Raw genomic sequence first — 72,089 nt, forward strand, 5'->3', positions numbered from 1 at the left:
CATCTATCTGCATTAATAAATGACAACACAGGCTTTGAATCCACTGGCAGACTGAAGATTTTCTTTACCCAGGTTTTCCCAACTTACCTTGTGTTCTAATGTTTGTGGATTTCAATACATTGGACAAGAATGATATCTGAATTGAAGAGGACAAGGAGATTTAAGGATAAACTATTCTTGATCACCATAAATGAAGTCAGTAAGACATTCAATTAGACTCACTTTTCTCTTTGCTTATAATGAAGATGCATAAGATCAAGTCTTTTCATTATGAAAATTGTTACAGACCTAGGAAACAAAGAAAACATCTGTAGAATAATCTATTGTCAAAAATAAAATCAGATCAAAATTTTAAATTGTCTAAGTTTATTGTGCATACAAAAGAACAGCTGGCAAACCTGGAGATGTCAAACCAAAATGGTTAGAAGTCTGTGCAAAGCACCATTTATAAAGCATAAGGGAGAAAGAATTTTTGCCCTCTTTTGTGACTGGCTACTACACATTAACATTCTTTAAAAGGAAAGCAGACCAGTTGTTGATTTGTCTACACAGTAGGCCCTCCCTTATCCTTGGGGGATCCTTTCCAAGACCTTTCCTATACATTCATACCTATGATAAAGTTTATAAATTAAGCACAATGAGAGATTAACACCAATGACTAGTAATAACAGAACAATTATAACAGTACACCAGCATTACTCTTGCACTTCGGTTTGTTGTTTTTTTTTTCTGAGACAGAGTTTTGCTTTTGTTGCTCAGGCTGGATGGAGCACAGTGGCATGATCTTGGCTCACTCCAACTTCTGCCTCCCAGGTTCAAGCAATTCTCCTGCCTCAGCCTCCGAATAGCTGGGATTACAGGCGCCCGCCACCACACCCAGCTAATTTTTTGTATTTTTACTAGAGATGGGGTTTCATCATGTTGGCCAAGCTGATCAAAAACTACTGACCTCAGGTGATCCACCCACCTTGGCCTCCCAAAGTGCTGGGATTACAGGTGTAAGCCACTGCGCCCGGTCACCTTTTGGGGTCATTTTTAGGTAAAACAAAGGTGACTTGAATACAAGCATTGCAATAACAGGACTCATCTATCAGCCTCCTAAGTGACTAACAGGTATGTGACATCTATAGCATGGATCCACTGAACAAAGGGATGATTCGCCTGCTGGACAGGATGGCACAGGACTTGAGATTTCATGATGCTACTCAGAATGGTGCACAATTTAAAGCATGTGAATTGTTTCTAGAATTTTCCATTTAATATTCTTAGACTGAGATTGACCATGGATGGGTTACTGAAACTACAGAAAGCAAAATCGCAGACAAGGGGTGACTACTACAGCTAACAAGTTTGATTTCACTAAACCATGCTGACAAGGTCTTACATTTTGTGTTTTGTTTGATTAGAACTAGCACTTCAGGGACATCAGGATGACTTAAGTTTCGGTTATGTGGCTATGGGTGGTTGGCCTTGGGATATATCTAAATGGTGGCCTCTGTTTTTACTTTTCTTTAACATATACTATCTATCAAACAGAATTCCCTAAAACCAGAACAATAATTTCAGACTATCCATATAGAATCAACTTTCTCCTACAGAAAGCTTTTGTTGCAAAGCGAGTTTACATGTGATACATGACTTGCAAGCAGCACAAAAAGTTAGTAGTTTTTATCAGCTGCAGGAGCGACTTTGAAATGGTTACCTGAATAGTGATCAAAACCTGAGAAAACTTTCTCTTCATTTTTTCTGACCAGACAATCCCACCGTTCAAAAATCCCAACCAAAAATAAAGTGACAAACTAACAACAGAGTAAAATGTTAGTTTCTGGAATTTTATTATTTTTAATACATACATTTCACAAACAGAAACCCTCTAAAACCACATACAATTCCACAACCAAATGTTTCAACTTTATCAACATTCTTTAACTATTTACACTGTCTTTCCTCAACAAAAGTGCAATCCAAGACATCCTGACAAGAAATCTTTACTGACAGGAATTTATTTTTGAGCTGGTTTTAATGAAGCCCATCCATTATATTTACTTTCAATTACCTGGAATATTCAGTCAACAGGACATGGAGATGAACTGGGTTGGGCAGCATCCTATTATAGGAAATAAACACTAAACAAGAACACTTTCTCCTCACTTCCTCCCCAACCTCCAGTGAAAGTTACTCAACAGCTGCTACCAGGACACTAAACAGAAAAGCAAACTGGAGTTCTCGACCTAGACACAGGAGAACAGGCTGCGTGTTAGGCATCAGTCTTGCAGGACTAAACAGAAGACTTTAGCAAATTAGTTTTGGTGCTCTAATAAGGTACATATCAGTCTTATCTGTTAGTTTTAGAGTTCAAATACCTAATAAGATTATTTTTTGATGAGTTAATTTTCCACCAACGTATATGAAAATAACTTTTACTCAGAAAATGAACTTCTTGCACAAAAACTAGAAGTTACAGGGCATCTGAGGAAAGCTCCTCTGCAATTAGAATGGGATAATTTACTCAACTCCTCAACTTCATGGCAACATCTTTTAAAGTATAAACTCATTATACTGACTGCTTCAAATGTAACAAGAGAGTGAAGAGATGAGATAGCCTGAAGAGAAAACAATCAGAAATTGTCCTCTCACTAAACTAAAGCAAATCATTGTACTTGCTCAAGGTATAAAACTCTTAAAAATAAATAATTAAAAAATACTAAGAGTAGATGAAAAATCACTTTGAAATTATTAGTCACTCTTAAGACTGCTTCATGTTACTGAACAGTATTCATCAGAAAAACAGTAATTGGATTTCTTGGACTAATATCCTTTTAGTATCCTAACCACAACAAAAATAATATTCCTTTTTTATATATTCCAATTCCAATTATTCAGGAAAAGTCTGGGGTATTAAGGTCAGTAGATGTGCAAAATAAGATTTATCTTCATGGTGTTGAATACTCAATTATATTTTATTCCCACATCAGCCAAATTTTCCCTCTAGACAAGAATGAATCATCTTAAAGGCAAAAGATATTCTCAGATACGCTTCATGCTCTTCATGCTTTTCTCTTTATGTAACTGAATATATCCACAGAATCCTAACTTTATCAATGAAATAATGTCCAAGAGTGAATTTTACCCAATGACCATAAAACCTCATTATATTTATTTTTTAGCGGGTAGAAAGCCATCTAAAAAGGCAACATGGAACACAGCATATACTACACCGACAGCAGTTCTAAATTCAGGAGCTTGTATAGGTCAACTGTAAGCTTCAGAACAACAATATAAAGCAGGTTTCACTATAAAATTTTAGGTGGGTTAAAGATCAGCACTGTAAATATTTTACTATTTATTTTAAATTCAGAAGTAAAATCCAAATGGTGTTACAAGGACAAGAGAAACTTAACACTTTTTGTATCTGGGTACATGAGAGAATCAATAAGGAAATAGTTAATTCACAACTACAGCTTTGTGCATTAAAGACAAGTTTGCAGGAAGCTATGTCCTACAGTCCTCTTTTAGTTGCATCAAACACTGTCAGTTCAATGACCTACTACTTCTTACAGGCATTTTATGCATTTCTTCCTACTGAAATATTTTTCAGATGATCAAATACCAACCTAGATGTAGCAAAGCCAATCATCCAAACTGAAAGATGAAAATTATTAGTCAATACATTGGTTAATGCTGTGTTGTTTCAAACAAAACATCAAATACTTCATATAGAACTGAAGCTCACTTGCAATATTGCCTAAATGCTTCTGAAAAGAAAAACTATACAATAAAAAAAAAAGGTAAATGAGTAATATAAAATGTTCACATCAACCCCAAATTTGGCTATTCATAAAATTATTTTCAGCATTATTTTAGCATTCTCTATGCATATCATACATGAAATTATCAAATTCACTTTTGAGAAATCATACTCCAATTCTCTAAGAGTATGGGATGTCAGTCTATTCAGTGCATCAAAATCTACTGAACCAAAGGCTGTATTTTGGAATGCCCAATGCTTTGACTAATCAAGTTCTCTCTCTATATATGATCATCTTTTTTCATCAAGAGTAAGGTATCATGGGCTTTTTGAATGGTCTATTTTTCAAACATACTGCTGTACATTACAATCATTGATTTTCCCAAATAAAACATACTTTTAAAAGAAATAGTACAATGATTATTTTCTTCATCATCCTTTCGCTTTTTTTTCCTTCCCTCTTAAGGTCAAATCTTTGCTTTTGGAAACTCAGAATTAAATGGGTTAAAAATGGCCATAAGCAATTTTGAGGACAGTAAGTGTGCAACTATTGGTTCTGAAGCTCACCAGTTAGATTCTGTGGCTGAGAGATTTACCTCTGAGAAGAATCTGACACCAAATGACACTTCAACAGGGCAACCTGTAATAAATCATCATTGCCCAAATCATGTTATTCATGGATTCTCCTTAAGAGCTATTTTACCAACTTCAAGGACACAATTCAAATGATTGAGTTCTGCCTTCTTGCATTATTTCCAGATCCATTTCACATATTCTGTTATAGGTCAGTTTACCAATAACTGCAACACTAGTATCTTTCATATGTCTTACAATTTGGATATTATTTTCAGCATGAAAAATGGATTGGCAAATTACAATAGCAATAGAAACAGCACTGGTGCCACTTTCAGGTCATCTGTCAGTGTGAGTAAACTGCCTGCCCACGTGTGCTGCAGAACACTAGGCTGAGATAGACTAATGGCTCTCCAGGCACAGACTTACATTCACTTGTCACATATTCTTCCAAAGACCCAAGGAAGATCTCAAAGTAGGTTTTTAGGAAGTTAACATTGTAGTAAGCATTTCCTTCCAACTCCTATCAAACTTTTAGTTTATAGCCACATAATTCCTTTCCTAAGTTCACCCCATCCTCCCCATCATCTTAAAGCTGCATCGAATATTCTTAGTAAGAGTGAACCCCGACCGAAATGCACAGGATTACCCATCTGGGCTCTTGTCAAAACCACAGACTAACACTCGGGAATCAACACAGGGCAAGGGCAGCCCCTATTTTAGTGGCACACATACAACAAAGTAACTCTCCTTTAAATTAGAAAAGAAATTAATGTCACAGAATGCTTCCCTATAAAAGATATGTAATAAAGTAATAATATCAATAAAATAGCTATTACTAAAGCAAAGCTTTCATCAATAAGCTTCGAGAACTTTGAAGGAGGAAAATGGCTTCACGAAATGGTAGTCCAGGTTCCCACAGTGTGGACACTGCTGGACGTTGCTATACTCGGAGAAGTACTGCATCCCGATCCTCACGTCGATCACTGGCTTCCCACAGTGCTTACAGTTCAGGCGGGCCTGGGGGAAACAGACACCATCAACCACAACACCCCTTCGCTTCCCAACACTTGTCAAAGTCATCCAAACCAAAATGCTGGGAAGCTAAGCAAGAGCTTCATAAAGCATCCCTTTTATTACCAAAAACAGAGAAATGGGGTATGCCTGAAAGACCCTCAACTTCTCTCCTGAGATGCAGCACTGCTAGCTGTTTCACCTACTTATGAGAAGAAAATTCTAAACTGGTACTGCCTAAACACTCTCCACTGAAGTTCCCTAACAATAAGAAACCCCTCCCCGCAGGAAGCTGACTTCCGTCACCCAAACCTCCATGAAACTTCTTTGAAGATTCTGGGTTTATTTTAAAAAAATTCATACACACTTTTTCATTCTACTCTATACAACAACTGGGTTTTGACGTAAAAAGAAATTTTCCCAAAATATGTAAGTAAAGTTAGTAATCCAAGAAGTGCGGTGCTGGTCTGAGGCTTCTGGAGTTCCCAGCCCTGCATCTTCACTCTTGCCTGGCCTCTCCTGTTAACAGCACAGTCCTGGAACCTTTCAGCAATGGCTCCAGGACTTAAGTGAATAACCAGAAGTTATAAATAAAACAGACTCGATTTAGACTCATTTCTAAATGTACTTAGAAAGTATAATCTCAATTTGTTCTCAAAATATTCCTAGGAGGTAGATAGTATTAGCTGACTTTAAGATAATGCAACTGAGGCACATGTGATAAAGCACCATGCCCAAGACCACGGTTAAAAAGCAGCAAAGCAGGGAGTGAACCAAAGCAGCCTGCTCACCCTCAGCCACAGCACGAACTACTTTTCTGTAACCTGAGATAAACACTCTTTTAACAAAATCAAGAGAGATCTGAACAACATTAAAAGTGTGATTCTGAGCAAACCCATCTTCACCCTGTTATGCTTTTCTAAGAATCAATTATTGCTTATTTTTGGCTCCATCTTATTGAAGACTTCTCTTGATTCATTAGTAGTGTCTAAAACTTGTATCCTCACAGTGAATACTGTCAATAGATTTTTAATTTAAAAATGTAATCAAACCTTTAAATTTAAACATGTAATCAAACATGTTTTCCATTTCAGTAGGGGGCCAGATAAGAAAGGTCTGGGCTCCAATTATTTTAAGGAAAAAATATAGTGCATGGTGAATGCCAAGAGGCTGGGTGTGGCAGGATGCTATTCTGTTTTTCTTCCTAAAGACATGGAAATAATCTCGTTGCCTTTCAGTGGTGTATTAGAGAGAACACCACAACAGGAATTACAGGGTGCAGGCATGGCTGTAACACTATGTATGTAGACCTGGATAAAATATCCCAAGGTTTTAGGCCTCCATTGTATGAGGAAATGAGGAGGCTGGTCTAGATCCCAGGCCCTTTGCAGTGCTAATCTTCTGAGTTAACAGGCTCAAACATTCTTTCACTTCCTTATTTAATTTAAAAGATAATCCTCCCTGGTGTGTATGCAGAGGGAAGCCACTTCCTCTGGTTTCTCTCAAGAGCTGGCATTAAGGCACAATAACTATCATAAAATACTACAGTGAATATCTACTAACAGTAAAAATATTCTCTTTACAAAAATCAAGCCATAATGCTAAAGACATAAAACTATACAGTAACTAATGAAGTATGTATCAGCGATTTGTATTAAAAAAACAGGCTGGAACACTTTAGAGCAAAGAAAAATTTCTCTCCTGCCCATGAAAGTATCAAGGAATTATATAACAAGATGCTCTATTCCCCAACACTTGGAAGTAAAGAAAGATATTTCCAAGGATTTTGTCTCCTGTGATTCTACAGGTTATTTGTGTTTTCATATGTGAATACTTCCTCTTTTTGATGACAGCTAAATTTCAGATGTTCTCATAGCATGAGACAATGCCTCCTTTTAGTAGTGCTTTAAGGATTACAACAACCGCTAACACTTTACAAGGCAGGCAATTCCTGAGTAATTGTACTATCCCACAGCAAGAAAACAACAAGAAAATCCTGTCTATTTAAGAAAGTGACTTTCTTTCTTTGAGTAACTTTTTTCTTATTAGAAATTTAGTATAAGTTAATCATACAGAATCTTAGAAAATATATTCAAGTAGCTGGACACAGTGGCTCATGCCTGTAATCCCAGCACTTTGGGAAAGGCTGAAGTGGGTGGATCATGAGGTAGAGGATCGAGATCATCCTGGCCAACATGGTGAAACCTTGTCTCTACTAAAAATACAAAAGTTAGCTGGGTGTGGTGGTACACACCTGTAGTCCCAGCTACTCAGGAGGCTGAGGTAGGAGAATCGCTTGAACCGGGGAGGCAGAGGTTGCAGTGAGCCAGGATCACACCACTGCACTCCAGCCTGGCGACAGAGCGAGACTCCGTCTCAAAGAAAAAAAAGAAAAAAAGAAAAAAAAAGAAAATATACTCAAGCAAAAAGAAAACTAAAGGAACCATTCAGCCTCCCACCACTGAGACCATCTGGTAACAGGTTAGTAGTTCACTTTTCATGCTCACTTACTTACAAATGCAAGCATATTATTGTGCCATTTTATAACCTGTTCTTTTGACCTAATATACTAGAAATGCTTCCCATATAATTATGTATTATTCTACACTATCCCTTTTAATGACTGCATAATATTCCACTGAATGACTACATTACAAGTGGTAACTCAGCCATCATTGCTGGACAGAATTTCTTGTTTATTATTGGAAGCATCTTCTCTACATTCACTTGGGGATGGAGGCCTAATATCACCCACTGCTCTCTCAGTGTGTTATACCTACCTGACAACATGGAGAGGCAGCCAGGATGTCGTAGGTGTACATAGTGCCCAGCTGGTGCCAGCTGCCATCCCACCGCGACTTACACTTGATGCAGATGATCTTGTGAACCCCCTCCAGGCAGTCCACGCACACCGCATACAGGTGCATGAGTCTCCCTGTGCACAGAAGACACAAGGCTCAGAGTGGCCATCATGGAAATCATGTTTCATCTCCAAGGGGATAAAAAGTGTTTCATCTACCAATTATAAGCAAACATTTTATCATTTGGATAAATATTAAAAGAAAAATCAGTATTTATTACACAAGCTGTCCTTTCAAGATAATGATGAATTACTATTGTCAATAAAACATGTATTTTAAGTTCAAGAATATTAAAAACTTGGCTTCAATTCACTTTTCCAAAAAGTGCTGCTGGGTTTACATTATAGGTCCATCCAAATTCAAATAACAAAGTCACATATACTCAAAACCAGTCTTTACTGCATTCATGCCTTCCTCATCAAAAGTTTATGTTTAGCATATGCAACCTTGGTCTTGTCACAAGCTCTCTCACCCCCTGACAAGTCTCAACATAAAAAGTCAAAAATCTGCCTTGGGGATGGATAGCCCAGAATTACACCACAACCAAAATTACCATGTTAACTGTCCTTGTTCTCAAAATGTTCAGCCATCACCACATCTAATTTGGGAAACAGAATTGTATTTCACTTGTAAGTAACGTTTTAAAAGAAGTTCAATGTCTTCTTATTCATTGGGCCCTTAAAAGTTACAACACCATTCCCCTCCATTATTTGATAACATCTTAATGTTTATAAAGGAAAGATGTCTAGTGTATATGGAAGCATCACAGTTCAAATAATTAAAGAGTCAAAATGTCCAGAATCTGCCCAGGCAACATATACAACAGCAACAATTCTGCTGTGTGTGGGACCCAGGGTGCCCCCCCATATTAAAAACTACCATCAGGAGAACACAAAATCCTAAGTAGCCTTCTATTCAGAATGTGCTGCTCACTGCCATCAGTCAGACTATGGCTCTTCAGCACTCAGTGATAAGGGCCAACCTGCTCCCTACCTGATGGAAGGGCTTATGTTCTATCTATAGTACTTAGGGGAGCCCTTCATTTGCATTTGCTTGTATGACCCTCTTCCTCCTTGAGGGCAAGAACCATGTCTTATTCATCCTTGTAGATTAGCTGACTAGCACATTGTCTGGGATGTGGAAAGCATTTTATAAGTGTAAATGGATGGGGCATGTTAACAGCCAAAGACAGCATAACCTTGGGGGCCTTTATAGGAAAACGGGGAAAGATGACAAGAGCTTCTTGAAATACTGCCTGCCCACCTCTGCTCTAGGGCACTGAAAATAAAAGGGTCTCACATGCCACATCTACTGGGGCCTCGGGGCATGTCAGGAAGTCCGTTCAAAGATCCAGGAGCCACTGGAAAAAACCTGAGTTGCACTCTCCATCCTGCTTACTCAGTGCAATTCCCAAACATTCACAGGTACAGAGGCCACAGCTGAGAAGGGTACCAGCAGCCATAGACACAAAAGTCATGCGTTGCTAACAATGACCAGAATGATGAAGACAGAGTAACTTTTACAAAGGGTTAACCAAGGGTATGGCACTATGCTACCAGCTCCATGTGAATCACTTCATTTAACCCTAACAGCAACATTATAAAATAGGCATTACTGTTGCTCCCACTTCTGATAGTAGGAAGTGAAGTTCAGAGAGTGGAGCAGCTTGCCCAAGTTCATAAGATAATTAAGTAGCAAGTCCAGACTGATTCATGTCTCTCTGATCCATAACCTTCAGGCAAACTCACTGGAACACCTGGTCTGGACTGAGTCTAGGTTTGTTTCAGTTCTACTACACATTGTCCTGGGCACAGAGAATTTTGAATTTCTAAACCCTCTGTGAATTTAAACAAAAAATCGATTCCTGGGAGAACAATCACATGTGATTCAAAGTGGTAAAGAAGCCCAATAAGAACTTCCTAATTAGATCAATCTTAATAAATTATTAAAGCTAAACGAAACTATCTTCAGAGGAAAAGAGAGCAAACAGAGTCCAGAGACAGAGTCTGGAGACGGCAGAGAGGGGTAAGGGCAGGGCGAGGGAGTAATACTCCAGAGAGGGCCACTGAATATAGCAAGTACTGCAGCAGCAGGTCAGCCTGCATGCTGTGCAGTCCTATGGCCTGCAGTGTGGCCCTTCTATTAGAGTTGAAAATACTTTAAAAAACACATGGCCAGGCTAAGCACAGTGGCTCATGCATGTAATCCCAGTACTTTGAGAGGCTGAAATGGGATGATTGTTTGAGGCCAGGAGTTCAAGACCAGCCTGGGCAATACAGTGAGACCCCATCTCTTTAAAACATTTGAAAAAACTAAGCCGACTGGTGGCTTAAGCCTGTATTCCTAGCTACTGGAAAAGCTAGGGCAGGACTGCTTGATCTCAGTAGTCCAAGGCTGCGGTAAGCTATGATCACTCTGCTACTTTCCAGCCAGCGTAACAGAGCGAGATACTAAAAAATAAACATAAAGGGAAAGAAAAAAGAAAAGAAAAATAGAAGAATGCATGATCAGTAATTGGTGATTAAAGACATAATTTACACTTTCTTACTACAAATAAAATGGCATGGATTACTCAAAGATGTGGCAATAAAAATGTTGATATGTGGTCAAGGCCTCACTTGTGGCAACGATGACTTCTCTGTAATGATTAAACACCTTGATCCTCAGGTTTTATATCAAACATTCAACTTCTCAATATCTTTGTGGTGCACATCTAATGTGTGCATTATCTATTTATATGTCTATGTTTTGATGTATACACACGCACTCAAGTACTCGGGCCTAATTTTCACCTCTTTCTCCATCTGCTCCCTGAAAGGTACCCTCAAGATTTACTTAACGGTTTATCATATCCTCCTTCATTTTCTTTTTCTTTTCTTCATATCCAAGAGCTCTTCTACCCTTAGGATTTTAACCACCACTGTTATAAACTCCTCAGTGTTCAATCCAAATGCTTATTTTTAACTGTATTTGCTAGACATCTCCACACAAGTCTCAACATCCCTTCAAACCCAACACACACAAACCTCATCTTCTGTCCCCTAAAGTCAGGCCCTTCCTTTCCCCACCTTATCTACCCGTCTCCTTTCTCTACTCTTGCACCATTTATCTGGTCTAGAAATAAAGTGAATTTTGTTTCTAAATTCACAAGCTGCAAATTTTCTTTGAAATAACCTCTTGACGATATCCCCTCCCTTCCATTGTCTCCACCTTAGCATTCTTTTCTCCTTGTATCTAGACTACAGACTGTAAAGTCTCAACTCTGTCTCCAGATCCCACCCCTTTCAAACCCCTTTCCTCCATGTGATTGCCTGCTTTAAAATAAAGGTTGAAAATCTTTCCATTCACATTCATGAAGAACATGTAGCAAAGCTCTTTATTATGGCTTGAAAGTACTTCTGCTATCCGTTCTCTCCCTATCCTACTCCTTTCCCCCTCTAGAACACCCTTGTCTCCAACCAAACAGTCCTCTCCCTATCTCCTGATCACAACCTGCCATTCTTTTTCTTCTTAACCATCCTTCCTTTGCTTGCAGGCACTACCTCCTCCTCGACAAACACCTGACCTGGGTAGACCCTCTGCTTACCAAGATCCAGCCCCTTTTGACATCATCTTCATGCTGCCTCTTTTTATGAACCAAGCCAAAGTGGTCCCTTTCTCTGGAAATTACATGATACTTAACATACATCATATCCAGGTGTGATACTAGAATCTTAAGCCTGGTAAGTTAGTTGCATTTTATAAAAGCATCTTATCCTAAGATTATAAATTGATGACAAGCAAGAACTGATAGTACTCAGCATGTGTAAAATCTGTAAGTTTGATCAATTGATTACACAAATAGAATTTGTCCAACATGGATAGAAAAAGAACACTACTATTCTCAAATATGATGTACCCATATTATCTTCATAAAAAATGTTTCAAGTTTTACAATGGAGAAATAAAGGTGTTTCCATCCACTTCCCTCTAAAATTACCCAACAGAAAAAAAAAAAAAACCCTCCATCTTCCGTGAAACAATGAGGTTATTTCAACCCTGAATCAAATTATATGAGGTCAGAAAGCAGACTGAGGAATAGTAAATGGTTAAGCTCTGAAACTGGACAAGCACTGGGGAGGGTGGAAAGGGAGATCATAGGGAGCAATAAATTTCAAACCACCATAAATTGTATACAACACTTTCCATCAAAAAGCAGAGTATTTCAGCATCATCTGAAACTGGGCTAGTCTTCGGACTTACGCTAATGAACAAAATGTGATAGGAGTGATGTTACTCAGTTCTAAGCTTAAGCCTCTAGACAGAGACTCTGCAGCTTCCACTCACATCTCTTAAATGCCATCCTGAGAGCACCACGTGAAAAAGCCCAAGCTAGCCTATTAGAAGGTGAAAGAACACAGACAAGCCATTCTGGCTGAGGTCCCCTAAGCCAACCTAACTGTCCTAATCAATCTACCCATAGAATTGTGAAAAGTCATTAAATTATCCTTTTAAATCACTAAGTTTTGGGATGCTCTCCTTTATAACAAATGCTCATAGAGAGTTAGGTACAATTCTCAAAATGAATGAGACTACTCTCTGAAATTTCAGCTCCCTTTCCTTGCTCAGAAAGGTAGCACAAGAAATTACATACATGAAACAAGAAAATGCTATTAAGAAGAGCTCTTGTAAATTAAAAATGTAAGAACAGAAAATTTTAAACTCTGTAAAAATACCAGAATAAAAAGTCAAGGAAATTTTCCATAAAGCAGAATAAAAATATAAAGATGAAAAGGTCCATGTATATATTTATTAGATATCCTTTATTATATATAAAATAAAGAAGTACTCTACTCTGACAAAAAAATAATCTAAGAGGTCTAATATCTGATTAATAAGAGTTTGACAGACTTTTTTTAAAAGTGAAAATAGGGTGGAGGAAATTATCAAAGAAATAACACAAAAGCAAATTTCTGACCAGGCGTGGTGGCTCACGCCTGTAATCCCAGCACTTTGGGAGGCCTAGGTAGGCAGATCACGAGGCCAAAAAATCGAGATCATCCTGGCCAACATGGTGAAACCCCATCTCTACTAAAAATACAAAAATTAGCTGGGCGTGGTGGTGCATGCCTGTAATCCCAGCTACTCAGGAGGCTGAGGCAGGAGAATTGCTTGAACTTGGGGGGCAGAGGTCACAGTGAGCCGAGATCGCGCCACTGCACTCCAGCCTGGTGACAGACCAAGACTCTGTCTCCAAATGGAAGATGGTAAGTTTATAGAGCCAAAGAGCCAAAACAGTACAGAAAGCATAACAAATAGAGAAAACTTTGTAAAAGACCACATCATGGTGAAATTTCAGAACATTAGGGATATATGAAGAAAATCTTAAAACCTTTATGGAGGGGTGGAGGTGGAGGCAAAGACAGGAATAAGACTAGTATCAGACTTCTCAAAATAGAGGCATTGTAAGATAGGAGACAGTAAAGAAATGCCTTCAAAATGCCAAGGGGAAATATGTATAACTTAGAAGACTAGACCCAGCTAAATAGCAATGGAGAGTGAAGATAAAATCAAGACAGCCTCAGACGTTCAAAGTCTCAAATCATCTATTCCCACGCCCCCTTTCTCAAAAAGCTCCTGGGGGATGTTTCCTAAAAGCTGAGAGAATAAACTAAGAAAAAATAAAATATGAGATCTAGGAAAAAAGATTTTTAGAAATACGACAGAAATGAAGGCATTCCTAGGACAGCTATGTGGTATATCAGGTCCTGAGTGCACCAGGACAGGTAGAAACAGGTTAAGAGTCTCTACAAGAGACATTTTCAGGGGAAAAATATTTTTTCCAAAAGAATCTGACAGGTATGTGGAAGAGAGTGTGTGTGTGTGTGTGTGTGTGTGTGTGTGTGTGTTTGTGTTTGAGATGAAGTCTCACTCTGCTGCCCAGGCTGGAGTGCAATGGCATGATCTCAGCTCACTATAACCTCTGCCTCCCGGGTTTACAGTGATTCTCCTGCCTCAGCCTCCCAAGTAGCTGGGATTGCAGGTGCCCGCCACCAGCCTGGCAAATTTTTTTTGTGTTTTTAGTACAGACAAGGTTTCAACATGTTGTCCAGTCTGGTCTCAAACTCCTGATCTCAGGTGATCTGCCTGCCTCAGCCTCCCAAAGTGTTGGGATTACAGGCGTGAGCCACTGCAATCTTTTTAAAAGCTGGTTTGTAAAGCCGCTGGAGAGTCAGAACAACCAGCCAAAGTTTAAAAAAAAAAAAAAAAAAAACAACTATGCAAATGAAAACAATAATCAATTAACCCTAATAAAAACAAAAGGTGTTCTAGGATATACTGTTCTATTTAACAAGAAAAAACCCTATACTTCTTGGTTCAATATTAGTATGTATTCACGATAAGGAATACATTAAGGATTTAACCAAGAATTGTGATATCTCATCCTGAGGAAGAAGGGGGATGCACAGTCATCCATCTTCAAAGCCAGTCAAAAAACAGACAATATGTAAAACTGGAGAATGAAGACAGCAGTATTTACAATAATGATGTTAAAAACATGAAACATCGGCTAAGATTTGAAATGTTTGGGTACTGACACAGTAGGGTTGGTGAGAAGGAGACAGGTGGGGATATATCATTTTTACAACAAGTTTTTTAGCACACATTTAAAGTATAAACATGTTATATGTGATGTGTCTCATCTTTATGGAAATTCAGTAGTTGTACATGAGCTGACAGATTTCTTACCTATACTAACCAACCTCCTGTCATTCAATTTATGGCTGAAACGTACCAAGTCCTTACATCCCACCGTCCTGCCTTCCACCACCACCACCTGGCTAACGCCTGAGCTTTCAATAATCCTGTTTTCCTTTTGCTGCTATCAAGACAGTCTCATCTTTCATAAACTTCAAAATTAACTCAACTAATCTAAAAACACCTTGGCCCTTTCTGATCCCTGCTTTTCCTCATTGTTGTTTATAAGGATCAAAGAGAATACATGGCTAGCTGGGCCCATTAAACAGGTTTACAGTTAAGTGACATATATGGAACAACTCCTCTAATTTCCTTCCCCATTATGCAAAATGATACATCAGCAATCCTCTCTTCAAATTACAGCAGAACAAGCACACAAAATTATTCACTAGGACAATGGTCCTTGGTACAGCAACATCAGAGTAAAAATCACCACATCACTGGGCAAAGGTGAAATATTCAAATGTTACCTAGCATCTGACTAGAACAAAAAAACAACATTGGTGAAAACGAAGCCAAATAAAGCAATCCATCTTGTTTGCTATTTGGTTTTAACAAATGGAAAGCAGGCAAGGTGAAGTAACACCTATACCTTGAAGGTGACAAGGAACATCATATTCGATCTCATCATGTCTCGACGGGCTTAGGAACAGAGTTCCGTCCACCAGTGGGAACTGTTCAAACACTGGGAGTGCCCGGTGGCACAGGGCACAGTTTACCACATTTCTGTGGCTGGCACTGAGCGCGGCCAGAATGAACTTCCGCAGGTCCTCCCCCTGGCCCACTTGGGCATCGTCTTCCATGCGCACGTGGAAAGTGTTCAGCTTATGCCTGGGGATGTGAGTGAGGAGCTCAGAGAGGTCCAGCCGCCGCAGGAACTGCACAGGGGTGTCAAAGTGTCCCCCCCTGTGAACTGACAACCCCGAGGGGCTGTAATCAAAGTGGGCATTTCTGAACACATGGCCCCCAGCCATGGCCTTCTTGTGAGGCTCCAGATGGATGGCATTCTTTAAGAACTCCCCGAGGTATCTGGAGGAGCGGGGGCCGCTGAAGTGGGCAGGAGAGAGGATGGAGTAGCCTGTGGGTGGTGACTGGCCTGGGGAGCCACCGGGAGAGCGGGCACCATAGGCCGAGGCACCTATTGCCTTCTCCTGGGAGTTCTGCCGGTCCATGGAATGCCGGCGGGGGAGGTCGTGGCTCGGCCCTTTCTGGGGCTTATTTGGGGGCCTGCACTTTTTTGCCTCCTCCGCTGCCTCACCAGGAGGCCGCCCTGTGTTCTTCTCAGAGCCAGACTTCTTCTTTTTCTCGTCCTGCATCCGCTTCACCTGGTACCAGTCTGTGTCCTTCTTCAAGTGGCCCTGGCCACAGCGACAGGAGCAGAAGCGGAAGGCCAAGTCGTAGCCCTTCTTTGTCCACATGTTCTGGCGGCACTGCTTCTCATTCCAGCTGCGTGCACGGCCGATGCAGTTGAACTGAACAAGGATGCTGCTCTCCCACTCATAGAAGCACTGCAGGTGCATCCAGGTGCTGCAGGGGCAGTGCTCATTGTTGCACACCACCTTCTGGTAGTCATCCTTCTCCAGGTCCACTGGCCTCCCGAAGCTGCAGATCAGGGGAGTGGCACATGGGGCTTCTGGGGGAGGAAGAGAGAGAGAGATGGCAGATTTCAGATGTCTGGATTAGAGATAATCTCAACTGTACTTGCAACAGCATGGTATGAGGTTTTTCTAAGACATGGATATAATGAAAGGCAGTTCCTGGGTTCCTTTAAAGATGAATCACTCCAGTGAACCAGGGAACAATATGATGAAGCTACTTAACCAATCAGTCCTGGTGGAATCTCTAAAAACGGCCTTCAAAGTCCTTCATCGCAAGCTTTAGGTTGTCCTGAATACCAGAAAGAAGCTGGAACACAGACAGCCTCATGCCCCATTCTCTTCAAAGGTGGTCTGACAGCTAATGGCAGGGATACTGGATCAAACTAATTGTTGGTCTACACAGAATTACAAAGCCAGGCTGTGAAGGAAAAAACCAGAATTCTTCCAAAGCTAGCAGGACAGGAAGTGGGAACAACAACATATTTGTACTCTATCTTAAGTATATGTCCCCTACACACAGTGCAAATAGCCAAGTGGGTTCCCAGAAAGGACAGAAAACATGGTGACAGAAACTAGAATCCATTAACCCAATTCTTAAGAATTAAACATGATTCATGGATATGGGAACTCCACTGATTCCTCATAGCTATTCAATGATAACTGAACATCTGAGCTTAGAATCTATTTCTAAAATGTCAAAAAGACATGATAGAGCCAGTTAAAAAAAAACAAGTGATTGCCATGGGGTGTGGGGGATGAACAGGTGAAGCACAGATGATTTTTAGGGCACTGAACCCATTCTTATGATACTATAATGGTAGATACATGTCATTATACATTTGTCAAAATCCATAGGATCTATAACACCCAGAGGGAACCCTAATGTCAACTACGGAATTGACAATGATGTGTCAATGCAGGTTCATCGATTGTAACATATGTACCATTTTGTGTTCATAGTGGGGGAGGCTGGAGGAGGGCAGGAGGTATATGAGAACACTCTATACTTCCAGTTTTTCTGTGAACTTAAATCTGTTCTAAAAAATAAAATCTGTTTTTTTAAATTAGAAAAAAAGGACATGTATGTGTAAGTCCCGGTTCCATGCGATACTAGCTATGTGAAAGTGAACTGGTTATTTCATCTGTTTAACCCTCAATTTCCTCAACCATAAATGGGCATAATTATAGTAGCTACCCTGTAGAGATTTTTTGAAGATTAAATAAAAGATGCTTATAAAGAGTTTAGCACAGTACCTGGCACATAAAGGATCATCAATGTTGTTGCTGCTGTTCTTGTCGTTAGTTGACTGTGATGAGAGAGAGTGCGCGTGCACTAGTGTGTGTTTGTGTGTGTGTGTGTGTGTGTGTGTGTGTCCATGCTGATAGACAGCAATGTGGGAGCGGGGCAGGGAGGATGGAAGAAGACTTTCGGCTGCTCTAGTTAGGAACCACTGAGTTGGAAGTGCCTGTGCACCACTGAGGTGGAGAAGACATGAATTTTACTGGAGCTCAAGCAAGCTAGAGCTGTGAATACAGATGTGGGGTCATTCACCCAGAGATGAAAGTTAAATCCCTAGGACTAATGAGATGCCCAAGAGGAATGTGAGGAGTGGGCAGACACCAGAGGCCAGGGAAAGAATCCTGGGATGCACAGATTGGAACCAAGGCTGGAGGAGAAGATCCCCCTAAAGATTGGTAAGAAATGAACTGAGAATTTACTGAAAAACAAGTCAGGAGAGAATTACGTGCAGGCAGTCAGAGGACAGTTTTAGGAATGGAGAACTGTGACCGGGCATGGTGGCTCATGCCTGTAATCCCAGCATTTTGAGAGGCCAAGGCAGGCGAGAGCACGAGGTCAGGAGTTCGATACCAGTCTGGCCAACATGGTGAAAGCCCTTCTCTACTAAAAATACAAAACTTAGCTGGGTATAGTCATGCACACCTGTAATCCCAGCTACTCGGAGGCTGAGGTGGGAGAATTGCTTGAATCAGGAGATGGAGGTTGTACTGAGTCAAGATTGCACTACAGCACTCCAACCTGGGTGGCACAGCGAGACTTCCTTTAAAAAATAAAACAAACAAAAAAAGAATGGAGAACTGCAAAATGGCCATCCTGTAAGATGTCTAGCAGCAACTTCATTGTCTATCCCGTAGAGGCCAGCCCCTCTCAATGTCTCCAGGCACAGCCAGGTAGCCCCTAGAGGGCAAAAATCACCCCGGTTGAGAATAAACTGGATGCGATAAGCCTGAAAAGTCCCAGTCAAAATAAGCAGTGAGCCAGGCACTGTCTCCTCAGGGAGAACAGCTCCAGTGGGATGATGGAGGGCAGGTTAGAGGTGGACAGTGAGGTGAAAAGGCAGAAACAGGGAGACTCCAGGAAACTATTTCCAGAGAATAACTGCAGGGCAGGGAAAGAGCATGGGTAGGTGACAGAAGCAGCAGAGGCTAAGCTTTAACCATGTTCAGGGAATGCAGGCCAAAACCTCAGGACAGCTTAAAGACACAGGAGAGGGAACAAACCATGGGACTCCTCTACTCAACAACCTTCCCAACCTTATCCCTGCACACTGAACCACAGACTCAACGTTCCACCAAATCAATCAGCAGAGGTGGTGGCAATGTGGACCCATAAAGCCTGTACAAATATTAGTTCTGTCATATATTACAATTATCCCCTTCAGGTATGGGATTCCAGAGCCTCAGCAAAATGGCCCTAAACCAATTTGTCTACCTCCATGTTAATATTTGATCACCGTGGCTTCCCCTTTATCTTCATTTGTCCAAATCCCATTCAGCCATTCATAGTTCAGACTCCACAACCAGACTGCCTGAGTTGGAATCCAGGCAGGATCATTTATGAGCTGAGTGCTCTTGGACAAGTTACTTAACTTCTCTTTGTGTCATCTGTATAAAACACAGAAAACAACAGAATGTACCTTAAATGGTTCAGAAGAATGAAACGAAAAAAACTATATGCATGAAGTGCTGAGAACAGCACTGGGCAGCTAGTCAACTTCCTCCCCACTCTGATCCTTCAAGGCCAACCTCTCTACACACCAATTTTACCAGATTGCCCCCATCCTGACTCCAACCCTCCCCTCCCCTCCCCCCATGGTCTGGCCCTAGTCTTACTTGAGTCCCTCATCATGGATCCCCACCAGCTGACAACTCCGGAGAGGAAGCCTCTTACTCATCTTAGTGTTCCTGGCACCACTGGGCCCCCCAGTATTGAATAAAGTCGCATTAAAGACACTGGCTCACCAAACCTACACAGGACAACAGGAGCAGAAGGGAAAAAGAGAGCTGTAATCCTGGACAGAAAGACTTGAATGTACTGAAGCACACCAAGAAGAAGTAGAAGAGTGGTTTGAAACTGAGTAAATTAACCAGTCACCTAGGCTGTGACCTTTAGAGTCCTTTAAAATGTTAATTGGTCAATTATTAAGTTTAGTTGTTTTTATCTTATTCCTTCATATGAAGAGCCTTGAAGTGAACATGACTGAAATGTAACCACAGTAACCAAATTTTACTAACCCAAGAATAATAAAATCAAATTAGATCAAAGGAAGATCTAACTAATCTTTGCATTCACAATATTCCAAGTGTAAATGCTGAGAGTGACTTGGTATTTATTTAAAAAGTATTTTCACAGCTGGGCACAGTGGCTCATGCCTGTAATCCCAGCACTTTGGGAGGCCGAGGCAGGCAGATCACGAGGTCAGGAGTTCAAGACCAGACTGGACAACATGGTGAAACCCTGTCTCTACTAAAAAATACAAAAATTAGCTGGGCATGGTGGCTCGTGCCTGTAATCCCAGCTACTTGGGAGGCTGAGGTAGGAGAACTGCTTGAACAGGGACCCGGGAGGCGGAGGTTGCAGTGAATCAAGATCGCGCCACTGTACTCCAGCCTGGGCTATAGAGTGAGACTCCATCTCAAAAAAAAGAAAAGCATTTTCACATTAAAGAAAGGTAGATTAAGAGAGGAAAAATTCTGTATCTTTTCAAAAAGCAGCAAATACAGCATTGAACCAATACTGAGCACTTCCTACATATCAGGTCTTAAGCTAAGAGCCCTAATGATCTAACAGAAGTGCATGCATGGAACACAGACGAGGAACCACAGCTGTGCTCTGTTCCTGCCACTTTAACAGTGTCATGTTCACAGCTACGCTCCACTGTTTCCTAACCAGCAAGCCTCTTCCTTGTAAAAAGAACCCCCACTCCAACTTGCCCGCCCTGCTTGTTTACAGTCAGCCACTTTGATGTGGCCTTGCGGGTAGGCTTCAAAAACAAATACAAGGCCAAGAGTATGTGAAATACCCAGTAATATGCACAACAGACAACTCACCCTATTACACACGAGCAGGGCGAGGCTCCCAGGGAGGCAGGCAAAATGGGTAACAGGGTGGGCCTCGGGAACAGTCAGAGGATGTCTGACAATGCTTTTGCCGAGGTGTCTTGGCCTCTAAACTCGGACATGATTTCCTTCAAGGCTCGGTTCAAACATACTTTCCTCCCTCATTCACACCCCCGCCACCACACACACACACTGTCCAAACTGGAAAAGCAGCAGAGAACAACAGAAGAGAGATGTTTGGTGCCAGTTCTGCTCCTGATTAGTTGTTTGACTCTGAGCAGGTTTCCTCATCTGTAAAGTGGGGATAAAATGCTTGCCCTATTCAGCTCATGTACATGGAAACACTTTATAAACAGTAAAGCTCCGTAAAAATATTTACTCTTATATGCTACTTCTACCATAATTTTAAACCTGTGCTTTTCACTTCCCAGATAAATGCAAACTACTCTAATGTTTTCTACTTTTTCTAATGTTCTGAACATGCCATACAGCAGCTGTTTAGAAAATAAGTAAGTATGGCCGGGCACAGTGGCTCACGTCTGTAATTCTAGCACTTGGGAGGCTGAGGCGGGAGAATCGCTTGAGGCCAGGAGTTAGAGAACAGCCTGGACAACACAGTGAGACCCTGTCTCCACAAAAATTTTTAAAAATTAGTTGGGCTCAGTGGCATGTGCCTATAGTCCCAGCTACTCAAGAGGCTGAGGTGGAAGCATCAAGTGAGTCCAGGACACTGAGGCTGCAGTGAACCTAGGCAATAGAGCAAAACCTTATCTCCAAAGAAAAAAAAGAGAATAGCAGTCCCACAAAGGTATAAATGGAACACAGATTGATCTGATACAACTAAATCTTCAACAGGAGAGATGGGAGAAGCGTATCCCACACTTGTGCCACCAACTTCCCTTGGGGCAATAATCTAAACTGTGATAACTTAATAAGCAAAACAGAAAAATGCTCCTTTACACAGAGTTAGCATTGTTTTTAAAAAGTATATAAACCCTCCAAGGCCTATATTTTAGGTTCATCATCAAGTATTCAGTACCCAGCTTCTATTTTTTCCTGCTCAAGTTAAAATAAACAGGGTTTATGTGATTCTGGGCACAAATCTCAGAGTTTCAAGTCTGGACAACAGGGTAGCCAGGCTGAGGTCACCTGGGCCAAGCCTATCTTCTCTCTCCAGCTTTCTTACCTTGCATCCTACCCTCACTTCAGAACTCTGTGCTCACCATCTATTGAAAGAGGATCTGACAGCAGTCATTTACACAGACTGCCCAATGAGCCCAAGCCCCCTGACAAACTCATTCACACTGAGGAGCCCCATAAACCAGACATTGCTATTTTCAGCTTCTTAACTGTGAGTTAAATAATTTTATCCCTCTTAAAATAGTTGCATCATAAGCACGTGGGGAGTTGGGTGGAATGAAGGTAAGGAGAGTCTTTTTAAGTCCTAAGAGGCTTTCCAGGCAAAATCTAAATTAGAGACTTAGTCACATTCATCCTTATAAACCCACTACTATGTAAATAAGTGTTTAATAAATCTTCTGTTGAAGAAAAGAATGATCCAACCAGACTTAGTCTTCTGATGGTGACCATAGTGCTAGAGAGGGTGAACCCTGGGGAGAACCAGCCCAGTTGCTGGGAAGGCAGCCACAGAGCTCCAGCCAGGTCTCCTAGATTCATCCAGGTCTCCTCTGTCAGGGCAGAGCCTGACCCTCACCCTCACTTCCTCAAACTAATATCATCCCTGCCTCCTTTTGGCATCTAGGTCACAAACAGAAATGTAGGGTTTCAAAACTTTTATTATATTGCTGATTATTCCTCTTATGTGGGAACAAATACCCTTGTTTGCAGAGAGCATGGCCCCCTTAGGGTATGAATTTCTGGCCAGTGTCCTCCATCTCCAGCTTCCCGACCCAGATTGTGGTATATGACATAGAGCCAGCCTGCCTGGATGTGACTCAGCTCTGCAACTTATTAAAGACCTTTGACAAATCACCTAACTTCCCTGTGCCTCCGTTTCTGTACCTGTAAAATGGCAAAAATAATAGTATTAATGCTTACCCCAAAGGGTTGCCATGAGGAATAAATAAGTTATTAAAGTGGCCAGATGTGGTGGCTCATGCCTGTAATCCCAGCACTTTGGGAGGCTGAGGCGTGCAGATCACGAGGTCATGAGATCGAGACCATCCTGGCCAACATGGTGAAATCACATCTCTACTAAAAATACAAAAATTATCTGGGCATGGTGGCGTGCACCTGTAGTCCTAGCTGCTCAGGAGGCTGAGGCAGGAGAATCGCTTGAACCTGGCAGGCAGAGGCTGCAGTGAGTCGAGACCACTCCACTGCACTCTAGCTGGGGAACAGAGCAAGACTCCATCTCAAAACAAAAGAGAGAGAGAAAGAGAAGTTATTAAGGTAGTTAGAACAGTGCTTGACACCTAAGAACCAATTTTTTTTTTCTGAGCCAGGATCTCACTCCATTGCTCACACTGGAGTGCAGTGGTGTGGTCATGGCTTACTGCAGCTTCAATCTGCCAGGTTCAAGCCATCCTCCCACATCAGCATGGGACTACAGGTGCATGCCACCACAGCCAGCTGACTTAAAAAAAAAAATTTGTAGAGGTGGGGTCTCACTCTGTTACCTAGGCTGGTCTTAATTCCTGGGCTTAGGTCATCCTGCTTTGGCCTCCCAAAGTCCTGGGATCACAGGTGTGAGCCACAGTACCTAGGCGAGCTCTATTTAACTATAAGCAATTGTTAATAAGTGCCATATCACTTTAGATTACTTGTCATAAAAATCAAGGGATTTCTGAACAAGTTCAGAGGAAAGCCACAACCAGGAAGTGACCACTCATCCTCCTTTCTCCATGTTAAGTGCAATGCTGGCCAAGCCCACCAGGAGATGAGCACTTCAGTGTTATATTCACCCCTTCTCATTTGCTCCTTTCACTACATACAGGCATACACCCTCCTTCACCTGTGCCTCTCCTCAATCCTGTCCCAAGCCCAAATTTCCACAGCATCCCAAGCGCAGAGAGGTGCCAGCCTCTCTTAACTGGGAAAGTACCATTCCTCTCTCTATAGCCCTCTATATCAACTCTTGGGCCAAATGTTGCCACTTGCATGCTCTCCCAACTTACATTTTTGTCAGTCATTACTTTTTATGTGTACTTTAAGCTTATGAAGGGCAAGAAGAAGATTTCTTCTTCACCACAAAGCAGTACTATGGCAAGCATAAAACAATTCACTCAATACTTACTGACTAGTTTCAAAGAAGTAGAAGGAAAAGGAGACCTTCAAAAGTATCTTCTTTTAACCCTGTAAAGATGTTCTTCCCAGTGTCAAGACAAATTTGTCAGACAAATACTGTCAGAGGCACGTGAACCAGAGCAACTCTATCTTAAATAGGAGCTGGGTAAAATGAGGCTGAAACCTACTGGGCTGCATTCCCAGACGGTTAAGGCATTCTAAGTCACAATATTAGATAGGTGGTCAGCACAAAATACATATCATAAAGACCTTGCTGATAAAAACAGGTTGCAGTAAAGGAGCGGGCCAAACCCATTAAACCCAAAATGGCGACAAGAGTGACCTCTGGTCATTCTCACTGCCACACTCTCACCAGTCCCATGATAGTTTACAAATGCCATGGCAATGTCAGAAAGTTGCCTTATATCGTCTAAAAAGAAGAGGCATGAATAATCCACCGCTTGTTTAGCATATCATCAAGAAATAACCATGAAGTGGGCAACCAGCAGCCCTTGGGGCTGCTCTATGAAGGAGCCAATCTTTTATTCCTTTACTTTCTTAATAAACTCGCTTTCACTTTGCACTGCAGACTTGCCCTGAATTCTTTTCTGCGCGAGATCCAAGAACCCTCTCTTGGGGTCTGGATCGGGACCCTGTTCCATAACAATATGTATTTTTAATCCTAAGCCATCTTTCCCTAACATGGGTAACAGAGATTCATAAAGCATGGCTGCATTTTATTCATGGAACATGGTCCTGAAGAACTTACATAATTCAGAACAGATTATTCCAGTCTAAGGGTAGAGTTTGGGGGAATGTACGCTCAGAACATATACACATTCAGTTATTGAGCTGTATTTTTGCTTTACTCATACTTTTTAATTGTATCAGCATTAACTCGAATACTTCTGAGTTTTATTTCATAAATAGTATGTCATGTCATAGTATCTTTTATCACATCTAATTTCTGTTCCGAAGTTACTGATTTTTCAGGATGTTTTTCAGTATCAGTATTAGCACACTTAGATGATATTTTGAAAGCTATAGGCTGAGTGCAATGGCTCACATCTGTAAGTCCAGCATTTTAAGAGGCTGAGGCAGGAAGGCCACTTGAGCCCAGGAATTCAAAACCAGCCTGGGCAACATGGTGAGATCCCATCTCAATCAAACAAAAAGAAAATACAAAAATTAGCCTGGTGTGGTGGCGCAGGCTTGTAGTCCCAACTACTTGGGAGGCTGAGGTGAAAGCATCTCTTGAGTCTGGGAGGCAGAGGCTGCAGTGAGCCAAGAGCATGCTACTACACCCAGCCTGTACAACAGAGCCAGACTCTGTCAAATTAAAAAAAAGAGAAAGCTATAATGAAGATTTTAAATTATAATACTGAATGTAAAAATAGTAATACAAATGTCACCAAAATCCTTACAGAAATTCTAGCAACAAGAAGAGTTCATGTAATATTGCCACAGTTAGTAGATATTTCCAAGAAAATATAAACACATTTATAAAATATTAAAATATAAAATATAAAAAATATAAATGGTACCACTGGGTAAGAAAGCATTTTTATAATTCAGTTGCCCCGACAGCTTTGAAAATATGAAATAGCTTCATGCCTAATTTGAGAAAACATGCTTATTGAAATTTTGCACACAATGTGAAGATTTTATTAATACTATTTATATGGGATTAGTTGAAATTTAAATAATATAATTTGCATATAATGGGATCACACTGTACTAGAAAACAAATTAGCAGGCTGCCTTTTCTCTTGTTTGAGATTTAGATCTTGAGGGTACTAAATCATTGAAAACTACACAGCATCCTAGCACATACATACGTGCACTGCATAATGTGCTCTGAAGGAAATGAAGATCCAGGAGTTCTTGGAACCAAATCACACTATCATAAAATGGGAAGAGGAGTCCAGATGAAGCATATGTGTCAGTATATATGTGTGTATATGTATGTGGGCATAGTCATGTGCCATATAATAATGTTTGATTCAACAATGAACTCCATACACAACAGTGGTCCCATTAGATTATAACTGAACTGACAAATTCCTATTGCGTAGTGATGTCCTAGTATACCTACCTCATTTTTCCCCACATTTAGGGAAGCCTAAGTATAGTGTTTATAAAAGTCTACAGTTTCATAATGTCCTAGGCCTTCAGATTTACTCACTGACTCACCCAGAGTACCTTCCAGTCCTGCAAGCTCCTTTCATGTGTAGTGTCCTACATAGGCATACCAGTTTATCTTTTGTGCTGTATTTTTACTGTGCCTTTTCTATGTTTCTGTATGTTTACAGAACATACAGAAATACCATTGTGTTCCAACTGCCTACAGTATTCAGTACAAACCTGTTTACAGGTTTGTAGCATAGGAGCAACAGGGTATACCATCTGGCCTAGGTGTGTAGTAGGTTATACTCTAGTACAGGTATACCGTATGACGTATGCCTGATGATGAAATCGCCAAATAACATACTTCTTAGAATGTATCCCTGTCATTAAGCAATGCATGACTGTATATGTACAACTACAAAGAAACTGTCCAACCAGTTGTTAAATGATATTATTTTTAAAAACTTCATGTCAGTCTTTAGTATTGTATTCCAATATTATCCTTGTTTGATTTTGTACAATAAGCTTGATTTTGATTATCCATATTAATATCCTCTTTTGTCAGCACAAATATGCAAATTGTGGCAATAGTCAAACCTCCTTATTTACATTTTATCTATGTGATTTCCATTTACCATGTAAGTTACAATGCAGTGTCCCCAAATGTTGGACCTGCTTCTTCTCTCTTGATAAGGCCCAAAATGGTGCTTGGAGGCCAAAGGCCCTGGCTGATTTGGCCCCTCCTTCCCCTTACCTCTGCTGAAAAGACTAATGCCTTTACCCCTTCTCTAGTCCACCCAACAGGTAAAGCATATGACTGCATGATTAACTGGCAATATGAGTCATCTGTAGACCACCTGTTAGAAAACACAACCCACAACACCCTGCTTTCAAAATCTTCTAAAAGCTCAACTAATAGGTGATATGATATCTACATATCCCCTAGATCAGAGTTCCAACGGGGCAGTTTGGCCTGCACTGTGCCTTATTAAACCAGTCAAGAGTTTTTGTTATGGAATGTGAATCAGAACGCTGTTTTGGTGCAGCACACATTCTCTAGGTAGCTAGGACTCCCTCTCAACCCCATTCATATGCAGTCTGTCTTCCATATCTGTGGGTTCCACATCCATGGACTCAGCCAACTGTCAATGGAAAATATTCAGGGGGAAAAAAAAAGATGGTTGTTTCTGTACTGAACACACACAGACTTATTTTTCTTGTCATTATTCCCTAAATACAGTATAACAACTATTTACATAACATTTACATTCCTTTGAAAGATACCAGGAGCTAGGGAAAGGGAGTGGGACCAACACAAGTTAAAATACCACAGGTCACTTGTTATTATGATTTAGTCATTTTTCTTGAAAGAAGACTCTTAGAATTACTACAAGCCTTTGGTTAATTTCCAAAGTTGTGAAACAGTTGATTTTGGTAATTCTTGTCAGTGTTCTCATTGCTTTTATGGAAGAGCGAATTTCTGGAGGCCCTTACTCTACCATCCCAGAAGTTCATCTTAATAAAAATTTAAGCTTATATACATATTTTGTTATAGAAAAATATACCATGATTAATAAAAGGGCAATACCCTGTCTTAGTATCAAATTCTGAATGGAAATAGTGGCTCATGCCTGTTAATCCCAGCACTTTGGGAGGCTGAGGCAGGAGGATCACCTGAGGTCGGGAGTAACCAGCCTGACCAACATGGTGAAATCCTATCTCTACTAAAAATACAAAAATTAGCTGGGCATGGTGGCACATGCCATGGTAATCCCAGCTATTTGGAGGCTAAGGTAGGAGAATCGCTTGAACCTGAGAGGCGGAGATTGCAGTGAGCTGGGATTGTGCCACTGCACTCCAGCCTGGGCGACAAGAAAGCAAAATTCCATCTTGGAAAAAAAAAATTCTATTTTTTTAAATGGATGATAATGGTTACCAAGTTACTATGATAATTAGGATTTTGTTTGCATAAAGGTAAATTACAATGTTTACAATAAACTGGAAACTGTATCCTCAGCATCTATTTAAGCCTTTAAAAAACCAGGTGTGACAACTTAAAAATGTACAAGAATGCCGTTTTTTTTTGTTTGTTTCTAACTCTCTTAGGAGATACATAGCAAAAAAGTTTGACTGAAACCTTCAAAAGGACATTCTGAAAACTTCTTCTGAATGTGTATATGATCATGTCACATACACATTCAGAAACCTCAGAAACTCAGACTAATGCTCCACTTCTTGGATCATCTTCAAGGAGCTCCATGATTAGGCTCCAGCCTTGCTTTTCCATCTGATCACTGGGTAGGCCACAAGTAAAGTCTCTGCTTCAGCCTTGGCCCATCCCTGTGACTATAACATGGAAATTAGATGAGAAGAGACAGGGGCAGACAAAGAGGTTAACTGCAGCCCACTGATGCTCCACACTGTACCTCAAATTCACAGGGTATTTAAGAATCATTTCCTATACACGACTATGTACCCACAAAACTTAAAATTAAAAAAAATTGTTTTAAGAATCATTTCCTGATTAACTGGCAAGTATTATTTAAATGAAAACTCAAAATTTTACTATAAATTTCCTTAAATATTTTTAAGACGTTTTCTCTATGAAAAATAAAGACACTAAGCACTACACATAAAGGAAGGCTAGTACTTACAAAAATATTTTGTCTACTTGTTTTAATTAGTATAGGAGCTACAAAGAGCTCAATGAAGCTTATCTGTCTTAACCTTTGATTTAATTTAACCTCCCTTATGTTATTTTAGTGTGTGAAACTGCTCCAAAGTGAGTAGCAAATTGAGCACAAGGCAATTACATTCAGTTAAACATGTTTTTCTTTGCTTAGATTAGGATTTAAACACAAAACTTTTACTTAGGCAAACCACTCTGTCAAAATAAACACGGAAGCTTCACACACACACACACACACACACACACACACACACACACCCCCAGCTCTTCAACTGTAGTTAACAACTTGGGCTTTTTAACATTCTCTTAATATATTTAGTCTACTCTCCTAGACCCACCCTTTCCTTACTTTGAATTAAAACCCCCAAGTCTACCCAGCCTCAGATTCAAACTAATAAAAAATTACAGGTTTCTGGCTGGCTGCAGTGGCTCCCACCTGTAATCACAGCACTTTGGGAGGGCGAGGCAGGTAGATCATGAGGTCAGGGGATCAACACCATCCTACCCAACACGGTGAAACCCCTTCTGTACTAAAAATACAAAAATTAGCCAAGCATGGTGGTGTGTGCCTGTGGCCCCCAGTTACTCAGGAGCCTGAGGCAGGAGAATTGCTTGAACCTGGGAGGCTGAGGTTGCAGTGAGCCGAGATCACGTCACTGCACTCCAGCCTGGGCAAAAGAGCAAGACTCTGTCTCAAAAAAAAAAAAAAAAAAAAAAAAAAAAATTACAGGCTTCTATTTTACCTGTTTTTTCCATTCTGGTTCTGATACTCTGATATCAGTAAGAAATCATGTCATTAATGGCTATAAAGTAGAAGAGTCATAATTTCCTTGTCTAATAGAAGCCATGTCAAGACCCAAAAGAACATGGACCCAGAATATGCCTGGTTTAGGCTGAACATCAGGATGAAGATAATGGTGTCATAGTTTATCCTAAATGCTCCTTAAAAGTATCAAAGTTTCACAGAATAGAAATAGGACAATCACTTTGGTCCAGATGCCACAAGCTCTTTTTGAGCACAAGGAGGCTCCTTCAGTGATGTGTCCAATACTACGTAGCTAGTAAGTGGCCTTCTCTCTTGCATTTCCACTCATACTGCACACAGGACAATCAAGAGCACAGAGCCAGCTTATTTGGAGAGATGGTGACCCCACAGCTTTGTGTAACCAGATTGTAGTATAAGAATAGTGTCTTATTCAAAATGTTCAATACTCATATTAATCCTTAGAGTACTTAAAAAATAGGTAAAAAGTAGCAAAAACTGCAAATTACTTTTGCACCAACCTAATATAAGTATTCAAAAAATTACTTAAACTCAATTACAGTATAAAGGTTTCCTGACCCCAATCTTTGCACTCCTTAAAAATAACGACAAGGAGGTCAATCTGCTTTAGTTAATAGAACTGCTAAACTCAAAAGAGGAGGATTTTCCTTGGAAAGAATGTAAAGAAACACCATTCTCTCATATGGAGATATTAAGTAGCAGAAAAATCATTGCCAGGGAGAAACAGAAGTTCAGCCTGCCTTGCCTGCATTCTGTTTGGGTAAACGGATTGAGTTAACATACCAACTCCCAAGATGATTTTAAGACCACTGTATTTATATCAATAAAATCTCAGCACGAGGTAGCTAAATTCACTTCTTTACCCTATCCATACCCTAAAATAAATGAAATCCTTATACTCCTTTGTTTTCCACTAGCCTTTTCTGCCCTGCTGAACTTCCTGAAATATACTCTTTCTGCTCCCTGCTTTCCTTCCAAATAACCTGGTAAAATGCTTTATAGTGATTACCCTGGCACTCATTCTGCTAGGTTCTGGGGAGAAAAGACAAAGCTTTTGCCTGGGGCCACACTGCCCAGCCTATTTCTGAAAAGCTGCATCAGCAACCAACAGGCAATGAATCTGTTGCAACAAGCAACAAGGAAAAACTTGTCAAAGAAGAGGGCATGTCTAAGTCTTATCCATACCTCAGTAAAAATGAAAACTAGACTCAACAGTCAGTCATGACTATGTCTTAGCCTAGCAGTTCACCACATATACAAACTTGAAGCAACTTACTATAATATGATTTGATTTCAAGAGACTATCTCATAAAATTTTCTAAGGAAAACTAAGTAAACTTACAATTACAGACTCCCATTGATAGTTTAAGCTAGTGATATTTTAACTAAACATTCATTCTTTTTCCATTTACTAACTTTTGTGGCACAAAATTATAATTTTATAGTATGACCATTCTCAAAGACTCAAAACTATTCATTTCAAAACCAGAAGGGAAGAATAATGTAACATTTGCGAAAAGAGTTACCAAAAAAAATCTAAAACTGATTTCTGAACATAAGAAAATTTGTTATATTAAATATGATTATACTCAACATATGTATTTATATTCTAAATGAATTCTAACTCATATGGCCAAAATTCATCAAGAAAAAAATATTTAAAATTAATTCTATAAAAATTATTCAAAGCCATCTTTTTTATTATCTTTTTTCTTTATTTTTTAAGCGCCACTCCCACCCTAAAAGTTATCTTTAGATCACATGTATCGCAGAACATTAAAACAAAAGTTGAGGAAAACTGATTTATTCTAAAGTCAAAAATTTCAAATTTGAGTATCTCTCATGGATGAAGCTAACAAATTGTTTTTTGTCAACCTAATCCCAAGAAAGATCATGATTCCATATAAAGTACTGATACATACACATGACTGGTATTTCATACCCACAGAAACTGTTTGGATAAAATCCACAATATAGTTTGATAAATTCACAATTCTATCATCTAATTGAAAATGCAAAACCTTAAAGGGAAGTAAGGAAATCATGAAAGTCTGGTGAACATTTCAAAATGCTTTTACGACAACATGCAAACTTCTACTCCACATGGTCCTAGAGGCAGGTAAAGAGGAGAAAGCAGAAAAGCCTGAAATGAATCAAAATATAAACTATGTGAAGCATAATTACAAATCCAGATGCACACTATAAATCATGCAGTACAACAGGCCAAAAGCAAGGCTCTGCTAATCAAATGGTTAAAATCTAAGTGAACTCTGCTGTTATAACAAAATCAGGAGAGCTTGGGGATAGGATTGATCCATAGATCACAACGGAACAATCCCAAAGTCAGCTATACTCACACTGGTGAAAGAACCCTCCCCCAGGCTTCTGTTGCCTCAGTTTCTCCCCACTATGGGGTCAGAAAGGCTGTTTGCAGCATCAGCTCCAGAAGGTCTCATTCAAAAAACTGGGCTTGCCCTGAGACCAGCAGGAGAATGAATACTACAGATTCCCTGGGCAAAATTTGCACAGCAAGAGCTCCCAGATCCAAACTTGCAGAGAAAGCAAAGGCTCCCCCAAAGCAGCAGAATACAGATTTGGAAGACCAGCATTCACTGCAAACTCCCTGGGGGAAAGCCAAGGTCTGCACTGGTTCTTCCAACAAATCAGTGTGTGCATTCATCACTAGCTGGGAAGCAGCCACACTACCACATCACAGAGAACCAAAAACTCACCTAGAAAAAGCTAAAATCCCCAAATGATGGCACGACGATTTGCTTTTCCAAACAGCTCTATGGTTTGCAAAGAGCTTGTCATAAACAATATCATGTTATCTTCACTTTCTGCAGATACAACTTGGACTTAGCAAGGTTCGGCGGCCTTGCAAAACCTGTGTCTTCCAAATCTCACACTCTTTAGAACAGGAATGAGTTTGGAAGCCTCTTCCAAATCAGACATCTGAGAAGGCACAGAGACTGGCTGGATCAGCATGATGCATGGTGTGTGAATAAACTCTTGGTTCAATTGAGTGCTATGTTTTCATTTTATTAATATACACATGTAATTTCAGTTCAAGTGCCAGAAGGAGGAAAATGAGAACTTTCTTATGATTCAGCATTTAAGTTTGTTATCATGAACAAGTTATGGGCAATTTAGCCTTAAGAGGCCTCATTTTGCAGCCTGGTTCTTGAGAAGAGGTAATTACAAGTAAATAATAAGTCTTTATCTATAAGCGTCAAAGTCCTATATAGCTGGAAAAAAACTACAAGGGATTTTAGAAATGTGCAAGAGACGGGTATTGAGCACTGGAGCTCAGCTTTTGACTGGACAGCAGTCAGTGGGCAGAGACTCAGAGAGGAGGTAAGGGAGGGCAGCAATTTTTTTTTCTTTTTAAGACAGAGTCTTGCTCTAACGCCCAGGCTGGAGGTCAGAGGTGTGATCTCAGCTCACTGCAACCTCTGCCTCCTGGGTTCAAGCAATTCTCCCGCCTCAGCCTCCTGAGTAGCTGGGATTACAGGCACGCTCCACCATGCCCAGCTAATTTTTGTATTTTTAGCAGAGACATGGGGTTTCATCATGTTGGCCAGGTTGATCTCAAACTCTTGACCTCAAGTGATCCACCTGCCTCGCCCTCCCAAAGTGCTGGGATTACAGGCGTGAGCCACTGTGCCCAGCCAGTTGCAACCAATTTTGAGAAACAGAGCCTTCCAAATGAAAAAGTAAACACAACCTCATAAATATAATAGCATTACTGTAAACTGGTATACAAATGAACTCAAAGCTGCTAACTTTATGCCATGCCCAAACTGCTTCGCCTACAAGCAATTTCACAACTTTCTTCACGCTCCCTTACCTTTATTGAGGTTCTACTTCTATGTAGATGTTAATGTAATAATACAAAACCATAAAATTTCTAACCAGTAAAGACAACGATAAACAAGGCTGAAAAACAAACAATAAACTAGGGAAAGTATATGTCAAAAAGTATCCTGAATATACACTTTGTGAAAAATCAGTAAGAACACAAACACCCTATAAGTAAGATGGACAAAAATCACAAACAAGAAAAAAACACAAATGATCCATATATATATAAAAAGATATTCACTGACAATCCAACAAATGCAAATATAACAATGAGATGTGATTTTTCATCCATCTGATTGGCAAAGATTAAAATGGCTATCAAATCTTACATTACAGAGTGTGAAGAAACTGCGTCACCACTAACAGTGTAAACTGGCAAACCTTGTCCTTAGGAGCAGTTTGACAATATGTATCAAAGCAGTGATCCTACTTCTAGGACTTTATCCTAAAGATAATCACATGTTAGTCATGAATTCTGGTCCATTAAGAACAGGAAGTGCCAGTTCAAATGTTCACAATCTCCCAAGCTGACACCAGGAAGTCTTTCTGTGATAGAAGGATTAGATCAACATACGTGTACAATGTGTGAGTAAAGTGCTTCCCTGGTCAAGTTTTTTCTTGTTTTACAAATTTAATTTCAGTTCAAGTACCAGAATGACAAGCATAAGGCTTTTTTCTTTTCTTTTTTTGAGATGGAGTTTTGCTCTTGCCCAGGCTGGAGTGCAGTGGCGTGATCTTGGCTCACTGCAACCTCTGCCTTCTGGGTTGAAGCGATTCTCATGCCTCAACCTCCCGAGCAGCTGGGATTACAGGTGTCCACCACCATGCCCAGCTAATTTTCGTATTTTTGGTAGAGATGGGGTTTCACCATGTTGGCCAGGCTGGTCTCGAACTCCTGACCTCAGGTGATCCACCTGCTTCGGTCTCCCAAAGTGCTGGGATTACAGGCATGAGTCACCGTGCCCAAAGAGCTTTTTTCATTTTTTTAGACAGCATCTTGCTCTGTCGCCCAGGCTAGACACAGCTCACTGCAACCCCTTCCTCCTAGGCTCAAGTGATTCTCCCACCTCAGCCTCCCGAGAGCTGGGACTACAGGCATGCACCACCATGTCTGGCTAATTTTTGTATTTGTGCAGAGGTAGGGTTTCACCATGTTGCCCAGGCTGGTCTCGAACTCCTGGACTGAAGTGTTTCACCCACCTTAGCCTCTCAAAGTCCTGGGATTACAGGCATGAAACACTATGCCTGACCCATAAGACCTTTTAAAAGTAATGTAAATGTCCCTATATTCAGTATTAAAACAGTATTGGTGTAATAAAAACAGTATTGATGTTTTCATATTGAATTTAAGTCCTCTCCTTTAAAAACCTGCACATAGTTTTTCATTATTTATGTACGTGTATGTGAGTCAAGATAGACCCAACATCAACAAAAATCCAACTATATAGCATGGGGGTCAGGCACACTTCCCTACAGCCAAGCCTTTTCTGCAAGAAGGGAAGGCCATCTCTGAAGCTTAGAGTCCTCATACTCAAATGTAGACTGCAGACCGCAGATGTCACATGTGACTCCTATTAAGCTCTCAAAAAGGGGAGCTGTGGCATCTTTACTGTTCCTGTCACCAGGAATGGCTGCTTCTCCCTTCTGTGAGTTCTACAGCCCCAACACACCAATCACCCAGGAATCTTCCCTAATTTGCTTCTGCACTGCAGCACATCACCTTCACTACTAAAAGTAAATGCCTAACATAGTGGGACTGTATCATTACTGAGGTAAAGAAAGTCACTGTGGCAGGTAGGCACTGCCTAGTAAGAACAGATCCAAGGAGCTGGAAACCATATGGAAGAATGATTTGAGCTTCCCTGTGTTTCAGGCATGTACAGCTCTGTCTCTGCAGGGCAATTCTTATTTCTCAATGCCAGGCCCTATTCATGGCTTCTGGCAGCACTGCTCTAGGCTCTCCATGTCTGTTCATTGACGACACCCATCACCAGCCATCTCAGGTTCCCACTCTCAGATTACAGACTGCACCCACTGCCAATTAAAAATAGCCAGAACTTAGGCCAGGTGCAGTGGCTCACGTCTGTAATCCCAGCACTTTGGGAGGCCGAGGTGGGTGGATCACAAGGTCGGGAAATTGAAACCATCCTGGCCAACATGATGAAACCCCGTCTCTACTAAAAATACAAAAACATTAGCTGGGCATGGTGGCGCACACCTGTATTCCCAGCTACTTGGGAGGTTGAGGCAGAAGAAATGCTTGAAACCAGGAGGCGGAGATTGCAGTGAGCTGAGATTGAGCCACTGCACTACAGCCTGGGCACCAGTGCAAAACTCCATCTCAAAAAAAAAAAAAGAAAAAAAAAATAGCCAGAACTTGTTTTTGTACATTTCTGTTTCCACTTCTGCCCACAGCTGTGTTAGGCATAACAACTAGTGTGTTACTTTAATAAGAAGTTGTGTTATACTAAATATTATACTGAAATAAGCACCACACTCAGGAGTGCTCATTTATAAAACGAAAACAAACCTTGTGATTCAGTTTCAACATTAGTGTCGAAAGACTCTCCTGAGATGACTTTATAACCTGAAGGGACATGATCTAAAGTATAATCAAACCTATGCTTACCCCTAGGGACAAATATATATTTTAAATGTGGCAAGTAGCTACTTAACTTACATGAGCAATTTGATACCTTACTAACTTTCATCTCAATTCATCCTCTTGATCAGTGTTATGAAGGAACAGACCTTAAGGCATTCTATTTTTAATTTCCAATAAAATGAAACAAAAAGAAATGTGAATTACAACACCTAGGCCATCTTTTCCTATCTATCTGTAATTGTTCTTGGGCCGGGGTGGGGGGTAGTAATATGATTTGAATGGCAATATATTTTTGAAGGGGTCCTGAATATGCCACTGTGGCATAAAAATGAAAGACCTGAAAGTGTTTAAGCTCCTGAAATCTCTTACTGGCCTAAAAGCAGACGCTCCCAAAAAGAATTCAATTAACATAAATCCCCTCCCCAAGAGCAACCAGGAAAACTGACTCATCACCAGAGATGAGAAGTCTTTACACCACACTAAACTGCTATTACCACAAAACTATCGTATCTTCCATCTATTCTCCTAAAGGCCCATTTATCTTTCCAAAAAGTCCACTATTTTCCCATAAGCTCCTTTTTCTCCCCTCCTCTTCCCCTATTAAAATAACATACAAGCCCCCACTTCTAACCACGCCTTTGAGTCACATTTTTCTATGATCAAATGTCATTTATCTTGTAATCTGTCTCTTGCCAATTTAATTTGCAAACCCTCAATCACTAAGCCTAAGAAAGCAGAGAAAGTTTTTTCCTCCCTGACAATTTAAATCTATGAAATACACTGTATTATGAGTATATATGAGAACAATGCTTTCTTATTAAATGCAATCTAAGCAATTATATGACTACATTTAACACTTCATCGTCCTCTTTGCACACTTTACACTTCCGCTTAATATCTTATTTCTCACTCTTAGACCTTTCAAGTATTATCCTCATCTGTATAATCTAGCAAAAATAATTTGTCTGAAAAATCAGAACATTTTAAAGTATTAAAAATGCTACTCACTTTTTGCTAGTTTATAAAAAGATCTCAAGTACAATTAAGCTGAAACATCCTGTTGATCAAATAAAGCAAGTTGTTACTTCAGTAACCACTGAAAACTGGAAGCTTTCTGAAATATACAAAATACACACAGTCACTCTGTACAAAACAATAGCATCTCCCCTCACCAAAATGTATTGTTTTAAAAACTGATAAGATGTTGACAAAAATAAAATGACAAAACAAGATAATTAGTACAACTAGGCACAGAGATATACACTTTCTACCAAGGTATGAAAAATAAACCACAGGGACAAGCCCCTACCTCTAGAGAAAATCTCATCTGCTCAGATGGTCCCAATCCCTCCCCTTGGCATCTAGTTCTCTGATGTTAACCTCAATTAGTAACCTCACATGGCTCGGACGGCACAGGGCTGCTGCTGCCCACAATTAAGACAGGCTTTCCATACAGCAGTCTTGGATCCTGCAACACTGTCATCCTGCTGGGCAGAAAAGCAGCATGTGCCATGTGCCCACTGCTTCACTGAAAAACCACAATTGAGGGTCCATGGCAGGCTCCACCTCCAATCCTTTATTAGCTGTATTAAAAGATACTCATTCTGTAAAAATATATAATTTTACAAACTTGTCAACAACCTATGATTACCCCCTTTTCAAATTCAGCTGACCATGTCCTTGCTTATAAACCTAAGTGGACGGTTCTCCACTTGCTACAAAACATCCAGCTTTGACTGGCCCAGCCCCCTTTCCAGCCTCCAGTACTGCCATGGCACCTCATACTGGCCACATCAAACTCCTGGACCAACCAAAACTCAAAGCCCTCTCTCATCTCCCTCTGTTTGCAACACCCTTCCTCTATCTTTAGAATTCACTGTCTCTCTTCCTTTAAGATTCAGCTCAAAAGTCCCTCCTCCAGGAGACATCATTTTCTCCAATGGGTACCAACAGTCCATTATCATGGCTCCTGTTGTTCCCATGTCTCTCTGCCAGCTTCACAGTGAGTCCTTGAGGGTGTGGATTCTGATGCCCCCAAGTATAATTTAACATTGTACTTCTCAGTCATAGGAGACAGTAGGTGCATAACAAATGTGCAGTAAACGGATGAGTGCATAAACAATGAATGAGGATCTAATGGATGAACTCTCCAGTAGTTGTCTAGAGAAAGGGAAGGGTCTTTTGCTTAATTCTCAGTAACACTAAGCCCTGGCTGATCCCCCAAAGTACATCCTAGGCTCCTCACCTCCTTTCAGCTACACAACTCCACATACTCATTTGACTTCTCCATCTTCAAATCCAATACTTACATTTAACCCAATATTTTGCCACTCATACACTCCTGCTGTTTCACAGCTGTCCTTGTTTAATACATGTAATAACTTATTTACATTTATTTCTATATAAGGAAGATGTACCCATTTTTACAGGTTGCTTTTTGTTTGCTGATTTTTAGCTAAATCATCTGATTTTTTCCCCAGTAAACTATGATAAGAAAGAGAAGATGGGGGAAGAGTAGATAATCATTTTGAGTCAAAGTAGTCCTTGAATAAAAACTTGCACCATACTATAGTCTTTTTCCACATTAACCTAATGTCTCTCAGAGTCTGTTCTTAACAGCACAATGGCTTAACAAGTTTTTTAGTTGGATAAAGTTGAACAAACCACAAAATTTACAAAGTTGTTGCTGACAGGGCTCATTTCTGCCAGGCCCTGTGCCAAGGTCTTTCAGATATATTATTTTCCTTCAAAAAAAACACACCAAAGGATTGCATTTAGAAAATGGAGGTGGAGAAAGCTTAAATAACTTGCCCCAAAGTCACTTTGCTAGTAAGTTATGGCACCTAGGTTTACACCCAGACCTGAAGTACCCAGTCTTTCTCACTAAAACTTTAAAAACTCCAGACCTTACTTCAGTAGATTAGAATCATGATACAGACAGAATTTCAAAGGTCTATGCTTTCATCTTCACTAACTCTATCACCAGTTACTAAAACATTGTTTACCATTACTACTATTTCTTTTTTTGAGACGAAGTCTCACTCTGTCACCCAGGCTGGAGTACAACAGCGTGATCTCAGCTCCCTGCAACCTCCACCTCCTGGGTTCAAGTGATTCTCCTGCCTCAGCCTCCTGAGTAGATGGAATTACAGGCATCTACCACCACACCTGGCTAATTTCTATATTTCTAGTAGAGATGGGGTTTCACCATGTTGGTCAGGCTGGTCTCGAACTCTTGACCTCATAATCCACCTGCCTAGGCCTCCCAAAGTGCTGGAATTACAGGTGTGAGCCACTGCGCCCGGCCACCATTACTACTTTTTAAAATCTCTGTTTACCACCAAATCAGTAAAGACCACGTAAGTCCCCAGCAGAAATACATCCAGCCTTGCAAACTCCCCCTAGGTATGACAGCATCTGCTCCAGATTCTGGATGCAAATGGGGCCCTCCAGTTGCTGAGACATTTTGGGGTACCAGCAATTCTCCAGCATGCCTTTAAAACAACCAGGAAATGAAGAAGCCATGGGGAAAAGCACTCTGACCACAGAAATGTCAAACTGGTACAGTCTTTCTATAGGGCAATCTGTCAGCATGTATTAAAAGTCATAAAAAATATGCATATCCTTTGACGCAGCAAGTACACAGGGAAGAATTTTTCCTAAGTGCATGCTATGGTTTGAATGTTTGTGTCCCTCCAAGATTCATGCTGAAACTTCTTCCCCAGTGCAATAGTTTTAAGAAGTGGAGCCTTTAGAAGGTGTTTAGGCCAAGAGGGTTCCCATGAATGGGATTAGAGCCCTCATAAAGTGCTTAAGGGAACAAGTTCATCCCTTTCACCTTTTCGGCCATGTGAGGATGCTGTGAGAAAACACCATCCATGGAATAGGCTCTCACCGGCTACAGAATCTGCTGGCGTTGTGACCCTGGACTTCCCAGCTTCTAGAACTGTGAGAAATACATTTCGATTATTTATAAATTATCCAGACTGAGGCATTTTGTTGCAGCAGCAGAAACAAACTAAAACACGAACTAAGTAAGTAAGTGGACAAATGCCCAGAGATATATGAATAAGAACCTAAAAGTAAACAATAGTGGAATGATCAAATTTCCGAGGCACAGACAAATGATGATACACCTGTATATTTACTGCTTTGCTAAAACGTCCACGAAGTATTCTAAGTGTAAAAATTGGATTATAAAATATATGATCTTCTTTTTGCAGAAACTATACATGTACTTTGAAAAGTTTTGTGAGAAAAAAATTTAAAGGCTCCAAGAATATATATCAAAATATTAATAATGTTGATCTCTAAGTGGTGGAATTATGTGTTTAACCAGAAAGGCAAAGAAAACTTTTTTTCTACAATGCTTATTACTGGTAAAATAATAAAATAACACAATATTTTCAAATAAATAAAGCCGTTAAAATGCCAAAAAGTTGGTGATCAAAATTAGGACAGATTTTTTTTTCTGTAAAGAATCTCTTCTGATACCTTCAAGTGTTCTAAATTATTCATAGCTAAAAGCCTGAAGTAAACTCATAGGAGGATTAAGCTGCAAGAGATTTTCCCATTTTATCTCCCGTTTTCAATTCTCCATGGAATAAAATATATTCTTGGACTTACAGGAAAACTGACATTGAAGATTTAGTTTCTAGAACTTAAGGACAGGTCACAGGTCCTGTAACAAGTAGAGAATGAGAGAAAGACAAGACTCCGCATAGAGTGCCATGAGCAGAGCACAGAGAGTTCTTCACTTTAATACACAAAGTGTACAGGAAGAATCTTCAATGCATGAGGCAGCATTTTCAATAGACAATATCCGAAGGTGGCAAATACTTCTTGAGACCCTAAAAACTAACTTCTAGGTAAGGCAAGAAAATGTTTTCTAAGATCACAATGGTGCTCTATATACCTTACATCCTCAACAGATGCTCCTTGATTTGAAAATAAACAGCAAACATTTTTCATTTTCCTTCTGATGGATATACATAATTTAAATATAGTAGAATTAAAGTAAACATCTAAAAAGAAACTATTTAAAATATACTACAAACCTAGGTTATAAAAACTGTGTTTAGTGGCCTAAATATGCAACAGAATACAAATCCTGTGCATAGGGAACAGGTGATACTCCAAAAAAATCTACTTGTAAACAGATATATGGAATGCAGAATGCATTTTCCCATGGAAACATTGCTATAGTGGTGGTTAATTCCCAGTTTCCTCCACAATGCCTATTTAGTTGTTAGTGAGAAACATTTATCCCACATCTGAGTTTTATGTGAATGGCACTGGTGGTCTAAGTGAAGACACTCATAATGCTAGGGGAATAAGAATGGCTCTTTCACTCAGAGCTGAAGCCTCTCAGCTGAATCCCTTTCCATAAAGGTTTCCAAGTAAAGAGATGCCATCCTCAAGGTCATACTCTCTTCCTGGGGGGAGCCCAAGTCCAAATGACCAGTCCACTGGGAGTCAGGGGAGTGTGTGGAAGAAGGTCCTGCCCCTATTATTTAAGGTGAGATAACTCTGAAAGGCCATTCCACCTCCAGAGCTCCCCAAGAGAGGATCAACTGAGGTCTCTGTTACAGAAGCATCACAGTTCAACTCCTGCCTCTGCCCAATCCTGCTTCCTACCGTCCTCCACTAGGAATGATGCTAAGAGCACCCTCCAGTAAACCTCCAGCACATGTATCTCTGCTCACACTATTTCCAGGATCTAAGACAAATAGCTAACACTTCATAAGCTGGTAGTATAAGTTAAACACTGTTCTAATGTATGTAATCTATTTATTTTAAATACATTGACTAGATAGATAGAGATATTTTACTACATCTGTAGGAGTAGGTACACTAATCCCATTTTACATAAGCAGAAACAAAGGTTCAGAAAAGCTAAATGACTTGCCCAAGGTCATGTGGCAAGTAATTTGAGGAGCCAGGATTTGAATCTAGGTCCACCAAACGCAAAGCCAATCACTATGCCAATGAACTCCATCTGTAGAAACAGTTCCACGAATTAAGGCAGACTCTACAGCCCACAGGTTCTGGTGGCAAGTCAGGAATGAGTGGAATAATGAACCATGGTCATCCAATAACAGGAATTTATAAAAATACTTAAGATCCAGGCCCATCGAAAACTAGATATACTATAATCAGGGTTTCAAATATTTTTAGGCCTGAAGCAAAAATGTAGAGGCCTAATGGAACCACCATGAAACTACATATCTACCTGTTGATTATTAGATTCTAAATATAACCATTGGCAATCTTGTCTACCTACAGTGAAAATGCAAACAATATGGGCAGACAGATGTTTACTATGTAGGAAGAGGATGGAGTGCTCTTTTACTCCAATCCCTGAAAAAAAGCCTCATAAACTAGTATCTAATAAATTTCTTATTAGCGGTACAATATCCTTATAATTAATAGTAACTTAAGATACATAACTACAACCAGTTCAACTTCTTCAACTACAACTATACCATAGCTTCCCCAAGCTCTCCCTAGCTGGTCATCTTCTTTTATAGAGTATTTGTTTATGCCCACTTGACAAACTGAACAGCTAAAAGCTAATATTGCCCTGCCCTGGTGACCACACTGCCCAAGAGCTACAAGACACAAAACCATTCTATAAACTCCAAACAACTACAAATAAACACTATTAATTTTAAGTGAAATCATTAAGTTTGCATGTTTGCGGATATATATAGCTGACTTGAACAGTGAAAACAAACTATTTAAAAGTTTTCAAAGAATACTAAGTACCTCCTTTCTGGGAATAATTACTTGATTTGTTTGCAATATTCGTAATTACAAAATCTAATGTCACAGTTAAGTAAAAAACTGAAATACACTTAAAATGCTACTAATAATAACGTTAACACTAAAAATTCAAACATTGGTCCTCAGTTGATTTTGAAGGTTTACACGTCTCTTGTGCCTTCCTTTAAAAATGTACCAATAATACCTCTCCCACACCTTCCCCTTATAAAGTATAGCTTTAAAGAGCCAAACAGAAACAAAGGGATTTGTAATTTCCTTATTCACTGATCTTGCACACAGGAGTCCCCAGCATCCAAGTTCAGTTATCATTAACCGCAGAATTGCAGTGAGGCGTTCTTCAAATTAAGGTGAATCATTCAGGAAGACTTCACACAACCGGGCATCATAAAATTCGGCTCACTCCTCTTCATGTACGTTATATTCTCTGACCCTGACTATAGGAATTTTGGCCCATTCCTTTTTCACCCCACTTTCACTTGATAAAATAAGCTCCTAATCAGAAATATAGCGTCACACAGACATACACTTGCTGTGCTGCTAAATATTCTTGAGTTTGTCACTTCAGAGAATAACCCTTACCCAGTTTGATATGTACAAACTAGAAAATACAAGTAGTCTAAGAAAAAAATTTCCTCACGCCACCCTGAACTGGTCTAATCTTTTGGAGCAAGAAAAAAAGGGAAAGGCAAACTTGAATCAGCTTCACACAGGTCAAAGAAAAAGGGGGCAGAGCAAACCAAAACCACCACCAGAACAAGAATGCAAGCTCCCTGAGGACCAGGATATCTCCTCCTGATTACCGCTGGATCCCTTAGTATTGAACACGGTACCTGTAACACTGCAGGTGGTTAATCTTTTTTGAATGAATAAATGAAAGCTGTCATCATTGTTCATGCACTCTGTGAGAAACTTTAAGCTCATTATATATGTAACCTTTAAAATAACAAGAACTAGGAGCATAATAGGGAAGGGGCACTCCAAGCCTCTCAATAACACTAGGAGAGAGCCAGGGTAATTTCTTTTCAAGTTTAGAAACAAGGAAATTGAGGCTCAGAAGACTGACCTTTCCAAGATGACAAAGCTCTAAATGGCTGAGCCACGAGTCTGTCCCACCCAGTGTGAGCACCTTTCTCTTGCCACATCAATACCAAAATGAAGGTTAAAGCCAGGAGAAAAACAAAAGAACCTGAAGAACACAGGCTGCCCAAAACTTGTATTCTCAAACATTCTCAAATGCGGCAAGTTTGTTCCCAAAAATAAGTAAATAAATCTCCCTATTTCAATATTGCCAAGACACAGCCAACGGGGCCTACAGTTCTAACAGGCTACATTCAGCCGCCTCTGTTCAGAGCACTGTGGGCTGCTTATAAGTGCAGGTGTCCTGTTTAAAAAGTGCCTCATCTACACAAAGAATGGCTTCAAAAGCTGAAGCTGTAAATTAAAAGCCAGATATAAAAATTCAAATCTCCCTTCATTAAAATACCTACATCGTCTTCCCGGAAAAAGTGCCTGACTAAAGGAATTCAAAGAACTGTCCAAATAAGTAAAAGTGTTTGCCCAGCACCTTATAACGAAAACCGTGTCTCTGTAGTGAGAACAGAAATCCTGTCACATCTTGGCCAGTTCTTAAGTGCCCCCTCAAAAGGAGCATTCAGGCACTACCTAAGACTATGAGGCTTCCTTCTGAAAATGTTAAGCAGAATGACACAGAGAAAGATTTTTTTTTTTAACTCCAGGCTGGGAACGGAAGTCAAGTTCAGATTCTCTTCCTTCCTCAAGCAAGCCAGAGAATTAAAGAGCAAACACACAGGCCCTAAATGTCTCAAGGCCTTTTCACCTGTGGCAATCGACGCAGCAAGCCTGGGTGTGCGGAGAATTAAGGATCTCCTTCTCTCAGGGGGTTACGGGCGGCCTGGGAGCACCAGGAAGAATGAACCGGTGCCTAAGTTTTCAATCGGATCATTCTTCTCAACTTGGGCGGCTCTTTCCTCCCTTCCTTCCTCCCTTCAGCCCGGCACACACGGCGGGGCAGTGCCAGCGCGGGCAGCAGGCTGGGCCCCAGGGCAGCGCTGCCGCCGCCGGGCGCCCCTCGGAGTGTGGGTCGCGGGCTGCCCCCCGCGCGGACACTGGGCAGGGGTCGCAGATCCTTCTCCGCCGCCAGGCGTGGGGACCACGAAGGGGCAGCCGCGGCGGGGCAGAGGGGCGGGGTGAGCACTTCCTGACTCTCGCATTGTCCACGCACCACCCGCGCCACCCAGGGCCCCGCCACCGCGCCGTCCCCGTCGGGGAGGAAGTTGGCGCTCGCCCTGCCAGCCCCTTCTTACCGTTCTTGGCATCGCCCGCGGCTGCAGCCCCCGCGGCGGCTGCGGCGTTGGCGGCGCCAGTCCCCGCGCCTCCGGCGCCCGCCGCGCCCCCGGTGCCCGGCGCGCCTGCCGCCGCCGCCCCGCAGCCTGCCGCCGCCGCCAGGGCCCCCCCGGCCGCCGCTCCTGCCGCACCCGCCGCTGCCAGGGCCCCGGCTCCATTTTCCTGCTCGTCGCCGCTGCTGTTGGCGCGTTTGTTTTTGCGGCCCCCTTTGCTGTTTTTGGGGTTGGGCATCTCGCTCGCGGGCGTCCAGGTAGGTGCCCGGCGTCAACGAAGGCGGCTCCCAGCGGCGCGGCCGCTCCCGGCCCTGCGCGGAGCCGGCTCCGGGAAAGAACGGAGGGCGCAAGCCTGCGGTCCCTCAGCGTCCGTCTAGCCGCGCGGCCCGTGCAGCGCCATGCGGGCCGCCGCGCCCTCTCCGGCCTCCTGGAGCCGGCGCGCGGTCACCCGAGGCTCGCAGCCGCGCGGGCGCCTCGGGCCCGGGGCACGAGCTAGACGCTCCCGAGCCGGAGAGAAAAGGCGGGTCTCAAGCTTGTTTTGATTCGGCTGCGCTGACACGCTCTGGGCCCACCCCGTCTCGTGACGACACTGGGGATTCAGCCTGGCCGCGCCCACCAGGTGACCTCACGGCGGGCGGCACCGCCCGCGTGACGTCACGCCATGCGCGGGGCCGGCCCACCTCGAGTGACGTCATCCAGGCGTTCCCCATCCCGGGCCTCCTGGGTTCCCCAGCGTTCGTGGCCACCCTTCTTCACTTGCTCCACGCGCCAGTGCGGTGGCATGTGGAGTTCTTCGGTGGCCTCCTGACCTTAATGTAATTGAGGCTTAGAACAGTATGGTCTGGAAAAATAAGCTGTGTGACTAGAGCAAGAATGTAAAACAAAGGTTTGGATTAATAACCCATTCAAAGGTTATGCCATTCAGTATCAGTAATTAAAGAAACAGGGTGAGCCGGGTGCGGTGGCCCACGCTTGTAATCCCAGCACTTTGGGAGGCTGAGGTGGGCGGATCACCTGAGATCGGGAGTTTGAGACCAGCTTGACCAACATGGAGAAACCCCGTCTCTACCAAAAATACAAAATTAGCCGGGTATGGTGGCACATGCCTGTAATCCCAGCTACTTGGGAGGCTGAGTGAGGAGAATCGCTTGAACCTGGGAAGCAGAGGTTGTGGTGAGCCGAGATCGTGCCATTGCACTGCAGCCTGGGCAACAAGAGCAAAACTCTGTCTAAAAAACAAACAAACAAAAATAACAGGGCGGCGTTTCCAGACAATGGAGATGAACAGCAGGGCCCTGAATGTGAAGATGTGAAGCCTTCACAGTCTGGTCGTGAAAACAGTTCATTCAAACAAGACCCACCATCCAAGGATGTAGCTAGATGCCCGGACTATGAAGCAGTCCCTGCTTGGGTGGAACCCATTCCTGTGGGTAGGACTGAGTGGTCCTGAAAGATAGGTGGCCACGTTATGAGCAGGAGTTAATGAGGTGACACCTGTGAAGAAAGGCAATGACCTGAGGGCAGTGGACCCCTGGGAAGAGCTCCACTTGATCTCTTTCTGCAATTCTGTTCTGCCTTTTTGGCCAACTCCTTCCCTTCCCTCAGGTCTCAGCTCAGATACATCACTTCCACAGAGACCATCCCAGGAGACCTGTCAGAAGTTCCACCCTGTTATGTATCTCCTCCATCTCTAATTATGTTGGCAATGTACGTGTTTACTTATTTCTTGATATCTCCCTTTCACTCAAATGAAACCTCCATAGATAGATTTTATCTGCCTTGGGCACATCAGAGAACAGCTAGCACGAATTTGTTGAATGTATAAATTAGGTTCTTTCCTCAGGAACTGTGGAGGAAAGACTAGTTTAGCTGACAGTTTTGCAGTGTCCCCTTTTATAGTCTTTAATTCAGCCCTTCAGTAAAGGCTCTGTCATGGTGGTGTCGTTACCATTAGAGAGTTTTGACAGCAAGTTGTTCGGTTCTTGGAGTTTTGAACAAACAGCTGGACAAAACGCCCAGCAAAGCAAGGAAAGAAGAAAGCAGGGATTTACTGAGAATGAAAGTACACTCCACAGTGTGGAAGAGGCCCCAGCAGTGGCTCAAGGGCCCGGATACAGAATCTTCTTGGGTCCAAATACCCCCTGGAGGTTTCCCACTGGCCACTTCATGCTCACCTCAAGTAAATGAAGTGGTTGCCCACAATTGGTCTGATTGGTTGCGGAAAGCAACCAATCAGAGGCTGAATTGGAGTTACAAAGGTTACACTTCTGTGCAAACATCTGATTGGTTGCAAGAAGGTGAGGGTTTGCAAAGGGAGTAGCTTCTGGCCCTTTTGCTACTTAGGTTTGGAAAATTAGGGTTTTCCTTTCAATGTAGTTGTAGGAAGTCGGAGTAGAAAGGGCCTTAGGTTCCCTGCCTCCAGACCCTCTTCTCCTGCCGCATTGTGAACTATAGAGATATAGACAGGAAAGTACAAGACACAGTACCCTCTCCACATTCAGGTAATGGAGAGGGAATTCTGACTGAGTGCTCTGGGCAACCGTAGCAGAGTGCATAACAGAGCCTGGAGCAGCAAGCAGAAGCCCTGGATAGGTTGGACTGTTTAGTAGGAAAAAAAAATGATGAAACTTTTAATTGTCTCATATATATTAGAGGATAGTGAGCCTTTAGAAGGCCCTATTGATGGATATTTTGTGCTTATATTTTCATGTCTATTTCTCCCCCATCTTGAAATCCTCTAAGTGCTAAGAGAGCAGGGATTGTGCCTAGCTTTCTAATGCTGCAGAATCTAACATAAAACTTGACCCACAGTAAGTATTCAAAAAAATTTGTTGCATGGAGAATACCTAAAGCACTCTTCTTCTGGCTACATTTTTCTGAATCTTAAAGTCTCAGCTAAATCATCAATTCTCTAGGAAATCTCTGACAACCCAAAACTAGACTTGTCCCCATATGCTCCCTGCACCTTCCTCACCACAACAGCTTACACACTGGGATATTGCTTTGGTGGCCACTTGGACACCAAAAATGAGGGATGAAAGAGTGAAGTCAAGAAATTCTGAAAATCAGAGGAAATGATGATGGTAGTTCATTAAAGGGAGACTTCCGAGGGAAGACAGTGGAGTTGTGGAGGAAGCTAATGAGTTACTGTTGCCCATTCAGACTTAGCTTAATTTCATTATTGATACCACTAGAGGTCTCAAAATATGTTGGTGATGTTAGTTTTGGTGTTTCTTTTTTTTGTTTGTTTGTTTGTTGTTGTTGTTGTTTTCTAAGTTGTGAAGATGACGACATTTTAGGTTAGAGTACAAGAAAATTGAGATAATTATTTTCTTGAATAAGCACATTGCTATCATGCCATATTGGATCAGAGTTAGTATGCATGTACTCTGCAGACAGACATTCACACCAGCTGCCTCCCACCTGTACATAACTGAGACTTAAGAATTGGAAACTTTCCACAAAAATATCCTAATTGGCTCAAAGCACCCAGATATCCAGCCAGTTGCTGTTCTGGTTAATTGTGTGAGCCACCTCCTTCTATTCAAACTGAAACAAAATGAAAAGAAGGAAGGAGAAGCTTGCCACTTCTTCCATGCTCAACCTCGCTAATCTATTTTTAGCTTTAGACAAATTTGATGCAGAGTCAATAGTTCCGATTTTATTGCTACAAAGACAATATACTAAAATTAAGTTGTTAGGAACAAAATTTAGGTGACGTTAAAGGACTTCATTTCCTATGTTCTATGTAAGGTGTGGAATTTCTCAGGAATCCTGCTGTCCTACCTCTTTTCCCACCATTTCTGAAGGTGAGAGAGAGAGAGAGAGAGAGAGAGAGCATATCAAAAGACAAAAGGTGGCAGATGGTACAATGGAAACCCTCTCAGAAGCTTCCGTAAATATAAAGAACTCCAAAGAAATGAAGAAGCCACTCTGTTCTGCACATCTACACTTGTCTTCTCATTCTTCAATTTCCCTGATTAACTCATGCTCTGAAATAAACTTCAAAAAAATTATACCTCTATCCTAGGTTTCCTTCCCCCAAACCTCACCCACCCTATAGCTCACTTCTCTGGAAAAACAAAATAAAGCACAGCAACAAATCAAGGGCATCAAAAGCAAACAGTTTACACCTTTGGGAAAGGGGTGGGCTAATCTTCAGGGCTGAAACTGGAATAAGCAGTCATTGTTTCTGTGCCCTAGTTTTGTTCGTTTGACATATTGTGCCTGTCCTCTGAGCTCCTGGGGTCAGCTAAGTTTGGATCAGGTTTAAAGTACAAAATATATGTGTTAAGGATACTTGAAGACACAGAACATAGGTAAGAAGCCAAATATCAAAATACACCTTGATCAAAAAAATCATATAGGAACTCAGAAGGAATTCTGCAGATAATACAGTAATACACACAAGAATATGTCCACAATTGAAAGATAAGCTGAAAGGTACTAAGGCCTGATCTGCCAAAAAGTCACTTCAAATAAATATACCTAGAGCAACGTATTGTCTTTATGCATCAGTTTTTTTTCCTATGGAAATAGCTTCTTCTATGGCCACAGGCTTTCTTTGAGGAATAATGACAATTGTGATTATAAAAACTTTGAAAAAATGGAATATTAAAGCAAATAATATTGATTAATAAATTCCATAGATTCTCCTTTAGGCTGTTCCTGATTACCAATATTAATAGTTTTTTCAAATATTTCCCCTTAAAATCTCTTTTCCATCCTTTAGTTGTGACTTTTACATTATTTTCATGATCTAGAAAAGCAGTCATAAAAAAAGAGTCAGAATTTTGTTCTCAGTGACCTGAACTTGCTGCTTACTCCAACCTCTGTGCCTTCCTTGCTCATACTATTGTCCTAGTTCAGCATCAATGCTGTCTTAGACCCCAGTAATCCCAAAAGGATGTTTCCTTCAAGAGATTTATTTATTTATTTATTTATTTTTGAGACGGAATCTCACTCTGTCCCCCAGGCTGGAGTGCACTGGCTCCATCTCGGCTCTCTGCAACCTCTACCTCCTGGGTTCAAGTGAATCTCCTGCCTCAGCCTCCCAAGTAGCTGGGATTACAGGCACCTACCACCATGCCCAGGTAATTTTTGTATTTTTAGTAGAGACAGGGTTTCACCATATTGGCCAGGCTGACCTCGAACTCCTGACTTTGTGATCCGCCCACCTCAGCCTCCCAAAGTGTAATCCAAAGGATTACAGGCGTGAGACACGGCATTCAGCCTAAGGGATTTATTTTTATGTTTATTAACTTTGTTTATTGTCTGTCTTTCCACACTAGGATGTAAGTTTCAAGAGGGTGAGGATTTCTCTGTTAATCTTCTATATCTAAAACAGGACCTGCCATATAGTAAGTGCTTAATGTATATTCATTCAATAAAAGATAATGGAGAGGAGCACCTAAAAGGAATAATTCCAGCCAGACCGCAAGAAGAAAAAAATTCTTCTAAAACCACATTTCTGTGTTCATCTAGCATAATATTTAAACCAAAAAAGGATGACTCAGTTTGATCTGTATTTGCATAACAAGGAGCCATATAATAGTAATAACTTTATCAGCAATTGTAGTGGCCGTAGAATTATCAATTTCTACACCTTGTATTTCTGATATCTCCTCTGGAGTAGCACTGAAAACTCAAAAGATTTTTGTCACCTAGTTTTTATCAATATCCCCTATGTTTCTGCCCAAGTAAAATCAGTACTTTTCTATTCTGCCATTCTAAAGCATGACTTAACCACAGTGTTCTGTAGGCTGTCTGCAGGATTTGGCTTAGATTATACAGCATTGGCCCTTTCTAAATGCCTCTCAATAGGAGCAAGTTATCTATTGCTGCATAACAAATGACCCCACAATTTAACAGCTTAAAACAACAAACATTTATTATCTCACAGTTTCTGTGAATCAGTAATCTAGGTATGGCTTAGCGGAGTCCTCACAAGGCTACAGTCAGTCAACTGGGGGAGGATTCATTTACAAACTCACTCCTAGGGTTGTGAGCAGGATTCAATCCCTTGTGGGCTGCTGGCCCGAGACCTCCCCTCAGTTCTTTACCACAGGAGCCTCAGCCTGGGGCAGCTTACAACAGAGCAGCTGGCTTCATCCAACGGAGCAAGCCAGGGAGCATGAGAGAGTAAACAAGACAGATGCCAATCTTTTTTGTAATCTAATCTCACAAGTAACATCAATCATTTTTGCTGTACTCTGTTTCTCGGAAGCAAGTCACCAGGTTTAGCCCAAGCTCAGGTGGAGGAGATTACACAAGGACATGAACATGAAGGGGTGGGGATCATTAAAACCCAGCTTAGAAGCTGCCTACCACAAATATGTTAATATACTGCTTGCACTCTAAGTTCCCCTTTTCAAGGGCTTCAAGTTTAGTTTATAAGACGGAAAGCATGGAAAAAGGTAAGAACTTATTCCAGTTCTTCCTTTTCACACTGCTGTTTCAACTCATGAATCTTTGATGATCTTGGATGATAAAATTTCATGAATTTACAATAACTTTTGCAAAAGATTCTTGTCTTAAGTGTTTCAGGCCTCTGTAGTTAAAGAACTATTGACTTTTAGAACAAACACAATCACTGTACTCTGTACATTGTTGGATCTGAGGATCTACTTCAACGACACCTATTTTCTTCTAAGTGCTAAGGCTACTGCTTGGCTGGTTTCTGGAGTTAATTTTGATTGATCTTGGCTAGAATTTTCTCTCAAGATTCTGCTTCCTCCTTTATTTCTACTTGGAATGATTTCTACCAAGAATATTCTGAGGAACACTAGTTATATAAGACATGCCTCTATTTCTGTGGTAAAATAAGTCTAGGAAACACTGTATATTGTATGAGTCACAATATATATTAGCATAGTAAAGATCCTAACAAGTCCAGCAGTAAAGAAATCTGTTTACTCTCAACTTAGAATTTCCCAAGTTTATATAACCTATAAATCCTTTTACATGTAATGCCCATTAACATTCTGTGGAAGTAGAGTCCTGCTGAATATTTTTTTGGGAAATAATGCGTTGGAACAACAACAACAAAAAAAATCTACTTCTAGCTGGGCACGTTGGCTCACAGCTGTTATCCCAGCACTTTGGGAGGCTGAGGCAGGTGGATCACTTGAGGTCAGGAGTTTGAGACCAGCCTGACCAACATGGTGAATCCCCATCTCTACCAAACATATAAGAATTAGCTAGGCGTGGTGGTGCACGCCTGTAATCCCAGCTACTTGGGAGGCTGAGGCAGGAGAATCTCTTGAACTTGAGAGGCAGAGGTTGCAGTCAGCCCAGATGGCGCCACTGCACTCCAACCTGGGCAACAGAGTGATCCATCTCAAAAAAGAAAAGAAAAAAATCTACTTGTGACACTAGCAATCAGGTAAGTATTGATACAAGGGTGAAAAGACACATATTGGATCCCTTTAGTAAACAACCAGTTCTTTGGAAAATTTCTTGGGAAATATCTTCAAAACCATAAAACTGAAACTGTCAGAAGATATAATACATTAAGTGCTAATTCTAAATCATATAAACAGTTAAACATTCATGATAATGCTTCCATTTTAAGAAATTTCAATTATGCTATAATGGTTATATGGAACAAAAAGTTACCATCACTGATTATAGTTTCACCTTTAGTCCAGTACTAAGGACTGCTATGTCTGGTTCTGGAGTTAATTTCAGTCAATCTTGAATAGAACTATGTCTTAAGATTTCCTCTCCTCCTGCAGAATATTTGTTCTAAGTCCTTAAATGAAAACATGGTACTGTATGTATTAAAGATGAACACAAATTTGCTACTCCTCTCTTCAAAAGGTGGAGTCTATTTGCCTTCCCCTTAAATCTAACCTGGCCTTGTGACTTGCTTTGACCAATTACAAATGCAGCAAAAGTGCAACTGCTCTAGTTTGGACCCTAAATTTGCTTTTGCTCTCCCAAAAGCCAGCCACCATGCTGCAAAGAAACTTGAGCCAGACTACAGAATGATGAGAGGCCACATGAAGAAGGTGACAAAGGCTCTCTTGTTGGCCAAACTTGAGTCGTGCCCCTCTGATTCCTCTTTTTGACTAGGCCCCAACCTTGCTTTGTCCTTGGCCTGCTTAGTTCCATTTTAGCAAGAATCTTGCTGGGCCAATTTCATAAAAATCCCCAACTTTTGGTATGAGGTCAGCCTGGCCTGCCTTCACCAAGAATCCTCTCAAGTGTTTGGCCATGATCCCCCAACCTTGATGTTTCCTCTTAGTAATTTTCCATCCACTAACTCTCATCCCTGCTCCTTGGCTACAAATCCCCACTTTTCCTTGTATTTGGAGTTGAGCCAATCTCTCTCTCCTAATATAAAACTCCACAGTAGTAGTTCCCCTGAAAAAAGTTGACCTTATCATCTCTAGCTAGTGTCATGAATAACATTTTTCTTTAATAAAGATCATGGACACATGGAAGATAAGAAGGTATATTCATGTTCCAACCCCCGCCAAGTTCTTAGCTCAGTGGTTCTCAATCCCTAGCAATTTTGCCTTCAGGAACATTTAGCAATATCCAGAGATATTTTTGGTTGTGACTTCTAGCATCTCTTAAGTTGAGGCCAGAGATGCTTCTAAACAGCCTACAATGCACAGGACACAACAACAAACAATTATCCAGCCCCAAATCTAGTGCCAAGCTTGAGAAATCCTATCTTAGCTGAATATAGCTGTATGAGTCACCATGGCTTTACCACATGGAACAGATTGCCCGGATGAGCCTAGTCAACCCACACAATTGTGAGAAATAATAAATAGTTGCTGTTTTAAGTAACTCTTGGGGTAGTTTTAGTGCTGTGCTGTTGCTAAACTGGCTGGGAAGGGAGGTGGAAGGGAACCCTGATTTGTAGCATTTCCAGTTGCCCATGGTATAAATGCTCCTACTGTGGCCAATTTTAGGTTATCAACACAAGCCACTGAACTCAAGGTTGGGAATAGATGTGCACAACTAGCTCTTGTGAGCCAATGGGAAATGAATAAATTGTTATATTAAATAGGCAACGGAGGCAACAGCCCATGTACAAGATCTTCTTATGCCTGAAATTCTAGGTATGGCCATTTCCTATATGCTGTTGATCACCTAGTCATAGTTCTCTACTTGTATATTGTGTTAACATTTCTACTAGAAGATTCTATTTTAAATGCCAAGATATTGATTCTGCAGTCTTCCTGGCTTGGGCCATTTTTTTTTTTGCACCATTAAAATTGCCAAGTTGAGTTTAGTCAAGAGTCTCCCACAGAGGATCACAGCATGAACTCTACTCTGAACCAATCCTACCACACTCTCCAATTTGTAATATTGTATTGAATGGTCTGCTTTGGGTTAAAACATTGTCCTCGCTAATCTGTGGGGTTTCTTTGTAAAATGAAACACCTGAGCAATAACTAAAGGAGCTGCTCAAAAGTGGAAGCAAGGGTGATAAGAGTACATGGTCTTGTTTGGACCCACACTATAGTGTGCTTTTGTTAAGTTAAAAAAAAAACAAAAAAAACTTCCCTTCAAGATAGGGGAAATTCCTTCTAGCATAGAAGCAGAAAACATTTGTTATTTCCTACAGCAGGCACTTCTCAGGTTTCAGGGTAGATGCCAGCTTTAGATCCAATGAAGAGTTATTATAGTTTTTTGGTTAGGGGCCTGTGTAAGGAGCCAGACTCCCGGGTTGCAGTTCTGGCTTGCTAGCTGTGTGATCTTGGGCAAGATATTTGTGAAATGGGGATAATGGTATCTATTTCAGAGTTAAGACTGATAATGTATGTGTAGTGCCTAGTACATTGTAAGCTCTCAGTAGTAGTTGTTATTACCAGGAGCATTTAAATTTTATATTCTTTGCCTGTTGTTATTTGCCTTTCTTCCTTTTAACTGTAAGTGCTATTTAACTGTCTCCTTTTTAACTGTAAACAAGATTATTTTTTTCTAAAAGCAATACTAGTTCTAGGTCAAGGATAAACCCTTTTTGACATACAACTGTAGTCTCATCCCAGAAGAAACCACAACCCACTTCCTGTTGCATGCAGATACAGATACCTTAAAGGGACAGTTTGTATCAAGGACCCGTGCAGGATGCTAAGATTGCAACAGAGCGCACTCTGGTGTACAAAGCTGGGAGCCAGGATGGGAGGAGATTGCGAGAAGCAGTGCTTTGCCCAAGTTTGAAGTTGATTTGTACAGCTCTAAGAAGTTATTGTAAGTTACTAGGTAAGAATGATACGATGAAAACATCGTTTTGGAAGAATACTCTGATCGTAACATTCAGGATTGATTTGATAGAAAAAGCGGTGACATGGAAGCCAGCTGCAAATCTATTATATCATTGTTGGGATGAGATGATGAGAATTTGGGGTTAGGGAGTTAAAAGGAGAACCAAAGAAAAGGATGAATATTGGAGACATTTTAAAGGGAAAAAAAATCATAGAACTTAAAGACAAAAATTTGATCTTAAGAAAAGCTGGAACTCATGCAGTGGCTCACAGGCCTGTAATCCCAGCACTTCGGGAGGCCGAGGCAGGTGGATCACCTGAGGTCAGGAGTTCAAGACCAGCCTGGTCAACCTGGTGAAACTCTGTCTTTACTGAAAATACAAAAATTAGCTGTGTGTGGTGGCAGGCGCCTGTAATCCCAGCTACTTGGGAGGCTGAGGCAGGAGAATCACTTGAACCCAGGAGCTGGAGGTTTCAGTGAGCTGAGATCACACTGTTGCACTCCATCCTGGGTGACAGAGCAAGACTCCATCTCAGAAAAAAAAAAAAGAAAAAAAAAGATTACCATAAGTTTCAGCACCCACAAATAAATTGCTAGCATTTTCTACTCTAGTAAAGCCTGTAAGTAGAAAAAAATAACCCAATATTTGCTATGTTGGTTTGTTTTCTTTTAAAGGACAAAATTAATCTACTATAAATCAAGACTTGAAAGTTCTAGGTGAAATGGGGCATTTTGTCTTTAAAAAACATTGCCCAGTGAGCTAGATGTCTTTTGTATGACTCTGGATTAAGTTAACAATCCTGAGTCAATGGTTTCCTGAAATGTTTTTAGGTTTCAATCTGAGAAAAAAGAAGTACCAGACATTTCCTGTCAAGCGTTCTAAGTGACTCTGTTTTCCAAACCAGTATTCAGAGAAACTGGGTACAACATGTGTTTATCCAGTACCAACTATGTGCAAAGCTCTGTGATAGATAGATAACAAGCATCTTTCATTTTCCTTGGTTTATAAGCCACAAAATTGTCATGATCACAACATTAACAGGTTAAAAAACAAGGAACTTTTTATTGAATTCATTTATTTATCCTCGACTTAAGTAAGGAATATCTTCTGCCTTCTTGTTTGTAGGTGACAATTGGATTCTTAGTCTTTTACTTTTGTCTTCTCTGAAAGAGAAAACTGGCATTGTTCAAATTACCAGATGATTCCTTCTTATTTTCCAATGGCAACTTCATTTAGTTTACCTTCAAAAATATTTACTGAGCATACAGTGAAGTCTGTGCCACATCCAAATGCAAAGTGATAGAGAAACAATCCCAGTACATTCTCAAGGAGCTCATAGCCTGGTAAGAGAAAGATACAGATACAACTAGAGGTAGGGTAATACACAAAATAAATGCAATGAAGATCTGGATGTATTTGCTAAGGATCCACCAGGAATTTGTCTGTAAGCTTGGCAATCTCCGTCAAAGGAGAGAAAATCCACAGGTTCTGTTACCAAAACGCTGGGGTTTTAGTCTAGGTCTTGCTGCTTGCCACACAGAAACCCAATCACTGAGACAATGAGTATTGTCAGGGAAGAAGGCTTTAATTAGGAGCTATGGCCAAGAAGATAGGAGATCAGTCTTAAATCCATCTCCCTGACTGACGAAAACTAAGGGTTTATACAGCTGGGAAGAATTTTAACCAGGTATGGAAAAACAGGAATTAGGAAGGGATAAGGAAAGGGAGTTGGTTCACAGGAAGCAGGTGGTCAGTTAGGCCAGTGATGATGGGTGAAGGGTCCTGTGTCTCATTGTTCAGATGTGGTGATCTGATAAGTTTCAGTTCCTTGATACTATCTGGGAGCCCTCATGGTTAGTTTCCTGAGAAAGGAACTCAGATCAGACAAATGTTAACTTTCTCAAGTTTTAAGGGAGGTTAATTTTTATGTTTATTAAAAGAAACCATAAACATCAGTTCCATGGGACAATTGGGATGGTTTCAGTTCCACCAGATAAAAGCAGACCAGTGGCTCAGGAATAGCATACCTATTCCTTACATAAGGCCAAACAAACAAAAAAAACCCTCAATGATCATTCAAAGGCAAATACCCTCTTTTTTTGCTTTGTTTTGTTTTGTTTGTTTGTTCGAGACAGAGTCTCAGTCTGTTGCTCAGGCTGGAGTGCAGTGGCAGGATCTGGGCCCACTGCAACCTCCGCCTCCCTGAATCGAAACAATTCTTGTGCCACAGCCTCCCAAATAGCTGGAACTACAAACACGTGCCACCACACCCAGCTATTTTTTTGCATTTTTAGTAGAGATGGGGTTTTACCATCTTGGCCAGGCTGGTCTCTAACTCCTGACCTCAGGTGATCTGCCCACCTCAACCTCCCAGAGTGCTTGGATTACAGGCAGGAGCCACTGCATCTAGCCCAAAGGCAAATACTATGTGATATACTGAAGAACATTTTCAACACTATCCTTATGGTAAATGTTGTGGGGCTATTTTTTTTTTCTTTTCTTTCTTTTGACCTCTTTTTTTTGGTATAAATGTAAGGTGTACAATGCAATTGTATTACATGAATATATTTAGTAATGGTGAAGTCTGGGTTTTTATTGTTTATTATTCTATTACCTAAATAATGTACATTTTACTCATTAAGTAATTTCTCATCACTTGTGCCTTTCCCACCTTCCCAGCCTTCTGAGTTTCCAATGTCTATCATCCCACACTCTATGCTCATGTGCACACATTATTTAGCTCTCACTTATAGTTGAGGATATGTGGCATTTGATTTTGTTTCTGAGTTATTTCACTTAAGATAATGTTCTCTAGTTCCAGCCATCTTGCTGCAAAAGATATGATTTCATTCTTTGTTATGGCTGAGTAGTATATATAAATACATATAATTTTTTCTTCGTCATCCATCAATGGACTTTGGGTTGATTCCATATCTTTGCTATTGTAAATAGTGTTGTGATAAACATATTAGCGCAGGTGTCTTTTTGATATAATGATTTCCTTTTCATTGGGTAGATACTCAGTGGGATTACTGGATCTAATGGCAATGTTATTTTTAGTTCCTTGAGAAATCTTCATACTGTTTTCTATAGAGGTTGTACTAATTTACATTCCCATCAACAGTGTATAAATATTCCTTTTACCCCACATCCTTGCCAACATCTGTTATATTTTTACCTTTATTTTTGTTTTTAAGACAGAGTCTCGCTCTGTCTCCCAGGCTGGAATGCACTCGTACAATCTCAGCTCCTTGCAATCTCTGCCTCCTGAGTTCAAGCAATTCTCATGCTTCAGCCTCCTGAGTAGCTAGGATTACAGGCAATTGGGTGTTATCCTATGCCAACACACCCAACTAATCTTTTATATTTTGGTAGGGAATGGGGTTTCACCATATTTGCCAGGCTGGTCTTAAACTCCTGGCCTCAAGTGATCTACCTGCCTTGGTCTCCCAATATGCTAGAATGCATGAGCCACCACATCCTGCCTTTACTTTTTAATAATAGCCATTCTGACTGATGTATGATGGTATCTTATTGTGGTTTTAATTTGCATTTCTCTGATGATTAGTGATGTTGAGCATTTTTTCATATGCTTGTTGGCCATTTGCATGTCTTCTTTTGAAACATGTCTATTCATGTACTTTGCTCACTTTTTAATGAGGTTATTTGGTTTGCTGTTGTTGAGTTGTTTGAGTTCCTTGTATATTCTGGATATTTGCCCCCTGATGGATACATTGTTTGCAAATATTTTCTCCCATTCTGGAGGCTATCTGTTCACTGTGTTGATTATTTATTTTGCTGTGCAGAAGCTTTTGTCTAATTAAGACCCATTTGCCTGCTTTGTTTTTGTTGCTTGTGCTTTTAAGGTCTTACTCATGAATTCTTTGCCTAAACCAATATCCAGAAGAGTTTTCTTCTGGTATTTTTATAGTTTCAACTCTTACATTTCATTACATTATATCTCAGAATGGGCTGATGCCTTGAAACCAAACCCCAATTCAGTAAAAGCAAGTCTACAGAGTTTACTTAAGCAGACAATTTCATTATAATGTGGCAAGTACAATGACAAAAAATATGCTGAAGGTGCTATGAGATAACAGGACACAACTGTGGTTCTATTTTTCAGGGTTGGAGCAGAAATATCATTGAGAAGAGATTCTGGAAACTTCTGTTCAGTTTCTAAAGGAAAGATATACATTTTGTTGCAAACACCTAACTTTCTGCAAATATTTATTATGGATGGGATATTGTGTTTAACAGGCTATTCCATCACAACAAACAAGCTTCACTTGAAAAAAAATCGAAGCAGGTTTTAACTGAAAGATTCTCTCTTTTTACTTTGCATATCTTGGCTTTCCCTTGATATTAAATATAAGAAATAATAAATTAAGAAAGTAGAGTCTATCTATCTGAGAAGTGGTTGTCTAAAGAATCAATAAGGGGTTAGAGTTATAGCAAGTGAAAGCAGATTTCCTCAGAAATCCAAGACCACAAAATGACAGATGTTCTTTGGAGAATGGCTCCATGTCGAATTGGATTTTTAAAAAATGATACGGTCAAGAGTTATATTTCTACCTAATAACAGAAGGAAAAGAGTAAAACAGAAAGGGGAATTTTAACATAAAATAACCCACATATCTGGTGTCAAAGAAAAAGTCTTAGTTTTCCAACTCATTTAATAAAAAGGGGTAACGAGATTTGCCTTCAAGCAAAAGAAAAATAAAAGGAAGGTAATATGCTTCTATAGTTGGTTTCTTCAGCATTCAGCCAGGTATGAAAGGAAAGTAGCATGTTCCAATCTTTTCGTAGCATGACTAGCTTCCTCATCAACAGATACAGAGGAGCCTCTGTGCTCAGTGCAGGTATGTGGCAGAAGAGACCTCCACAGCAATGTGATTGGCACTAACACCAGATAACTAAGGATAATGTTAGGTTTCCACAGATAAAAATGCACAAAATGGCTGGGTGTGGTGGCTCATGCTTGTAATCCCAGCACTTTGGGAGGCTGAGTTGGGTAGATCATGAGGTCAGGAGTTCAGGACTAGCCTGGCCAACATAGTGAAACCTATCTCTACTAAAAATACAAAAATTAGGTGGGCATGGTGGTGGGTGCCTGTAATCCCAGCTACTTGGGAGGCTGAGGCAGGAGAATTGCTTGAACTTAGAAGGTGGAGGTTGCAGTGGCAAGACTGCACCACTGCACTCTAGCCTAGGCAACAGAGCTGGACTCTGTCTCAAAAAAATTAAAAATTAAAAATGCACAAAATGAGAATGAATGGCACAGATGAGAAATCTGAGATCCCCCTTGCTGACCACCTGAGGACCTTTGGAAACATTTGAATAGGCTCCTCTGTCTCAGAGTACTTGTAATTATTTGCTGAGATGACAAAACTATATTTAATATCTTTACCCAGCAGTGCTTTAGATGCCAAGGTTGACAACATTTGGGGGTGTCCCAGAAATAAATTCCAGAAATAAATAAGTGTTTAAAATTCATCTGTCACTCCATAAAGGGGGTGGATCATTTAGTGAAAGGATTTTTTGTTTGCTGAGCACACATGAAGTCATCCTCAGGACTGTAGACACTTGAAGACAGCATGAAGTGATGGGTGAGGAGGAGATGGGATAAGACACACTTCTCTGCATATGAGAATGGAAAGGTAGGTGGGGAGAAAACCAGGAAAAAAGAAAGAAGCTGGAGATTGTATGAGGGGGAGGGAGGATGAAAGAGAATAAGAGTCCCATCAACTGCAGGTGGGGACAGAGAGATCTGGGGGAGGAAATGGATTTGGAGGAGGAGACCTGTCTCTGGTAGTGAAACGTATTGCCCTGTAACCACTTTCTACCCACCCTAGTCTCCACCTACTCACACATAAATATGTAAAATCACAAGTCAAATACCAACTTCTCAACACTGGCTTATGAAGTAGATTTCCTTTTGGGAATCAATAGTAATGTTCAATCCTACACTATGTGTGAGGAGAGACACATTCTTCCTTTATGTTTTCTTAACTCTGGCAAACTAGTAAAAATAATTGAAAAATGGCTGTCCTCGTTGGCTTCACCTCACTCTTGCCAACTTTAGCCATCGAAAGCCCAGGCCCTGTGGATTCTGTGTCCACGGTCCCTCATATGTGGACTGCCCTCTGTTCCGTTTCCATTGCCAGTCCCCCGATGTGACCTTCCCTGGCTCCTAGCAGAATGTGGTCTCTTTACCTCTCAATATCCATCACACTATTCTCTACTTCTCTTAACCTGTTGTGCCCATTCCAGCTTATATTTGAATAATTTATAAAGATGTTGTATCCCTTAGTGCAGCAACTGCTATGTAAGAACTGCTTTTTTCTCACCTTTGTAGATTTGAGATGACTTTATATGAGGATTTTAAGTGTCTTAGGAAATCTATGTGAAAGGAAAGGAGAAAAAAGGACAAAGGGAAGGAAAAGGGAACCAGAAGGACACAGGAAGGAACAGAATGGAAGAGAAGAGAAGGGAAGGGAATGGAAGAAATTCCATAGTGTCTTTTTATGTGGAGTATATAATAGACCTTCAGAAAAAGTCTAATTTTATTCCTGTTCAAAATAAGATTTTTCATATCTTTGTTTTTCCATAACCAGATCCTCATTTCCTTTGGAATGAGTGTCTTAGTTGTACCTTCTCAGAACGTAAGTCACACAACATTTACACATATCCAAATACCAATGTTTAGTGCTATATTTTTCTCTTACTCAAATATCTCTTCTATTTTGTTTTTCTTTAGAATCAATGTTCTTTATTCTTAAGATAATAGAAAAGTGCACTAATAGATTGGAGACTGTTCAAAATAATCATATTTTACTCTTTACTTCATTTATCCTTCTTTAATATCCGAGGTATTTCATGAAGACGAGTATGTCATAGATCAGAATGATTGTTTTCTCATTTCCGTGGCTCAGAAAAATCTCACAAGAACCTCTGCAGCTGCACTGGTTATAGTCTCAGACTGTGATCCCCAGCCAGGTGCAAAAACAATGGCTGCCTATTAATATCCCCATGCCAGCTGTTATGCCTACATGTGCAACACCCGGGTGCTGAGGGGGAGGACACTTTTATCTGCAGCCTCCCTCACCTTTTTTTTTTCCGGTAAAGGATAAACTTTGCCTTCAACTTTTAAATGGCTCCTAATGAGTTAAAAGAAATAAATTATGTTTTATGCAATATATTTTTCACTCAAGGGACTAATGACAGACCCTTTCAGGGCCATCCTTATGTTTGAGGCATATACAGAGCACAGGACTTCCAGCCACAAAGATTATTGGTGGAAATGATATATCATTTCACTCAGGTCTACAATGGAAATCAATCTTCCATGAAAGTACCCTGTAATCAGGTATAATTGACATAATGAATGGGTAAAACATGAAACAGAAGAACACATTGGCAGGTAAGAGGTAAGGGGGACCAGAGGAACATATGTAAATGGAGCCCAAAATCATAAACTAGGTAATATTTCAGTTTTTGAAAGTTACTAAGAGTCATCTAATGGACCCCCAATGAAATGTGATGGGCTCCAGCTTAAAAATAAGCCATATTCTTTATTCTTGATGAGCCGAATTATCTAAAATCATAAATGCAGTACCAACCAAAGTATTCAGTGTCAGATTTGTGTTATTCAAAGTCATATAATTTTATATTGGGAAGAGACCTTGCAATCCAAGGTTTCATCAAGCACTAGAATTCATTCCACAATATCCCAAGCAGATGATCATTTAGTCTTAGTTTGACTCTGGACTTAACCTGATCATTTAGACATAGCTTGAGCTCCTCCTATAATAGTGAGCTAAGCACTCTGTAAGGCAGTCTACTATATTATTGGACATTTTTGGTTCCCAGAAAGTTCATTTTTCTGTTGAGATGAATCTTGCATTTCTATAATTTCTGTCCATTGATCATGGTTTTGCTATCTGGAAGATGCTGTATTATAATTTATGGAGCATCCCTTCGGTTGCTTAGGTTAGATAGGGTGATGATTTAAGATACCCTAGATCCAAAGAGTAGGGAATTAACAGAGGTGAAATAAGTACATACTTTTAAATCCAACAATTATTTTTGGACCTAAGTAAATAACATAGGTCATTATTATAACTTATATTTAAGGTATATTCAGAGTTAAGCATATATAGTTAAGATGTAAAGACCTGTAACACTTAAGTAGAATGCAATACTTTCTCATCATTTCATTTTTTATGTTGATCTAATTTCTGTAATCTCCTCAGCCTAAGATTAAGCAGGTTAAAAGTTTTGGGAGTAGGAGAGATAAGGGAAATAATTCTTTTTTTAATTTCAAAAAAATAATAATAATAATGGCTGGGCGTGGTCCTCACGCTTGTAATCCCAGCATTTGGGAGGCCGAGGCTGGCAGATCTCTTGAGGCCAGGAGTTTGAAGAATTTTTTTGGCCAGAATTTTTTGAAGAATTTTTCCCCAAAGTACATTAGTGAATGGAATTTACTTTTCAGTCCAAAAAACTTGATGTTGAAATTGTCACTTATAATCAGAGGTCTTGGTAGACATCTGCATTGCTCCAGCCTTGGGTAGAGCTTCCGGATTCTGCAAACAGCACTCAAACTCTACCACTTCCCCTGCTTCTGAGGTTAAAAGCAAGTGCCTGTCCTCATTATGATAGTTAAGATCTTATCTTCTCTTGTTTTTCTACCTCTGCTAGGCTGTTCTGGTATTTATCCTGGAGGCAAAACAGAAAAGTAGTTGATATTTGCTTTCTTCATGGCTCAAACTGAAAGATCAGCAGGAACATGCAGAAAACACACACACAGGCATGCATGCACACACGTACACACACACACACGTGCACACACACAAGCATTAAGCTCCCTGGGGACTTGAGGCCCACACTGTCACTGCGTTTCTTTCTTTCTTTTTTTTTTTTTTTGAGACGGAGTTTTACTCTTGTTGCCCAGGCTGGAATGCAGTGGCGCAATCTTGGCTCACTGCAACCTCTGCCTCCCATGTTCAAGTGATTCTCCTGCCTCAGCCTCCCAAGTAGCTGGGATTACAGGTATGCGCCGCCACCACACCTGGCTAATTTTGTATTTTTAGTAGAGATGGGGTTTTGCCATGTTGGTCAGGCTTGTCTCGAACTTCTGACCTCAGGTGATCCACCCACCTCAGCCTCCAAAAGTGCTGGAATTACAGGCATGAGTCACTGTGCCCGGCCTCTCATTGCGTTTCTGAGTCTCCTTCTTCATTGGTGATGGATAAATCACCATGTCTTCTATCTGCTTTGGGGTTTTTCTTCTTCCTCTAAACAAATTTTTGAAAGAGATATATTGTAAACAGTATAGATTCATACTTTTGCTTTCTTCTTCTAAACAGATTTTTGAAAGGGATATATTGTAAACATTATAGGTTTGTTCTTTGATAGGTAACTAATATGCTAAATTCCTTCTGGACAACAGTGGAGCTTATATTTCTTTCAGATGCTTCAAAGAATATAAAAATGTAAGCTCTAGGAAGCATGCCAGAAACACGTTTGAATCCAAATGGCTGGGTCGAGCCAGGTTATGCTGAGAATTTTGAGATATTAAAAATCTTCAGAACTGACTAAATAATAAACACCTATTCAAATGCAAAATAGTTTTTTCTCATTACCTTTTAAAGTCAGTGAAAGAAGGTTCTCACAATTTTATAACTGCTAAAAAAATTAACTATATGTCACCCACTTTCATAAATATTTACCCAATTTAATACTTAAATAAGCCTCGAAGCATTACTGTCTGCATTTTTGAAAATAAGGAAACTGACTTAAAGAGGAAGAGTTGAGACATGCCTGACAATCCCAGGAGCTGAAGTTGAAGGAGTCGCGTGACTTCAGAGCCCAGGTGTGTTCACTCTATCATGACTATTCCAGTGATCTGTGGGCTCACTTTGGTCTGCTATTACAAATAAAACAGACCCTTGAATTTGCTTTCTAAATAACTATCTTCTGGCCAGGCACAGTGGCTCACAGCTGTAATTCCATCACTTTGGGAGGCTGAGGCAAGAGATTGCATGAGCCCAGGAGTTTGAGACCAGCCTTGGTAACATAGTGAGACTTTGTCTCTACAAAAAATACAAAATTGGCCGGGCATTGTGGCACACACCTTAGTCCCAGCTACCCCAGAGGCTGAGGTGGGAGGATCACTTGAGCCTGGAAGGCTGAGGCTGCAGTGAGCTGTGATCTTACTACTGCACTCCAGCCTGGGCAACAGAGCAAGACTCTGTCTAAAATAATAATAATCATCATCATAACAATAATCTTCCAAACATCTTTAGCCTAGTACATCTTCATATTTTGGTTCTCAATCTATGGGCTGGGTAAGATATGTCCTTTGCTGGAGATTTCCACAGGTAAATTGGAAGAAATGACATATAAGATATGTTTTAACTCTTATGATGGTTAGTTTTATGTCAATTTCACTGGGCTAAGGCATGCCCGGATAGATGGTAAAACACTATTTCAGGTGTGTCTATGAGGGTACCTCCTGAAAAGATTAGCATTTGAATCTCTAAACCAAGTAAGGAAGGTCATCCTCAACAATGTGGGTGAGTACCATCTAATCCATGGAGGGCTCAAATAGAACAAAAAGGTAGAGGAAAGGTGAATTTGTTCTTTCTGCTTGAGCTAGGACTTCCGTTTCTCTCCTACCCTTGGACGTCCGCATTCCTGGTTCTTGGAGTTCTAGGCTCAGACCAGGACTTGCACCATCCACCTGATTCTCAGACTTTCAAACTCCAATTGAATCACAGCACCAGCTTGCCTGGTTCTCTAGCTTGTAGACAGCAGGTTCTGGGGGATAAGCCAACTCCCATGATAAATCTTTATATATATGTGTGTGTATATCTCCTGTTGTTCTGTTTCTTTGGAGAACCCACATACAACTTTAAAATGTGATTTTGTGAGATTACATGTAACAAAAAAGCAAGAGAAATAAAGAAACATATACTTAAGTATAGACATAGTAAGGTAAATAAGAGTCCTGCTTTGTGTAAGACAAGCCTCACCTGTGAACAAATCTTTACGTAACCTAAAAACTTTAAAAAACAAATTGTGGGAGCCTTGTCTTCAGAGATTATGATTTAATTAGCCCAGAAAAGGGCTCCCCATTTTTTTCCCTTTAACAGCTTCCATTTTCCCAATTTTGTTCTTTTATTTTGTTTTGCTTTTGTTTTGTTTTACAGCTACTAAGGATACCAGATTAAACATTTTTCTTTGGCTTCTTAAAAGTAAGCTTTTCAGAGCTCCCCAGGGAATTTTATTGTGCAGCCAAAATTGAGAGCCACTGATATGGGATGTACAGGGAGGACCTGTGGTGCGAGGTGCTGGGGAACAGGATCTGGACCGAGGATGGCCCTCTTGAGGGTCTACATTTCCACCACAACAGGCATTCATCTGCCTTGTCTGCGGATGCTAATTAAAGGAGATGAAGCTTGAGCAGAATTTTGAAAGAAAACAGAGTATAATTCTATTACAAGAAAAAAGGAGGCAAAATTAGGTCAGAAACTTAGACGTGTAAGAGTGAATTATGTTCAGAGTTGGAACAAAGCTTTAAGCTGAGAGCAGTTAAAGAATACCAAGAAACCCATACCCCTACTTGGTTTCCTTTAGGCACTCAGTGAGTAGTAATTAAATTTCACTGTAGTTGAATTGAAATAATCTTAGTGGAAAGCCATCAAGTGGCTCAGATTAACTTTTTGTATTTATCACTGTATCCATTTAATCCTGGGTCTGCTCTCTCAGCTTTAGAAAGACCAAAACCCAGGAATGATTCTGTTCATCTGCTCTTTCCATAGCATGACATCTTTGCAGCAGCACAATGAATGGAAATAGATACGATTAGCAACTTCCACTTCCTGTCTTGAGCAGATCAAATATCTCTCTAACTCCATTCAATGAAAGATAATGAGATCTTTAAAATGTCCCAATATCCACAAACATAGTGCATCATTGCTCTTAAGGGTCTTGTGATGATGGTCCCATGACTACAGGAGAGAAAGATTACATTTTAACAAAACATTTCCACTGAATTTTATAATTTAATATTACCTTAAGAATTATGTCTAGTTCCTTTTTTTTTTTTTTTTTTTGATGGAGTCTTGCCCAGGCTGGAGTGCAATGGTTCGATCTCGGCTCACTGCAACCTCTGCCTCCCAGGTTCAAGTGATTCTCCTGTCTCAGCTTCCCGAGTAGCTAGGATCACAGGTGCTTGCCACCACACTCAGCTAAGTTTTGTATTTTTAGTAGAGACGGGGTTTCACCATGTTGGCCAGGCTGGTCTCAAACTCCTAACCTTGTGATCCACCTGCCTCAGCCTCCTACAGTGCTGGGATTACAGGCGTGAGCCACTGCGCCCAGCCCAAGAATTATGTCTAGTTCCTTTAAAAAATTTGTAAAATATTTTCCATCCTGTTTTAAATATTACTTTTTTGTTCAATAGAGAAGTAAGTCAAAATATGGATAGTTTATCAAATACATAAAGGAACTATTCATTAGCTAATGAATTTAGAGTAAAATTTTAATACTTACCTGAAAATCAAACATGACCTTCCTGTTATGTTTGTCCTATGTATTAATCTGTTCTCACACTGCTATAAAGAACTGCCTGAGACTGGGTAATTTATAAAGGAAAGAGGTTTAATTGACTCACAGTTCAGCATGGCTTTGGAGGCCTCAGGAAACCTATGATCATGGTGGAAGGGGAAGCAAACACGTCCCTCTTCACATGGTGGCACAAGACAGAGGTGTTGAGCAAAGGGCTAAAAGCTTCTTATAAAAGCATCAGATCTCCTGAGAACTCACTATCACAAGAACAGCATGGAGGTAACTGCCCCTGTGATTTAATTACCTTCCACCCGTCCCTCTCCTGACACGTGGGGATTACGGGAACTATAATTCAAGATGAGATTTGGGTGGGGACATAGCCAAACTATATCATCCTGTCTTCCCTTGGGGACTGTGCAATCAATGCTTAAAGATCAGCAAATGGTAGCCTAGCATCCAATCAATGCAACAGGCTTTTATACTATTCACAAGTAGCAAGGCATGGCAGAACAAAAGATCCTAACTGTCTTTAGGTGGAAATGTCATAAAGTATGCTGGACTCAGTTAATATGATTTGTGAAAATAGTATAATATCTGATCTTGAAAAACATGGAAACAGTCACCGTTTGTCTTTAGTGCCACCATCTCTCAATCATAAATTAAATCATTCACAAAATCATTCATTCAACAAACACTTCCTGAGGCAGCACTAGGTGCTAGACACTAAGCAAGACAGGCTATTCTCTGCTTTCATAGGGTTTAGTGAGGACAACTAGCAATTAAGAGTTAAACAAATAAAAACTATAATTAAAAATGGAAACATAAATGGTATGAAGGTAATTAACAATGGGTTATATGAGAGATGTGTAAGAAGGAATCAACCCTGCACATGGAGAGAAGAAGGCTGTAGATGAGGCTGAAGAGTAAGGTGGTCACAGCCAGGTTTCACAGACGTCTTTTCTATTCAGCTTGGATCCTATTTGCTGCCCAGTGCCAGGAGCTGAGACCAGCCGAGGACACCTTCTGCAGAGCCCAAACTGAGCTGGAGCTTTCCTGTCTCCTTGGTGAAGACTCCCGCAGCAGACTCAGCCTCGCGTTTTGTATGCATGCATGCTTCTGTCAGGGGTGTGGGTGGAGCAGGGGCGGGGCGTGGGTTTGTTTCTCCACGTGTCTCTGTGTGTTGGTGGGGGTACATATTGCTAGCATAATTCACAGTTTTTAATTTATGTTACTTATTTTTAATTTTTTTTTTTTTTGAGACAGCCTCACTCTGCCTCCCAGGCCAGAATGCAGCATTGCAATCATGGCTCACTGCAGCCTTAACCTGCCGTACTCAAGTGATTCTCCTGCTTCAGCTATAAAGAACTGCCTGAGACTGGGTAATTTATAAAGGAAAGAGGTTTAATTGACTCACAGTTCAGCATGGCTTTGGAGGCCTCAGTATTTTTGAATAGAACTTGGAAATAGAATCTTTTAGATGATCAAGCTAAGTTGAGGTCATTAGTGTGGGCCCTAATTCAATATGACTGCATCCTTATAAAAAGGGGAAATCTGGCCAGGTGCTGTGGCTTACACCTGTAATCCCAACACTTTGGGAGGCCAAGGCGGGCAGATCACAAGGTCAGGATCTGGCCAACATGGTGAAACCCCATCTCTATCAAAAATACAAAAATTAGCCAGGTGTGGTGGCATGTACCTGTAGTCCCAGTTACTCAGGAGGCTGAGGCAGGAGAATTGCTGGAACCTGGAAGGCAGAGGCTGCAGTGTGCCAAGATCATGCCACTGAACTCCAGCCTGGGTGAAAGAACGAGACTCTTTCTCAAAAAAAAGGTGGGGGGGAGGAAATCTGGACACATAAGGAGAATGCCTTGTAAAGTTCAAGGCAAGGTGATGATTGACAAGTCAAGGAATGCCAAAGGCTGCCAGCAAACCACAAGAAACTCAGCAAGAGGTGTGGAACAGATTATCCCTCAGGCAGAACCAGCACTGCTAATATCTTGATGTTGGACCTCTAGCCCCCAGAACTACCAGACAATACATGTCTGTTGTTTTAAGCCATTCAAAGTAGTATCCCTTTCGTGCTGGTTTGTCACGGCAGCCAGAGCAAACTAATACATAACCCAACTATTCTATTTGAGATTTCAAAACAAATGGAAAAGAAACTTCCTTGCTTCTACTTTTTTTTTTTTTTAAGACAGAGTCTCACTCTGTTGCCCAGGCTGGAGTTCAGTGGCTGAATCTCAACTCACGGCAACCTCTGCCTCTTGGGTTCAAGTGATTCTACTGCCTCAGCCTCCTGAGTAGCTGGGATTACAAGCGCTTGCCACCACACCCGGCTAACTTTTGTATTCGGTTTTGTTTTGTTTTCTGTTTTTGGAGATTTTTGTTTTGTTTTTGTTTTGCTTATTTTTAAGACAGAGTCTCACTCTGTTGCCCAGGCTGGAGTGCAGTGGCACGATCTTGGCTCACTGCAACCTCCACCTCTCAGGTTTAAGTAATTCTCTGCCTCAGCCTCCCAAGTAGCTGGGATTACAGGTACCGGCCACCATGCTGGGCTAAAATTTTGTATTTTTTTTTTTTTAGTAGAGATGGGGTTTCACCATCTTGGCCAGGCTAGTCTTGAACTCCTGACCTCGTGATCCACCTGCCTCAGTCTCCCAAAGGGGAGGGGAAATTTGGGCTCCACCATGCCCAGCCCAAATTTCCCTTCTTACTAAGGACGTCAGTTATATTGGATCAGGGCCCATCCTAATGATTTCATCTTAACTTGGTCACCCGCAAAGACCTATTTTCAAATAAGGTCATATTCACAGATACTAGAGGTTAGAACTTCAACATGTTTGCTGTGGAGGCTGGGGGTTCATAATTCAGCCTGTAACAAGTACCAACTTGACTGTTGATACTGTGAGAGACTAAAGAGCATCAGGGAGGTTCTTGGATCAGAACCTGATCCTGAAGGCTGGGAACGGTGGCTCACACCTGTAATCCCAGCACTCTGGGAGGCCGAGGCAAGTGGATCACCTGAATTCGAGACCAGTCTGGCCAACATGGTGAAACCCCGTCTCTACTAAAAGGATGAAAAAAAAAAATTAGCCACGTGTGGTGGTGCATGCCTGTAATCTCAGCTACTCGGGAGGTTGAGGGAGGAGAATCAGTTGAACCCGGTAGGCAGAGGTTGCAGTGAGCCGAGATAGCGCCACTGTACTCCATCCTGGATGACAGAGTGAGACTCTGTCTCAAAAAAAGAACCTGATCCAGGAGGCCCATCTACTCAACCATTCAAAAGCTGCCAGGAGGGAGGCTGTGCATGCGCTCCCCCTGCTGGAAAAGTCAATGATGTAGTGAAACCACTCTCATGTAGCTGCAGTTGTACCTACATCCCTAGCTGAAATTACCCAGTAATTTTCCTTCCTTGTTTGGCCATTGGAATCAAGTAACCATTATTGGCATACCATGAACCAAGGAGTCGGGGGAGGGATTGTCCCTACTTCACTATTCTCTGGAATTATATATATAAGATGAGGATTATCTGTTCTGTTGCTTGAAGATTAAGTAGAACTTGCTTAGAAAACCACCTCGGCCTTAGGATGTTTACTTTTGTTTGTAGGCAAACTTTTTTTTTGACATGTTACACTTGTACATATTTATGGGGTACATGTGAAATTTGTTACATGCATGTAGTGTGTAATGATCAAGTCAGGGTAGTTGGGGAGTTCATCATCCAAGTATTTATCATGTCTGCGTATTGGGTATGTTTCATGTCCACTCTTCTAGCTAGTTAGAAAAATATAATACATTGGCCAAGTGTGCAGTGGTTCATGCCTGTAATCTCAGCACTTTGGGAGGCCAAGGCAGGTGGATCACTAGATCAAGAGATTGAGACCATCCTGGTCCACATGGTGAAACCTTGTCTCTGCTAAAAATACAAAAAAATTA

The 72,089-nt window shown here is 40.8% G+C and overlaps 1 protein-coding gene and 1 long non-coding RNA gene across 2 annotated transcripts; one reads left to right on the forward strand and one right to left on the reverse strand.

Annotated features, from left to right (window-relative positions):
* Nucleotides 1–1,811: 1,811 nt before the first annotated feature.
* HECA (hdc homolog, cell cycle regulator) lies at nucleotides 1,812–45,619 on the reverse strand. Its single transcript, XM_021670827.2, has 4 exons — nucleotides 45,317–45,619; nucleotides 15,527–16,567; nucleotides 8,116–8,270; nucleotides 1,812–5,341 (listed from the first exon to the last, which is right to left on the reverse strand). Exons 1-4 carry the CDS (start codon nucleotides 45,585–45,587, stop codon nucleotides 5,177–5,179), a joined length of 1,632 nt encoding a protein of 543 aa, XP_021526502.2. The 5' UTR covers nucleotides 45,588–45,619; the 3' UTR covers nucleotides 1,812–5,176.
* A 9,851-nt stretch (nucleotides 45,620–55,470) lies between these two features.
* LOC135268326 (uncharacterized) lies at nucleotides 55,471–59,981 on the forward strand. The gene is made up of 2 exons (XR_010336607.1): nucleotides 55,471–55,573; nucleotides 59,704–59,981. It is a non-coding gene; the product is annotated as an uncharacterized LOC135268326 (long non-coding RNA).
* The last annotated feature ends 12,108 nt before the right edge of the window (nucleotides 59,982–72,089 follow it).

The sequence above is a fragment of the Aotus nancymaae genome, unplaced genomic scaffold, assembly GCF_030222135.1.
Source record: "Aotus nancymaae isolate 86718 unplaced genomic scaffold, 86718_ANA_hifiasm-v0.15.2.pri h1tg000040l, whole genome shotgun sequence".
NCBI classification, from domain to species: Eukaryota; Metazoa; Chordata; class Mammalia; order Primates; family Aotidae; genus Aotus; species Aotus nancymaae.

Coding starts and splice junctions, on each gene's coding strand:
- HECA (XM_021670827.2), bottom strand. CDS start 45,587: ATGCCCAACCCCAAAAACAGCAAAGGGGGCCGCAAAAACAAACGCGCC. Junction 16,568..45,316: donor CGCGGGCGATGCCAAGAACG/GTAAGAAGGGGC, acceptor TTCCTCCCCCAG/AAGCCCCATGTGCCACTCCC. Junction 8,271..15,526: donor TGTTCCTTGTCACCTTCAAG/GTATAGGTGTTA, acceptor TTCTGTGCACAG/GGAGACTCATGCACCTGTAT.